General features: G+C 54.2%; 2 protein-coding genes and 1 non-coding gene across 6 annotated transcripts; 2 read left to right on the top strand and 1 right to left on the bottom strand.

Moving 5' to 3' along the window:
- Positions 1–25,190: 25,190 nt before the first annotated feature.
- On the top strand, positions 25,191–25,297 carry LOC138377673 (U6 spliceosomal RNA). The gene has a single exon (XR_011231838.1). It is a non-coding gene; the product is annotated as a U6 spliceosomal RNA (small nuclear RNA).
- A 4,238-nt stretch (positions 25,298–29,535) lies between these two features.
- SMARCD3 (SWI/SNF related BAF chromatin remodeling complex subunit D3) lies at positions 29,536–62,881 on the top strand. Of its 3 annotated transcripts, none has more exons than XM_069462675.1 (14): positions 29,536–29,612; positions 31,345–31,482; positions 55,287–55,498; positions 58,203–58,245; positions 59,040–59,162; positions 59,281–59,403; positions 59,626–59,721; positions 59,878–59,979; positions 60,199–60,360; positions 61,250–61,347; positions 61,524–61,659; positions 61,953–62,075; positions 62,199–62,300; positions 62,537–62,881. In XM_069462675.1, exons 2-14 carry the CDS (start codon positions 31,444–31,446, stop codon positions 62,588–62,590), a joined length of 1,413 nt encoding a protein of 470 aa, XP_069318776.1. In that variant the 5' UTR covers positions 29,536–29,612; positions 31,345–31,443; the 3' UTR covers positions 62,591–62,881. The 3 variants fall into 3 exon arrangements, with proteins under 3 accessions (XP_069318776.1, XP_069318777.1, XP_069318775.1); XM_069462676.1 differs by lacking the exon at positions 29,536–29,612 and adding an exon at positions 29,949–29,978; XM_069462674.1 differs by lacking the exons at positions 29,536–29,612; positions 31,345–31,482 and adding an exon at positions 52,330–52,538.
- A 4-nt stretch (positions 62,882–62,885) lies between these two features.
- Positions 62,886–68,601, bottom strand: CHPF2 (chondroitin polymerizing factor 2). 2 transcript variants are annotated; one of them, XM_069462672.1, is made up of 4 exons: positions 67,037–68,601; positions 65,998–66,562; positions 65,083–65,265; positions 62,887–64,317 (listed from the first exon to the last, which is right to left on the bottom strand). In XM_069462672.1, the coding sequence occupies exons 1-4, from the start codon at positions 67,315–67,317 to the stop codon at positions 63,010–63,012; spliced, it is 2,337 nt and encodes a 778-aa protein (XP_069318773.1). In that variant the 5' UTR covers positions 67,318–68,601; the 3' UTR covers positions 62,887–63,009. The 2 variants fall into 2 exon arrangements, with proteins under 2 accessions (XP_069318774.1, XP_069318773.1); XM_069462673.1 differs by lacking the exon at positions 65,083–65,265 and having other exon boundaries at positions 62,886–64,317.
- Between the last annotated feature and the right edge of the window lie 385 nt (positions 68,602–68,986).

Below are 68,986 nucleotides of genomic sequence, written 5' to 3'. Positions count from 1 at the left end.
AACAAAGCAAGAAGACAGACCAGCCTACGGATGCTATGTCCACGTTCTAGGCAGAGAGAAGGGAAAAGACACAGGTCACGTGCCTCACGTCTGCTTGCCTCGCCCTTGCGGCACGTAGGCCCGTGGGCACCAGGTGCAAGGGAGGCTGGGAGATGTAGTTACTCCAGACAGCTACAGCCAGGTGATGTGGGCATAAGGCAGAGAGAGCCCGGGTACAGCCATTCTGGGTGATACCAGACCCTAACCGCCCTAACAAGGAAGTCACCGGCAAGTCTCAGGCTGGACCCTCCCCCCACCGAGGGGAGATGAATTACTAAGCTGGATGCTTTACAAACTGTGCTTACCTTTCTGTGACAACAGTTTATGATGAACATTTATGGCCTGACCACGACACAGTGCTGGTCAGCAAGGTGGGGGAGGGGGGTTGAACATTTAAAAATGTTACCGTTGCCCTATAAGCGGCCCCCTCCTGCTCAGGAAAAGACCCCTCCTCTGTTGCTGAGTAGGATCTATTGTCTGTCTCTCTGTCAATAAACTTTCTGTTGCTAGTTGACTTGCTCTCAAATTTTTTCCAAGAACCCACTTGGTGAGTTCAGGGGTCTTTCCTCCCATCACTGGGACACCCCGGCATCACAGGGATTCTACGACAATGAGAGAGAAGGGGCAATGGATACGGATGGGAGACAAGGTTGTTTCCGATTATTCCTTATGTACAACGCTGTGAAGACCATCTTTGATGTAAAGATGTCTATACTTTCTATACTTTAGGGTGCTTTATTGTGGTTGTTGGTTGTTCTATTTTGTTTTGTTTTATTTAGTGACATCTCCAGAAGTAGAATGACTGGATCAAGGGGTACAAATCTTTAGGATTCTTCATACACACTAATAAATTGTTTTCTCTATCCCCTCACCAGAATTAGACATTATAATATAAAAACAGTCTACCCTTTTTCAGAGGAAAAAGAAGGAGGAGGAGGAGAAGGAGGAAGAGGAGCAGGAGAGAAGAGAAAAGAGAAGGAGAGAATAAGAGGCAGGTGAGATATTTTGCAGTCCTTATGATGTTAACATGTGTTTCATACTCGTGGGGCAAACACATTCTCATACCTTCAATAAGCATAATTTTTAAAAATAATGTTTATATTTTCTTTTTTATGCAACAGTTTGCTTGTGTCTGAGTTATACCTTTTGGAGTCAAGGATCAGACTCACTCAGGAATCTCAGTACCGGAAGGTTTATTGCAATGGTTCGCATGGGAACAGGAACAGCAGAAACCAGCCACAAGCCTGGTCTGATCACCGCCTCCTTAGCCACAGGAGTTTGTGTACCTGTTCACTTCCCTCTCTGCCTTTCCTGGTAATGCCACAAACCAACCACCTCAGCCTTGCTGGGAAGAGCCCTACACCACCACCATGGAGGAAGCTCCTGCAAAATCCAGGTACCTGCACAAACATTGCTGTGCACCAACAGTATGGGAGTCTACAGTGGCCAAAACTTTACCCAGAAAAGCGGGTTTGAGTATTTTGTGAATTTTTTGTTTGTTTGTTTTTTGCATAATGTGACATTAGCAAGAGTGCAGCAGGCACCGATCATATTGCATGGAAGTATTTCATGGTGAAGGAGGCCTCAGGCTGACCGGTGTAAGTCCTGAGAGGAGCTGGTATCAATGCCACAGTGACCACACGTGACTGCAAGGACAGCAAGAATTGAATCAGGTTGTCAGGTGATAGATCATTAAAAACAGTTGTTAGTACATGGGCCACTGTTTCATTTTTGGCATACAACTCAAGAGTTCAAAAATTTTGTGGGATTGCTGAAAAAAGCCCCTTCTGTTCCCTTCTACTTAACTATGTGGAGAAAAATGTTTCTTACCACCAACACCTGTAACAATAAAAAAAGAAGCAATGAATTGATGCTAATAATGTGTCTTAATCTAGCATGTAGATACATAAACTGGAAAATAAAACTTCATTCACCTCATGAAGAGATGTATTTCCAATAGAAATTTGGTTTTTATATTTAACAACCATTCAGCAGTCTGTCACATATTTATGTTGGTTTAACCAAATCTACACGCCTAATAATGGCAATGATAATTCTAACCAGAAGAAACCTTTCAGTGGATAGAGACTTATGATCAAGAGGATGTAGTTTTCTTCAATTTATAAATATATTTTTGTTGCTGAGACGTATGATAAGGAAAATCCATAAGACTTCCAAACATAACATGTTTTAGGATAAAATTTTATGAGGCTACCGAAAGAATGGTTAAAGAAGAATTTGCCTGTGTATTTTTAAATGGTGGGCATCCAGTCGCTGTGGTATCTAGATATCACTGAACACATAGCTAACCGTCACATGATAGTTTTATTTTAAAATATTCATATTTGCAATAAGCTGGAAGTTGTATCCTTTGCAGCCATTTAAACTTGTGAGGAAATTTTGTAGGTGGAAAATCAAAAATTGTGAGAGGTAGAGTTGTTAAAACTGAAGATAGCCCCAGCTACTTGGGAGGCTGGAGCAGGAGGATTGCTTGAGCCCAGGAGTCTGAGGTTGCTGTGAGCTAGGCTGACGCCACTGCACTCTACCCAGGGTGACAGAACGAGACTCTGCCCCAAAGAAAAAAAACAAACAAACCCAAAACCAAACAACAAAAGCCACGAAGCCAACTACTTGAGTCCTCCTGGGTTTAGGGCTCCCTCTGCTGGTGAGGCTCGGAGTGCGCGCCGGCTCCCAGCCCGGGAGCAGCGTCTGTGAACAGCAAGAATTGCAAGTTTGCGTTCTGCAAACCGCGCTTCCCGGTGTATTTCCTAGGGTCTTCGCTAGCAAACTTGAGCCGCGTAGGATTCAGTAAACCTGTTCGCAGTGGACCATCGTATCCCACCTCCATCCTGGTCCCTCCGAGCCCAGCGTCGGGAGGGAAAAGAGGACGAGACGGACGACGTCGCTGCGCACCCGGATCCCGGTGCTCGCTCGCTCACCTGCCGGGCTCCCGGGCACCCTGTGCCAGGCGCCGTTCTCCGCCATCCAGGTAGGCTGCCGTCCGCTCGCAGAAGCCTCTGTATCTCTCTTTTAAAAGGTGTAAAGAAGTCCTTAAATAAAAGATGAATCCGACAATAACTAGGAACCACAAAAAACATTTAAATGACTCGAGAACATTTAAAAAGATGTTTAGGCCCCTGGTGATGAAAGAAAAGCAAATGAACAACGGCGAGGAATCACTGTCTGCTACGGAGCCGGCCTAGATTTAAATGTTGGGTGACAGCGCACGCTGAACGGGAAATCCGCAGCGCCACACCTGGTGGGTGAAGGTGTAAATTACTACAACAGCTTAAGGGAAAATGAGGAATATTAGATTTTTTTAAGTTCATGCTTTCGACCCATTAATTCTTCTTTTAAGAGGCTGCCATCCCGGCCCAGCCCCCGGCTGCTGCTGAGACGCGCTGGGGTGAAGTCCGCCCAGAGATTCCCACCCCCCCCACCTCTGGAAAAGTAGCCAGTCCTCCAGCCTTTGGTCACATGTCCCCCGACACTCCTACTTTTAAGGAAGAGCCAAGGGGCTCTGCTCCCTTGAGCAGAGGGGTGCGGGTGGGTACCTGACTCAGCGCTCCTGGGCCCCAGGTGGGCAGAGCGCGTAGGGGCTGTGGCTCCACTCACCTCTCCATCCGCGCCCCTCCTCCATCACACACTCTCGCACAGGCGCGCACACCCTGCGGAACAGTAGGAGAGCCCGGCCTCCACCGTGACACCAGTGTGGTCTTGCCTCTCAGGGTCGCAGGGACCCGTGCCACCACGGGCCTCACTTTCCCCACCTAGGCACCAGGGCATTAGACTAGATGACATTCCTGAGCTCCCCTCAGTGTTAATCCTGCCTCTGCCCTCAAGAAGTTTATAATCTCGTAGAGGAGGCAGGAGACAAATTTTAATTCATGCAAGGAACATGTATTGAACCCTGCTAGACATTCAGTTTTCAAATATATATACAGTCATGCCCCACATAACAACATATTAGTCAATGACAGACTGTATATACAACAGTGGTCCCATAAGATTAAATACCATATTTTTACTGTACCTTTTCTGTGTTTGGATACCCAAGTACTTACCGTTGTGATGCATTTGTCCACAGGAGTCAGTACAGTAACATGCCGCACAGGTTTGTCGCCTGGGAGCAACAGGCCGTACCAGACAGCCCGGGTGTGTAGCAGGCTGTGACATCTGGGTTTCTTTAAGTGTACTCTGATGTTCACAAGACAGTGAAATAGCCTGACAATGCATTTCTCAGAATCTATCTGCACATGCACACACGCACACACACACACCCACACACACCATGGCCTCTTCCCTCTAGGAGTCTACAGTGCAAACCATAGTACAAAGTAGCAAGTGCTCATTGCTGTGAAAGAGAGAGAATTCCCTGGACATTCAAGGAAAGGGAGACACGTGTAAGGAAAGCCAGAGAGAAAACTGAGGTAAATAAAGATAGGCAGTGGCGTGGGCGAGAGCCAAACGAGCACACGGTCCCCGGCGTGCCACAGGAGTTCAGGGAGCGGAAATGCCTGTCTAGGCTGAGGCAGACGGTCCTGGCGGCAGCACTTGTACAAAGGTTGGGAGGGAGGACGTCCGTGAGCTGGGGCACACGCAGCTTTGGGGATCCCAGAGCTGATATAATTTAGGAAGCCACTTTTTGAAAAATAACATAGTAATTACAAATGCAATATTAGAAATGAAAGTAAATATTACTTAGAATGAGAAAGAATATGTTACAAGTTTTAAAAGTAGAAAAATACCACATTATAAAATCCAGAAAAATACAAAATGTTTTTTATTAATTAACTGTGTGACACATATTGATAATACTTTCTTCTTATTTTTCAGCTGTAGTCTCTTCTACTCTTCAAATGACAACGATCTTATTACAGAAATTAGAAAGATAGTCTTTCCTCTAGCAGGGTAGAAAAAATTTAGGGATTTATTAATTTAGAAAAGTCCTTCAGCTTCTGTGCCAGTTGTGAATTTATTACATTTCAGCTCCTCATACACCCTTCATTGCCTGCGGAATACAATTAATCTGAGCCTTGCACTTATTTCTTCTCTGCTAACTGCTGAGTGTCAGACTTTGTCAGCCGAGGGCGTCAGAGGGACGCAGGAGGAGAAGGAGGTTTCTCTTTCTGGTTCTGGTAGATCTTCTTGACAGGCTCCTGTGGCACGTGAGGATCCTCCAGCCCTGCACCTGCGAGGCACCAGCTTCTGCAGCATCTGCCTGTCCAGCAGCCTGTGTAGCTTCTGTAGCACCAGCTTTAACATTTCTCAGCAGCTAGTGGCTTTCTCGGGCATCCCCTTGGGCAGCTTCTCAGGGGGCTGTGACCAGTAAGACACTGTCCTATGAACAGCACCCCTGGCATTTTCTCCTGTGGCTTTGCAGCAAGTTCTGAGGCACGACACAATCCCCCAGATGATTCCTGTGATACCCCAGAGAGCAGATTTCCAGGCAGTTTTGCCAGACTGGCACCCAGTGACTTCTCTGCCATGATCTCTCTGATAAGGTCTGGATCTGACCCTGGCAGAGGGACCTCTTCCTTGCCTGCACTATCTCAGCCCTAAGGGCAAGGGCTGTTCCCATACCTGCCATTCCTGCATTTTTCAAGAATTCTCTTTACTTCTTTCTAGCTGATTCTTATTGCCCCAATCCCCTGTTAAAGTTAATTCTTTATGGTAAACTTTCCTCATTCAAATTATTGTGCAGTTTTTGCCTCCTGATTGGAACTTGATTAATACAGCGCTACAACACATTGTTGTTAATAATTATTGTATATCAAATATTATTTCCAAATTTGGGGAAATGTCTATCAAGTTTCATATATGAGTTGTAAGATTCCAGGGCATCTCGTGGCTTTATTTATTTATTTATTTTTTGTGTAGTGACTATCTTAAATACCCTTTGAATTAATGACGTTTATTAGCCAGGGTGTCCTCCTTGAAGAGGTGCCTATGAGTGTTACTTTGTCAGTGTCAGTTTTCATGTCAAATTAGCAAAGAATTTACATCCTTTTCCAGTGTGTTCACGTGATTCATGAACTGAATTATCAAACAATCCAAAAGCGTATTCATTGCTTCTATTCAAAATTTATCATTTCCCCTGAATCAGTTACTGCTTTTTATGTGATCTGAAAGTTTTTTTGTTACAATTTGCTTCTCAAATGTCAGAATAATTTATATTCATTTTATCTATCATCTTTATTATCTTGTTTCAGATTTCATTAATTTTAAGTTGATGACAACTTTATATACTGTATATACTTTATCTATTGTATATCCAAATCTAGAGTCTATAATTTCTCACTTGTTTTATTAAAATATTCCAAAATAATTTTTGAAATTACAGTTAAAAGGCAGTATTCAAGTTTTATCAAACATACTACTCCAATCAAAAAAAAGAAAAAGACAAAAAAGATGTGCACCGCATGTGTCTACTCCGCCAAAGGGGTGTGGGGAGGCGCTTCCCAACATCGCCTGCTATGGACAAGTCCAGACTTACGGTTCTCTCTGGGCTGTATGACCAAGCTTCCTTCCTTTGGACTCAGTCATGCCCCCAGTGTCTGAAGTTCTTCATCTATCATCATGTATCTTCAGTATTCATAGATCTAGGGAAACCCTTTTACCAGGCAAAAATCATCTCCCACTCTAGAAGCAAAAAATGCCAGACACTCACCCTTTCAGCCTCCCCAGCCACTGCAGGGCCAGCACATGTCAAAGCTCCATCAGTGAGTCCTACCCCTCCCAGACCTCGAATTGGAAGCTGGTGGGTGAAGGCGGTCAAGGCTCTGCAGTCTCTCTCAGCCCCATGGTGTAGCGACATGGTTTCCAGCTCTAGCTGCCTTGAACAACAGAGTGTGGTGGAGGTCACACTATGTGATTGCTGAGGCTAGTTCTGAGAAATGCCATGGACTTGCTCCCTTGGGACGCTCACTCTTGGAACCCAGCCACCATGCTGTGAGGAAGCCCAAGCCAGCTTGTGCAGGGAGAGCACGGGAAGAGGCCATCTGCAGGTTCTGGCTGAAGGCCAGTCCCGGCTGCCAGACCTTATGTGAGTGAAGAGAGCTCCAAATGATTCCAGCCCGAGGCTGTTGCGTCAGCCCCAGGCCTTCAGTCTTCCCAGCTGAGGCCCAGGCAGGGCAGAACAGAGGCAGTGCGCCCCCTCTTTGCTCTGTCTGAATTCCTGGCCCCCGGAACCCAGGGGCATAACAGGATGATCACTTGACGACACTAAGGTTTGACGTGGTTTGTTACGCAGCAACTGAACCAGGAGGAACTTAGGCAGCTGTGGGCAGGGTAAAGGCAACAGCAAGCCATGTCAAGTGTCCCAAGAATGTCATCGTGGGAAATGGTGGCCACCCTAGGCTTGAAGGAGGAAATCATATTATTAGAGCCTGTGAGAGCAGGAGCCACGGGTGATGGGCCGCCCTGAAGGGACAATGACTGGGATTGGCATGGAGGTGGCAAGAGCCGCAGCAAGACTGGCCTTTCTCCTTCCACCCCTCGCTCCTGCTGGGCCAGCCCTGAGACAGCCCATCTGAGGGGCGGAAATGAATCTGGGGACGGGAGGGGATAACCAGCCCCAAAGAGTTAGGGGTTGACAAGCGTGAACCGTGTGTAAAACCCTCCCTGTAGAACCGAGATGAGGCGGGCTGGGAGGATGTGACCAGAGGGTGAGGACGTGCACATCAGCGGGCTATCCTGCGACGCAGAGCGAGAGTGCAGAGGGACCCCTCCCTGCAGAGGCGATGAGAGGGCGCCCACCTCGGGTGCTTTCTGGCTGCCCTGATGAAGGCTGCGCCCACACAGCTCAGAACGCAGTGCGTGGAATACTAAAAAATTTAAATGCTGCAATCAGGGCTCTGAAAGTAATGTAGCTGGAATTATTGAGGGAAATTTACAAGTTAAATAACCTAAAAAGCTGCGAATGCAAATGACATTAAATTGGTGAGGACTGGGGGAGCACAAGAATGACTCGTCCTTCCTCCACGAAGAAAGTGGTCGGAGACCAGATCTCAGAGCCAAGGAAGGTCAGAGGGACACCCCGGCCCCATGCTCTCCTGTGGCATCCTTGGACTCCAGCAGGACATGTTCTGTGTCCATGAATTACAGCGTGCTTGGCACCCCAAACTCCCCCATCCAAGTGCTCCCGTTCCCGTGACAACCCAAAATAGCCATCCCCACTTTGGTACGTCCCTGGGGGCCTGCAGTGGGGAGGCTCAGGGCGGGCGGCCTTAGGCCTTGGTTTCCGGTGAGCCCGCCCGGAAGGTTCCTAGGCGCTCACTACCGCCACTGCTTGGCAGAAAAACTGGAAGGAGGCCCAGGTCTTCCTGCACTGGGCTGGGTGCTCCCGCACCAGCTGAGCTCCTGCCACCGGTGTTCTGCACCACATCTCAGCTGAACCTGTCCCTCAGAGCCTCCCCTGGCACCCTTTGCCCTGGGGGCACTGGGTGGGGGAGGCCAGCCAAGAGCTCTGTCCCACATGCAGTCCGTGGGGCTCAGGGTCCCATGACCCCAGTCTCGCTGATGCTACCTCTGGCAGCGGGGCTGGGAACAGCATGGGAAGTGGACAGACAGACCAGCCGGGCAGGTAGGAGGCAGAAACCAGCGCATGCTCTTGAGCAATGCATTAGTTTCCTGGGGCTTCTGTAACACGGTACCACAAAATGACTGGTTTAAACAACAGAGGTTTATTGTCTCCAGGTTCTAGGGACCAGAAGTCCAAGGTCAAGGTGTGGGCAGGGCCACACTCCCTCTGAAGGTGCTAGGGAAGGATCTGTCCCAGGCGTCTCTTCCAGCTTCTGGTGGTTCCTTGGTTTGTGGCAGCATCAGTCCAGTCTGCGCACGGCGTTCTCTGTGTGCAGCCTTCACCAGGCTGCGTTCTCTCTGGGTGCCTGTCTGTATTTTACTTGGCTCTGGTTCTCTCTGGGAGCTGACTGCCCCCCGTGCTGCGCAGGGCCCTCTGGCAGGGGCAGTCCTGAGGGCTCTGACCTGAGAGCACAGAGCAGGGGGACGTTCCAGCAGGTGCAGCACAGACACAGTCCCCCTTGGCACTCACATCTTCAACATGAGCTCAAAAGGTAGGCCCTTAAGTCACACTGCAAACAGCAAGCCCTCCCCTCTGGCCCACTGTCCCTCTTTCCACAACCAGACATCCTGTGATGGCCCCAGGCCTGAGCAGCCGAGAGCAGGTGGCCTTCAGATGAAAGTCCCGTGTGTTTACCTGGAAGGTTGACTCTCCCGACAGGAAGGAAGGGAGACAGGGTCCAGACACTAGGTTTCTATGCCCCGCTCTGTCACCAATAAGCAGCAGGACCTTGGGTCAATCCTGTCCCCTCTCTGGTCCCTGCTCAGTGGCTGGGTGGCTCTAAGGTCCCTCCTGGTGCCACAATTCTGACTCTGTGAGGGACAACAGGGAGGGTCTTAGAAAATCCCCAAAAGGCAACTCATGTAGGCAGGACCCACTGCCCTTCAGTCCGAGAGAGGAAGCAACCCATGTCGTTGCCTCCACCTGCGTGTGTGTCTTTACCTGGCGGACCACAGCTGGCCCCAAGCCTCCGCAGTGACTGTGCTCAGTTGAACACAGTGAGGCCATTGTTTCTCGGGAAATCGCAGATAAGGAGCGGGCTCCACTGCGGCTGGTTCTGCGCCAGCCCCCACGATAGGGCCACCTTCCCTACGCCAAAGCTTATCTTGAGTACCGGCCCAGCCCCGTCTCCTGACCCAGGGCACAGTCACACACACACTTCAGGGTCATTACAAACTCAATGTTTCCTTGGTGTGTAACATCTAGCTCTACTCTTTGTCAGTCCATCCTTTACAAACCAGGTGAAGTTTCACCTCTTCCGTGAAGCCTTCCTGGGTAAATCTTGATGCAACCAAACAATATCAACTTCTCCATCAGACACAGCACTTACTGCCTGGACCATGTATTGAGGTCCCAATTATATCCAGCTTCAAACACACAGACCACCACGTCCCCACATGACCATGTGCCTTGTCATGGGTCTTTTTTCGCCCACCGTACTGAGTACTACATGGGACTTTTCAATCTGCAGACTTACGATATTAAATTCTGAGATATTTCCATGTACATTTACAAATAACTTCCTTCCTGTTATAGTCTTTGCTTCCAATTTCCAAAACTCCAATTTGGACATCCTGGATTTATCTTCTACTTTTATTTACTCTCCTGAATTCCCAGAGTTGAAGGCCATGAAGAACACACTGAAAGGGCACCCCACATGCTCTGCACTATGTAAAATTAGACCTACTGGAAAGCGCATCGTCATGAATTTTCAAGATACTGAGGATAAAGAGAAGACTCTAAATGCTTCAAAAAACATATATGTATATATATATATATAGGTTCAAGGATCAAGGTTCAGAACGGCCTGAGACTTCTCATCAACAACACTAGAAGGCAGCAACGCCGTCAAAACTCTGAGGGAAAATGATTCCCAGACAATTATATACCCAGCTAAGCTACCAACCAATGTTAGGGTCCCATAAAAACAGATGTGCATAGGCAAGATCTCAAAAGTTTACCTCTCAAGCATCTTTTCTCAGAAGCTACTAAAGAACGTACTCACTTAAAATGGGAGAATAAAGCAAGAAGCAAGAAGAAAATTGAGGCCAGGCATGGTGGCTCACACCTATAATTCTAGCACTTTGGGAGGCTGAGGTGGGAGGATCGCTTGAGGTTGGGAGTTCAAGACCAGCCTAAGCAAGAGAAAGACCCTTGTCTCTACAAAAAAATAGAAAAATCACCTGGTTGTGGTGGTGCATGCCTATAGTCCCAGCTAATGGGAGGCTGAGGCTGGAGGATCGCTTGAGCCCAGGAGTTTGAGGTCGGAGCTATGATATGACACCACTGCACTCCAGCTGGTGTGAGTGACACTCTGTTGAAGAAGAAGAAGGACAAGGATAAGGAGGAGAAGAAGGAGAAAATTGCCCCAGGAACCAGTGGCTGCCACCAAGAGAGAGGCAAAGGGCATCTCCAGGGTGCCGGCTGGGCGCCAGACACAGGCTGGAGCAGGGCTTGGCCCCAGGGGGAGGTGCTTCAAGACGCTTAAGGTAATAGAATATCTAGCACGTATGAATTATCAAAGGGAGATTTACACAAGTGGGGAAGAATTTGGTGATAAAATAGTAGTAATTATATGGAGAAGGGAAGCCAAAGAAAGGGCGAGACAATCATTAAATCCAGAGGAAATAAAAAGTTGCCACAGAGAGGAAAAATCATCGTAATATGTAGCCCACGGCTCATTTGTGAACAGTTGTTACCTACCACAGTAACCACAAAGCTGCGCAGGGATCTGACCCCAAGTAAGAACTAACTAACCGGGCGGTGCGGACGCACGAAGAGGAGCCAAATGCCCTTCCCAGTGCAGACCCTGGCGGGGCCGGGCCGCGGCTGCAGAGCTGCTGTCGGAGCCACGGGGGCCGCGCCCAGCGCCGGCGGGGCCGGGAGCTCCCACCGCGGGGACGGGAGCGGCGCTGGGGCCGGTCTTTCCGTACACGGCTCCTATGACTGCGACTCTGAACGCCGTAATTTTGTCACACTTACAAAAGGCAAGGCCCGGAAGCGTCGGGTGGGGGTGCGGGGGCGCGGGCGCACCTCCTCCCACCCCGGAGGTTGCCGAGCGCCGTGGAGGAGGGACCGGTTTGCGCCCCGTCCTTCGTTCGGAGGACGCCGGGGCCGCGCGGCCGGCACGGGGCGCGGGGAGTGAGGCCCGGAGGCGGCCCGGGAACGCGCTCGCGCTCGGGCTGAGGGGCCTGTGGGGTCCGCGCGGCACGCGGCGGGCCCCCGCCTGGCGTCGGGTGCGGGCTCCGGGTTCCGGCTTCGCTCGGCGGAGGCCCGGCTGGGGGTGGGGTGCGGGGGCGCGCGCGGTGGGGGCCGCTCCGCGGGGTGTGGGGCCCGTGGCGGCCGCCAGGTGGCGCCAGAGCCCGCGCCAGCCCGCAGCCTCCCGCCGGCGCCGGCGGGCCCGGTTCTCAGGCCCCTTCCTCAGAACCTCCGGGCGGGGGATTGTTTTCAACGGAAAATTTCAAGCATATACAAAAGCAGACCCAATACAGGGGAAGGGCCAATCCAGTTGCCCCTATACCTCCACCATAGCAAAACTGCTTGAAACCAGATCAGAGAGAAAATCTTAAAAAAACAGCCAAAGAAAAAAGACACATTCCCTCAAAAAATAAAGGCAAAATGATTTATTTTAAGCAAATAGATTTTTTACCAGCAGAACTGCACTCAAGAAAATAATAAAGCAGTTTATTTAGGAAGAAGGAAAATGCTACCAGATGGAAGCACAATATGCGATAACGAACAATGATACCCGGAAAGAATAAATAGGTGGGAAAATCTAAATCAAGACCCAGGCTGGGCACCGTGGCTCAGGCCTGTCATCCTAGCACTCTTGGAGGCCAAGGTGGGAGGAGCGCTTGAGGCCGGGAGTTCAAGACCAGCCTGAGCAAGAGCAAGACCCCATCTCTACAAAAAATAGAAAAATTAGCCAGGTGTGGTGGTGTGCACCTGTAGTCCCAGCCATCTGGGAAGCTGAGGCAGGAGAATTGCTTGAGGCCAGGAGTTTGAAGTTGCAGTGAGTTATGATGACACTACTGCATTTTAGCCGGGGTGACAGAGTGAGACTGCATCTCAAAAAAAAAAAAAAAAAAAAAAAGGCCCTGCAAAGAGTAAACGTCTGTCCTTTGGGACGAAGTAACAGTGGGGCATGTGCTGTTCATCATGAACTGGGCTTGTGTGATCCACCAAATTATAAAGTTGAATGTGCGCAAATTGCATTGCATTAGGAAATGAAAACTGCATCTGTAAGACTAAGCTCAAGCAGGTCCAAAAGGCACAAATAATTGCCTAAGTCAGTGGCTCAAACTCTAATGGTACCTGCTCCTACTTTTTTTCTACCTCTCTCTCAACACACATCTGTGGCTCCATAGGGGGCTCCCTCTACCTAATAGATGAAGAAATAACTATTGCTTACAGAAGGGTTTGCACAATGTGCTGTCGTCAAATGGAAGTGTGTGACTGCTGCGCTAAGTTCCACTCAGAAACAGCCCCGAAAGACGGTATGAAGGGAAATCCTCCCAATAGACAAATTTTGGCCAATCTGGTTGTCTACTTTCCTTTGGAGGCAAGATGGCCTGGGGTATAGATCTACACTGACTCATGAGCAATGGGTAATAGCTTGTCTGGCTGGTCAGGAACTTTGATCAGGTTCAGAAGAGTGGTGATCAGGAAGTCTGGGAAAAGGTATGTGGGTAAGTCCCAGAATGGCAGCCTGTGAAGATCCTCATGTGTCATGTAAGTTCTCACTGGGGCACCCAGTGGGAGGAGGCTCTCTGTAGTCAGGCTGATGAGATGATTGATTCCTCCTGTGAATTTCAGCCGGGCCCTTTCCCCTCTCGCTCCAGTGCTCCTCAGTAGGGACCCTTCACTGAGGCTTATATGGATACATTACCATTGAGTTTCCAAACTGCTAAATACTGGCAATGACCAGCACTGAATCCTTGATATTACACCTTCCACAGGAACCAACCAGCCACCTGGGGACATGTTGGTAACAACTTTGTATCATTCCTTCAGGAGGAAGCCAGCAATTTGTCTTAAGAATGAAGTTTTATCCTTGATACAAACTTGCTTTCCGTACTTGCACTGTTTCTGCCAGTACCACTATTTGAAGATTTTCAGAATGCCCTATTCGTTGTCATGACAACCCACACATCATCTCCAACCAAGGTACTCATGACAGCAAAAGGCATGTGGTCCTGAGTTCATGGCCATGGAATTCATAGTCTTACATTGTGCACATTGCTCAGTTGCAGCTGTTTGGTTAGAGAATGGCCTGTTGAGGGCTCCATTATGGCACCAATTGGAGGACAGAACCCTGCAAGGTTGGGGTGCTCTCCTAAAGAATGTGGTATGTGTCCTAAACTAATGGCCAATACAGATACCCTAAACCAATGGCCAATGTACGGGGCTTTTCCCCATAGCCAAAATAGGCAAGTGCTGTTCTTTGACAGAGTATCCCTGGAGACTCTAATTTAATTTCTCTGAGATGTAGCCTAGGGAGAAACAACAGGAAATTTGAAGACAGAGAAGGCAGGAAACAATCCTTTAGGAGTAGAGTGGCTGGGTCATAGGGTAGGGGTGCGTTAAGAAACTGCCAAACTGTTTTTCAAAGAGGTTGCTTCATTTTATTAATACATCCCCACCAGCAGTGTATGAGGGTTCCATTTGCTCTACACTCTTTTTTTTTTTTTAAATAATAAAAAAATCTTTTTATTTTTTTGAGACAGAGTGTCACTCTGTAGCCCGGGCTGGAGTGCCCTGGTGTCAGCCTAGCTCACAGCAACCTCAAACTCCTGGGCTCAAGCGATCCTCCTGTCTCAGCCTCCCAAGTGGCTGGGACTACAGGCACTCACCACCGTGCCCAGCTAATTTCTTCTATTTTTTGTAGAGATGGGGTTTTGCTCTTGCTCAGGCTGGTCTCGAACTCCTGAGCTCAAGGGATCCTCCCTCCTTGGCCTCCTAGAGTACTAGGATTACAGGCGTGAGCCACTGTGCCTGGCCAGTTTTCTTGATTTTAGCCAATCTAATGGGTATGAGTTGGCTTTTTGTTATTTCAATTTTTTTGTTGTGGTGGTGGTAAAATGCACATAACAAAACTTACCCTCTTAACCATTTTTAAGAGAGAACACAATCTGGATTTCATGCAGTTGGGAGCTGTGGTCTCCTGCTGGCCAGGTTGGGCTTCTCACGCTGCATCCAAGGGGGTCCCCGTGCTAGTCGTGTGGACTGGTCCCGGTTTCTGGGGGAACTGCTGCTGCTGTAGGAGAGCGGCAAAGAGGGCTGGATCCTTGTGAGATTTGCGGGGTGGCCTCGTTGTTCTTCCCTGGCCAGTGGGAATGGCCGGTGGGAGTGGAGGTGACCCTGTGAAGACAGGACTGCTAAGAACTCGTATCTGTGGGAACGGAGAGTGCGGCTGCCCCGAGAGGTACAATCAGAGCAGTGAGGTGCGGCCAGAGGGAAGGACAACGTGGACCAGGTACTGGAGGAAGAAAGCCACAAGAATCAGCTTAGGTCTAGCAACAATTGGGCTTTTTTTTCTTCCTTTTTTTCCTGTTACTTTATATGAAGAGCAGCATTGGTCACTGATGTTATTCTTTTGGTTCTCACACTATGATGGGACTTTGTGTTTCCCTGGGGGGGGGGGGAGGGTGGCATGGAATTTATTCCTCTAAGCAAGGGACAAAAACTCTTTGTCTCTCCTGATCCATCCTTCTCCTGCCCACTTTGCAGGAGGCTGGCAGAGGCCAGAGGCTGGCCTCTACCGACGACATCATCTAGACTCTGTTATCTTCCCGCTCCTAGTTGGATTCGGCCAATACGGGCACCCCAGGAGATTGGGGGTTGAGAGGAAAGGTGGGTCAGGGGAAGTACCGTGATTTGGGCGGTGGCTCTGTGCCTCTGCAGTCCCTGGAGAGACCCTCTTCCACGGCCTGGACCCCACTTGGTTCTGATAGCACATCCTCTCTCCTGGTCCCTTGCTCTCCCTTTGGTGCTCTTGTCAGGGGCCTTAGCATCCTTGCTGGTTCCCTTAGCCTTCCCACATCTCATCAAGGGGTGTGTCATTATCACTGTTCAGTCAAACCCTCTTTCTCTGCCACATCCTTCCTACCACGCCTCTGACTGGTCCCAGGACCTTTAAGTAATTCAGCTTTGCTGAAGCATGAAATCCAAAGTGAGAGGAAATGGTAGGATAAGAAGTTGTCTGGAAGGATAACCAGTTATGGGAAGCTTTGCACACTGTGATTACGTCAGCTGTGTGGCGCACTGGGCAAGTTGCCTGACTAGTGAGTACTGGGTAATAGGTTATTGCCTATTACCTTTGCCTCAGTTGCATGACCTATAGAATAAGGGTAACATTGGGACACACCTTTTGGAGTGCCTGTGAGGATTAACTTTAAGAATACATGTGAAACATTTAAAACAATGCCTGCCACAGCAAGTAATCAACAAACATTAGCTGATTATTGTCAGGGATGGTGAAACATTGCAAGGTTTTAAGCAAGGAAGTGAGCAGGCTAGACCTGGTAGTTCAGAAAGTGATTCTGGAGGAAATGTGGAGAAGGGATGGGGTTTATCAACAGCCAAGTGGAGTGGAGCAAGACTAGAGACAGGAATACCAGCAAAGAGACTACTGCACCCACCAGTCTTAGCAAAAAAAAAAAAAAAAAAAAAAATTAGCAATAAAATTATAAGGATCACACAATTAATGAATTAAACTAAACAAGAGGAAGATGTGGAATCCAAGCAACAGGAGTTTCAACACGATATAGGGGACCTATAAGTAGTTCCATTTTGCTGAAGCACCAAGTGCAAGGTGAGGCCGCCCCTCCCACATCTTCATGTCCCCAGTGACTGGAGTCCAGAGAGTTCTCCTAGCTCGCTGTCTCTCTCCACCCCCCTCCTTCTTATTCCTGATAGTTTGAACGTCCAGGTAGAGGGTATTTCCTGGACCCTGGCCTCTCAGCTCCCCACACTCCTCCCTCCAGTGATCCTCCATTCTCCCTGGGCCCCTCGTTCCCCGTCTCACCCCAGACCTTGTCATCGCCAGTGATTGCCACCTTTCCAAACCGAAATCGTCATTCCACACCTTCTCTCCTCGCACCCCCCAAACTCTCCTCCCCTGCCCTCACATGGTTGGTGATTTTGTTCTCTCTTTCCCTGGGTGCTGTAGTTTGGATACTCGTCCCCCAAACCACATGTTGAAATCTAATCCCCAGTGTTGGAGGAGGGGCCTGGTGCGAGGTGTCGGGGTCTTGGGGGCAGATCCGCATGAATGGCTTGGTGCCCTCCCTGCGGTAATGAGCCAGCTCACACTCAAGAAGCACCAGGCTTCTACAGCCTGCAGAACCGTGAGCCAAATAAACTTCTTTATAAGTTATCCGGCCTCAGGCATTCCTTTATAGCAACACTAAATGATCTAAGCCCCTGGGGAGACAGTAGCAGTGGGACGGAACTTCCGCAGGCTCCCGCAGCTACCCCTCGCCCCTGCCTACTGCTGTGCCCCTGTCAGTTCCTTCCCCTGTTCTCTGCCAGGTCATCCCCGGGCCCTGCTTTAACACGTCTGGGGTGTGCTCTGGGCAGGGCAATTTGAAAGGCTCCCCAGATGATCCCAACATACATCTGAAGTTGAAAACCGCTGCTGTAGATGAGTGACCCGTGCTCTTGCGTCTTGTTTACTGAAGGACACTGTCCCAGCCGCTGTCCTCTCCCTCCCGCCCCAGTGTCATCAATGGCTCTTGCCCTTCAGCTCTCAGGCATGCTGTTCATTCTCCCATTTTAAAGAAACCTTTTCAACTCACTCCTCCCTCCAGCTACCACCCTACTTTTCTGCTCCCCTTCACCATCAGACTCCTCTCGAGGGTTGTCTGTTCTTGCTGCCTATAATTCCTCTTGTCCCCTTTCCTCTTCAGCCTCTGCCACGCAGACCCATCAAAACGTGACTGTCAGGGTCACCAGTGGACTTCTCACCGCCGTAGGCAACAGCTGATTTCAGTCTTCGACTTACTTGGCCAACAGCAACACGTGGCACGGCTGATCACTCCCTTCTTCCTAGAATGCCTTCCCTAGAATTGGTTTCCAAGATGCCAGGTTCTTCTGGTTTTCCTCCGAATTCATGGTGGATCCTTCTCAGCCTCCTTTCCTGGCTTTTCCTTATGTCCCACCCCTTGGGATTGGAATGCCCTGAGACTCAGGCTTGGGGCTTCTTCTTTTTCGATGTTCATTCCCTTGGTGAGCTCATCCAGTCTCCTGGCACACAATACTGTCTAAATGTTGACTCCTAAATGTATATTTGCAGCCTAAGCTCCACCCAGTCTCCTACATCCAAATGCCAACTTGACATCTCTTCTCGAGTGTCTGTTTAGCATCTCAAACTTATCCTCCCAACCTTCCGCCGTGAGTAAATGGCAGCTCCGTGCTTTCAGCTGGGATCAGGCCGAGTCCTTGCAACCATCCTACCTGCTGCCTTTCTTTCATTCCCACGGCCAATCTGAGAGCAAAGCCCATTGGCTGTACTTTGAAAATATGCTCGGAATCCAACCCTTTCTCACCACCTAACTCAAACCCACCGTTGCCTCCACCCGAGTGACAGCGACAGCCTCCTAACCGCCCCCACCGTCCCCCGGCCTTTGCGTGGCCCCTCGAGGTCCGTGCTCAGCGTGGCAGTGGCTTCATCCCCTCACAGGTAAATCAGACTGTGTCTGTCCCCGCAGTCTAGATCCTACCATGGCTTCCCACCTGATTCAGAGTAAGGGACAAAGTCCTTAAAATACCCCACAAAGCCCTGCACAACCCTCCTCTTCGCCACCCCATACGCACCAAGGCCACTGTCTCTCTGACCTCACAGCCCACCAGCTGCGCTGCGGCTCCTCGAACACACCAGGCTCTGAAAACCGAGGGACTCTGTACTTGGTGTCCCCTCCCCTGCATGTTGAACTTTTCAGCTCCCTCCCTTTTTTTTTTTGAGACAGAGTCTCGCTTTGTTGCCTGGGCTAGAGTGAGTGCCATGGCATCAGCCTAGCTCACAGCAACCTCAAACTCCTGGGCTCAAGCGATCCTACTGCCTCAGCGTCCCGAGTAGCTGGGACTACAGGCATGCGCCACCATGCCCGGCTAATTTTCTTTCTATATATATTTTAGTTGGCCAGATAATTTCTTTCTATTTTTAGTAGAGACGGGGTCTCGCTCTTGCTCAGGCTGGTCTCGAACTCCTGACCTCGAGTGATCCACCCGCCTCGGCCTCCCAGAGTGCTAGGATTACAGGCATGAGCCATTGCGCCCGGCCTTCAGCTCCCTCCCTTGCTTTCCTTTTTTTTTAAATTAAACTTTTTGTTTTGAGATAATTGCAGATTTACATGCAGTTGTAAGAAATCATACAGTGAGGTCTCGTGTGCCTTTTACCCAGTTTTCCCAGTGGTAACATCTTGCAAAACTGTAGCACGCTAGCACAACCAGGACACTGACAGGACGGTTGTGTTCCTTTCCTGCGGCTGCTGTACCACAAACCGGGTGGCTGAAAACAACACAGATTTATTCTTTCACAGTTCGGGAAGCCAGAAGTCCTAAATCAAGGCATAGGCCAGGGCTGTGCTCCCTCCAAAGGCTGTAGGGAGAATCTGTTCCTTTCCTCTTCCAGCCGCTGGCGGCTCATCCAGCCCACCTTCCTGTGCTGTCTTTACGTCACCTGTGTGTGTGTGTGTCTGACATACTCTTATAAGGACACTGGTGATGGCATTTAGGGCTCACCCGGATAATCTGGGATAATCTCCAGATCCTTAACTTAATTACATCTGCAAAGACCTTTTTTCCAGATAAGGTAACACTTACAGGTTCTGGGCATTAGGATACAGACATATCTTTGGGAGACATTTTCAGCCTGGCAGGACAGAGAAGGTCCCGGACACCCCCTCACCACAAGAACACAGTGGGCCGCCCTCACAGAGCCACACGCACTCTCCTCCCTCCCCCAGCCCCTCCTTAACCCCTGGCAACAGCCAGTCTGTTCTCCATCTCTGTCATTTTGCCATTTTGAGAAAGTTATATAAATGGAATCACACAGTATGTAACATTTCCAGATTGGCTTTTTCACTCAATGGCTTTTTTTTCCCCTTTCTTTTTTTTATTATTTTTATTTTATTATTATTATTTTTTGAGACAGGGTCTCACTCTGTCACCCTGCCTAGGGTGCCATGGCATCATCATAGCTCACAGCAACCTCAAACCTATGCTCAAGCGATCTTCCTCCTCCCGAGTAGCTGGGACTATAGGTTCACACCACCACATCTGGCTAATTTTTTCCTATTTTTTGTAGAGATGGGGTCTCACTGTAACTCAGGCTGGTCTGGAACTCCTGGCCTCAAGCAAAATACTCCCATCTGGGTCTCCCAGAATGCTAGAAAATGGCTTTTTCCATACTTTCCATTAACTCAAAAAATTGAAATAACTTTTCAATTATTTTGAGATTCCCCTGTGTAGTTGTGTTCGTCAACAGCTTGTTCCTTTTCATTGCTCAGTAATGCTCCATGGTATGGATGCACAACAGTTTGTTTAATACTCACCCACTAAAGGACACTTGGGTCGTTTCCAGTTTGGGGCTACTGTGAATGAAGCCGCCATGAGCATGCATATGTAGGTTGTCGGGTGAACGTGAGGTTCCATTTCTCTGGGGTAAACGCCCGAGTGCAATTGCTGAGTTAAGCACATGTTTAGTTTTACAAGAAACTGCCAAACTGTTTTCCAAAGTGCTGTACCAATTTGCACTCCCACCAGCAATGTATGAGTGGCTCAGTTTCTCCACATCCTCACCAGCATTTGGTGTTGTCACTAGTGTCTGTTTCAGCCATTCCGATGGGTGAGCAGGGCAGTGGCAGTTGGCACCGAATATCCTTTCAGGGACTTATTTGCCATCTGTGGGCTCTATTTGCTGATGTGTCTGTTCATGTCTTTTGCTCTTTTTCTAGTTGGATTATTTGGTTTTGTAACCTCTGAGTTTTAACAGTTCTTTATATTCTAAATACTAGTCATTTGTCTGATCTGTGGTTTACACATATGTTCTCCTGTTCTGTGGCTTTTATTGTCATCCTCTTTCACAGGGCAAAAGCTTTTTTACTGATATTTTGATGAAGTTCAATTTGTCAGCTTTTCCTTTCATGGGTTGTGCTTTTGGCATCAAGTCTAAGAATTCTTTACCTAGCCCTAGATCCCCAAAGTTTTCTCCTATATTTTTTCTAAAAGTTTCATAGTTTTTATCTTTTACATTTAAGTCTGTAATCCATTTTGAGTTCATATTTGTATAAGATGCAAGAGTTAGTTGTTCTTTTTCTTTTTTTCTCTTGGACGTCTGGTTGTTCCAGCATCATTTGTTGAAAGGCTGTCTTTCCTCCATCGAAAGCTTTCGCCTTTGAACTTTTGTCAAAAATCAGTTGGGCACATTTGTGTGGGTCTGTTTCTGGGTTCTCTGTTCTGTTCCATTGATATATGTGTCTGTCCCTCTGCCAACACCACATTGTCTTGCTTACTGTGGCCTTGCACTAGGCCTTAACATGGGGCACAGTGATTCCTCCCTCTTTATTCTTCTATTTAAAAATGCCATTTGCCTTTCCATATAAATTTTAGAAGAATCTTCTCTTTTATCGACAGGAAGTTTTGCTGGGATTTTGATAGGAATTGAGTTAAACCTGTATATCAGTTTTGGGAGAATTGACATTTTTACTGTGCTGAATCTTCCAAATCATCAACTCGCTATGCCTCTTCATTCACTGAAGTTTTCTTTACCTTCTTTCATCAGTGTTGCACAGTCGGCAGCATACAAGTCCTGTACATGTTTTGTTAGATTTGCACAAAGTATTTCCATTGTATTGACCAATTGTAAATGGTATTGCATTTTCAATTTCAGTGTCTATTTATTTGGTCATTGTTAGTATATAGAAATACAATGGACTTTTTTTTTTTTTTTTTCTGAGACAGGGTCTCGCTCTGTAGCTGGGTAGAGGGCAGTGGCATCATCATAGCTCACTGCAACCTCAAACTCCTGGGCTCAAGCAACCTCCCACTTCCGTGCCCCAAAGTCCTATGGTTACAGACATGAGCCACCATGCCCAGCCCACAATGAACTTTTGTATCCTTTGATATCCGTGATGAATTCACTTATTAGAAATAGGAGGGTTTTTTGTAGATTATTGGGATTTTCTATGTAGGCAATGGTGTCATCTGCAAGTAGGGACACTTTTATTTCTTCTTTATAATCTTTATGTCTTTTATTTCCTTTTCTTGCCTTGTTGCACTGGCTAGAACTTCCAACAATATGTTGAACACGAGTGGTGAAAGTAGACATCCTTGCCTTTTCCCAGTTTTAGGGGGAAAGCGTTCAGTCTTTCACCTGTCAACCTGAATAGCAAACAGAGTGTTGAGGGTAAAGGTCGAGACATGAGAACCCCAGGTGTGGGACAGGACTTTGCCAAAGAGCAACCTGTGCACGTGTCAGTTCACTGAGCAAAAGCTGCTCCACGTTGAGGGGGACATTCCACCCATCAGGAATGTCTGAAAACAGACCCCACCTTGAAGCCTGAGGGCCACAGCCTGGATGTCTGCGAAGGGGCTTGTAATCCGGAGGTGGAAAGAATGATCAAAGGATGTCAGCCCAGCAGATAAGAGCAGTTTGCTAGTCTAAGCCTGAGGCAATGTTCCTATCTCTCTCCTGAGTTCTCAGTAAATGAGGAACTAGACAAAGTAGAAAGAAGTACATGGTCTCTTTGTTCCCATTTAGATTATACACTTTACTGCAGACTCACGATTTTATCTTTAACTTGTGTATACTTAGCTGGTTTATTGTTACTTTGGGAGACCTCAAAACTTAAACTCATGATATGTACATGTAAATTGGTGACTGATAATAATTGTTTGCTGAAAGAATAAATGCTGATGTGGTACTCCACTCGTGGCCTCCTGGCTCACAGGAATGCTGGAGGACCCCTGATTTCCCCATCATGTTAATCTATACTTTGTCTCTGTCTCCTTTATTTCCAATCTCTTGCGACATTCCTGCCTGGGATTTGTTGGGAGAGTCTCGAACTCCCGGCACAGAGAAGGAGAGACTCTCTAAAACAAAATGATATTTATTCAGGAATAGGCATTGCAATGGGAGCACGACTACCATGGTAAACCACATGCATAGTCAGGAAGGTAAAGGAAGACAAAGGTTTTTAAAGAAGAAATGAGGAGAGTTACACCATAGTTTTGAGATAATTACCCTTGGCTACAAGGATCAATAACAAGGGTGAGGCCAGTGCAAGGTGGGACAGGCAATTGCCAAGCAGATGTCCTTACAAAAGTATTTTTTGTATGTATGGTTATGATGGCCTTTGTGCAAGGCTGTGGGTTTTGTAGTCTTTGTGACAGTTCTGTTGTCAGGCATACAAGTGTGAGACCTCCCTTCGTGGCCTTCCTTGGCTCTATTTATCAGAATTTTTAATACAAGTGACTCCGCTTTGATCCTGATGACTTCCACATACCATTAAGTGTGACATTAGCTCAAGGTGTTCAGTAGATGCCCTTTATCACTTTGAGGAAGTTCCCCTGTTTTCCTATTTTTCTGAGAGTTTTTCTTTCTTTTTTTTTTTTTTTGAGACAGAGTCTCACTCTGTTGCCCGGACTAGAGTGAGTGCCGTGGCGTCAGTCTAGCTCACAGCAACCTCAGACTCCTGGGCTCAGGCGATCCTACTGCCTCAGCCTCCCTAGTAGCTGGGACTACAGGCATGCGCCACCATGCCCAGCTAATTTTTTTGTATATATATATTTTAGTTGTCCATATAATTTCTTTCTATTTTTAGTAGAGACGGGGTCTCACTCTTGCTCAGGCTGGTCTTGAACTCCTGACCTCGAGCGATCCACCCGCCTCGGCCTCCCAGAGTGCTAGGATTACAGGCGTGAGCCACTGCGCCCGGCCTGAGAGTTTTTCTTATCACGAATGGGTGTTGAATGCTTTCTCTGCATTGATTGATGTGATCACGTGATTTTTCTTCTTCAGCCTGTTGATATGGTAGATTACATTGATTGATTTTTGAATACTGAACCAGCCTTGCATGACTAGAAGGCACATCCTGCATATTTTTCTTATTTTTCTTGCCTGTGGTATATTTCTCCATTTGATGAGAAGCTCCAAGTGGGCAGAAACTTTTTGGTTCATTTTGTTCACGGCTGTATTCCAATGCCTGAAACAGTGCTGAGCGCAAGGACTCGCTATTCATTTGCTGAATGAATAAATGAACAGAAGAGAGGGGAAGGCAATCCCTGAAAGGATGGCGAAGGGAGATTCCAGGGTGACAGCTGTGGGCAGCATCTAGTGGGGGATGCTGATGGTGGGGGAGGCTGCACCTACGTGGAAGGCAGAAGGTTTACAGAAATCTCTGTACTTGCTACACAGTTTTGCTGTGAACCTAAAACTGCTCTAAAAAGCAAAGTCTGTTTTTTAAAAAGCTCATCATTAACTCTAGGGAAAACAAAAGTCACCCAAGAAAGGAAGAGCGCTTACAGTCTACTATCTGGCTCCCCCCAGGGCAGATGCAGGTTTTGTGGGGACTGAAGCTTACACAATTGGGGAGGGGACTGTTTAAGAAAAGAAAGACACTGGCTGGGCACGGTGGCTCACGCCTGTAATCCTAGCACTCTGGGAGGCCGAGGCGGGTGGATCACTTGAGGTCAGGAGTTTGATACCAGCCTGAGCCAGAGCGAGACCCCTGTCTCACTAAAAATAGAAAGAAATTAGTGGGCCAACTAAAAATATATAGAAAAAATTAGCCGGGCATGGTGGCACATGCCTGTAGTCCCAGCTACTCGGGAGGCTGAGGCAGAAGGATCATTTGAGCCCAGGAGTTTGAGGTTGCTGTGAGCTAGGCTGATGCCACGGCACTCTAGCCCAGGCAACAGAGTGAGACTCTGTCTCAAAAAAAAAAAAGAGAAAAGAAAAGAAAAAGAAAAGAAAGACACTAATCAGAAATAAATCTGATTTAATCTCAGAGCAATTTCTGGAATTTTTGTGGTTTCCCCATGGGATGTTCTCATCTGTGGGAATATTTAGGGGACCGTGAAGAGTGGGGGTGGGAGGTGCTGAAAGCCTTCAGGAAGGAGCGCCCAAGAGTTCCAGGGGGTGCAGCAGCTGGCAAGAGAGGTCAAATGCAGCCCTGTGCTGCCCCCCCAGGCCCAGGACAAAGCCCAGACCCTCTGGAGCGTTCCAGATCCCCCTCTGCAGGTGTGTCCCTTGCCAGCCCTATTTCTTGCTCTGCCAGGCTACAGGCCGGTCACACCTGTGGCAGCACCTCGGGCTGCTCCTTGCGGGCAGGCCCTCTCCACCCCTTGGTGTGCACCTGTTGTGACTCGGTGCACTAAGACTCTGTGTCTTACCAGCTGTAAATGTGAGAGATGACGTCCATCCTGCAGGGTCGCTAGGAGGACCAAACACCCAATATAGGGCCCAACACGTGGTGAGTGAGTAAACACTTCTTTCCTTCTTCCTTCTAGCATTTTCTAAGTTTTAAAAAGTGTGGTCAAATACACATCCCATAAAATTTACCATCTTGTGCTCACTTTGGCAGCACATATACTAAAATTGGAATTCTACAGGGAAGATTAGCATGGCCCCTGCACAAGGACAACACAAAAATTCATAAAGCTTTCCATATAAAATTTAAAAAGCAGGAGAAAAAATATATCATCATAACCATTGTCAAGTGCGCAGATCAGCAGTACTAAGCACGTTGACACTGTTGGGCAGCCAGCGGCACCATCCGCCACCGAACTCCTTTCATCTTGCAAAACTGAAACTCTGTCCTCATTCCACACTAACTTCCCCAGCCCCTTTCCCGGCCCCTGACACCCCCATTCTACTTTCTGTCTCTTCCAGCGAGCGTTGGGACTGGCCCCTCTGACCGCACCTAGCCCCTTCTAGCTGGTGTCCTCAGCTGTTTACGCGTATTAACCCTCACCTGGCCCAGAGCTCTCATTCATCGGCCCCCAGCGCTGTGGCACATGCTAATAGAGGCTGGAGGGGAAGATGCAAAGTGAGTGATAGAAATGAGCAGAGAGAGGGTCCCATGGGGGTTCATGGTCAAAGGCCTTTGTGTCTGATTTCACATAGCGGGTGTTCAGAATATATTAAAAGTCTAAATGATGATGCAAATGATTTTAGTAAATTTTTACTTATTTTTTTGAGGGTAAAATATTCTAAATTCAAATGCCACAACACAATACACAGGGGAAGGTAAGTCTCCAGCCACCTCAACGGAGGCAACCACCGCAGCCAGTCTCTTTTGTATCCATCCAGAGGAGTACATGCATGTGCTCGTGCACACACACGTCACACACGTGCACACACTCTTACATAAGCATGCTTTACACACTGTGCACCCCGCTCTTTCTCGCTCGACATATCTCTAAGATACTTCTAGATCAGCACATAGACAGTTTCCCCATTGTTTGATAATATTCATTGAGTGATGTCTTTATCCTGTCACCTGTTCACACCTGTTACAGAATTTATGTCATCTGTCACCTGTTGATGAACATTTAGGCTGATTCCAAATTCTTGCATACAAACAGTGCTGCAAGGAAAAACCTTGGGCACTCATGCATGACTGAATGTCATCCCTAACTCTAGCCCTGTGTAACCCTGCCGGGTCCCCCACCCACCTCTGCTGCAGCCTGCTCTGCCCACCCAGGACTCCCTGCTGCCCCATGCAGGCACTGCTTGCCTGCTGGAATCTTCCTCCTACTCTGCCAGGCGCTGTGCTGGGCCCTGGTGTGTCCGAGCTGGCGGGCTGCACTCCTACCCTCCCGGAGTCACGGCCCAGAGGGAGAGACGGATGGGATGGATGAGGGGACAGTTATTTAGATACAAGGTGTTAAGCTGGGTTAGAGACCTGCTGCCCTAACTTCACACCCCTCCCATCCACCTGGGGCACCACAGCAAAGAGCCATGGACTTAATCCCTGCTCAGGGCTCCCTGGGTGGCTTCCGTGCCAGCTGTCAGTGCAGGAGGAAAAGGGAAAAGGGGAGGTGTGGGCGTGGGGTGGGCACAGGGTCACGGGGGCTGATGGCCCATCTGGGCCGCCCCCCTGAGCCAGGCCTGCCTGCCTGGCGCTGCCTGTGACCATTTATCTCCCGCTGTGTCCTGACCGCCTGCTCTCCATCCAGGACCCCCTCGGCTAACCCCCATGTCAGGACCGGCCACCTCGCCACTCTCCTCACTTTCGAACCTACTTGCCTGTCCCATCAGAAGGGCTTTGTGAGGCTTGTGCTGCCAAGTTAACAGCTGGCGATGGCGGGAGGGGCCGGCAGCATTCAGCACGTTCACCCTGTTTTCCACTCACAGCGGGAAGAGGGTGGCGACTGCCCCCAATAGAGGCCGCAGGAGCGAAGTGCTAGCCGCGACCTCCTGGTGGGTGTCAGGGCACCATCCTGGGAATCCTGTCAAGCCCCTCAAATCCCGTCACTCAGCGCTCTCCTCGTTCCCCTAAGCCACAGGGAAAAAAGCCCTCCGCACTTCAAAATACCCGCCCCACCTCTCCCTTCCCTGCTGTGCCTGCTGCCCAAGTGCCGCGTCTGGACTCATTCCCTCGGGTTTATAAGGCACTGCATCTCCGGAAGTCCCTGTGCAAAGGGAAATGTTCTAGCAAGGGAAGCACGGCCCGTTAGCACGACGCACGTTCCGTCATGGAAGGGGCACAGGCATCAGCTTTAATTAAGGGCATCGAGTCAGCAAATTTGGTTACAAAGTCCATAGTGGGTCTGGGCATGGTGGCTCATGCCTGTAATCCTAGCACTTCAGGAGGCCGAGGTGGGCGGATCGCTTGGGCCCAGGAATTTGAAGTTACAGTGAGCTATGATTACACCACAGCAGTTCAGCCTGGGCGACAGAGCAAGACGCTGCCTCAGAAGAAAAAAAAAAGAAAGAAAGAAAGAAAGAAAGAAGTCCACAGTGGGTCCTCTTAGTAGCCTCACAGGGGTATGAGGAAGGTTCTGAAAATAGAAACACAGGTGCTAATGGAAGGGGTTGGGGTGGACGTGGCGGGGAGAACTGAGCATGTCTTCCCAGGGCAGAATGGGAGGGGGTGTCTGTCCTGTTTGATGTCGGTGTTAACAGGAGTGTAAAAGCTGAATGAATCACAATGGCCAACACTGTTGTGTTTGGTGGAAGCAACCCAAGAGTCCCTCAGCAGATGAATGAACATACAACCTGGTGTGTTTACACACAATGGAATATTGTTCAGCCTTAAAAAGGAAGGAAACGCTGTCACATGCTACAGCACGGATGAACCTGGAAGACACCATGCTCAGTGAAATTAGCCAGTCACAAAATCACCAATATGTATGACTCCACTTACATGAGGCAGGTAGAGTGGCGAATTCATAAACAGAAAGTAGAATGGCGGTTCCCAGGGGAGAGGGTCGGGGTGTTGGGAGTTGTGGTTTAGTGGGGACAGAGTTCCAGTTAGGGATGATGAAAAGAGCTCTAGAGATTGGCCGTACAACAATGTGAAAATACTTTACAAAACTGAACTGTACACTTAAAAATGGTTGCAATGATAATTTTTTTTCTTTTTTTTAGACAGGGTCTCACTCTTGTCTCCCCAGGTAGAGTGCAGTGGAGTTATCATAACTCACAGCAACCTCAAACTCCTGGGCTCCAGCTATCCTCCCGCTTCAGACTCCCCAGTAGCTGGGACTACAGGTGCACCATCTCGCCTGGCTACTTTTTCTGTTTTTTATAGAGACAGGCTCCCACTCTTGCTCAGGCTGGCCTCAAACTCCTGACCTCAAGCAATCCTCCTCCCCCTACCTCCCAGAGTGCTAGGACTAAAGGTGTGAGCAATGATAAATTTTATGTTATGTGCATTTTACCACAATTAAAAATTTAAAACAATAGAACAAAATGACTTAAAAAGGGGGGTTGGTGGAAAAGCTCCATGGCTGCCTGTGGGGCCTGCCCGTCACAGGGACAGCACAGGCCCAGGCAGCACAGAGCCCAGACCCCAAATTCCCATGGTGTGAGGGGAGTGTCTGGCATCCCGGGCAGAGGTGAAACCTGAGGGGCAGGACTTGACCTTGGCCTTCCTCTACCGCAACTGCCTGCTGTCTGCCCACCTCCCTCTGGGGGTTGCCAATCCCCCTGCCCTGCCCCCAAACACTGGGCAGGCTTTTGCTCTCCACCTGCTGCTCCTCAAGGGGGCAGCCCCCTCACTCTCGCCCCTGCCTGAGCTCTTGGGGGCTCATTCTTTGGGCAGGTAGGATTTGAGTCCCCACTGTGTGCCAGGCACTGTGCTAGTGGAGGTCTGGAGGTTTCCGTGGGACTCCCGGGAGACACCACGGAGAAACCATGGAGGCTTGTCTGGCTGGAAGTTGGAAAAGGGCTTCTCCAAGCTGCCCAAGTGTTAAGTGCATAAAGTGGGTAGGATTGTCATTAGTGAGAGCCTGGCAGGGAGCCAACCCCCCACCCCAGGGCATGTGTTGGGAAGTCTGCGTGTGTGTGTGGACCTGGCGTAGATAATGTCTGCAGCCACATAGGATGCTCTGACTGAATCGGTGTGTGTGTGCACACCTGTGCATGTGCATGTTTGTGTGTGTGCCCACGCGTGTGCATATGTATGTATGTGGTTCTAGTGCAGGTGATGTCTGTGGCCACATACGATGCTGACTGCGTGTGTGAGTCGTGGGCGTGCAGATGCATGTGCAGATCTAAGACACATGTATGTACAGGCTGAACAACACAACGCTCTGGCAAGGGCCCTCAGCGGGGTTCGGAGCAGGCGATCACACAGACTGACGGGTGGGGCGACGCTTCCTGCTCCGATCCCTAACTCGTTATTAAGCTCCTCGCTCTTTGCAGACGCTCCCTGCGCCTCCCCCTCTCCGGGCTGCAGCAGCGCAGGCGCCGGGCCGGGCCGACTGAGCGCGGAGCCGGGAGCGGGCGGCCGCGCTCCGGGCCGGGGTCCCGGGGGAGCAGGTGAGCGACCCGCGCCGCGCGGCCCCCACGGCCCCTGGCGAAGACGCCACCTGGCCGCGCTGCGCCGGCGCCCCCGCCCTCCCTGCCTGGCAGTACCCGCTCGCCTCTGTTGGCATCCTCTTCCTCCCCCTGCCTGGCATCCCTCCTCCCCTTGCTTGGCATCCCTCCTCCCCCTGCCAGGCATTTCCCCTCCTCCCCCTGCCTGGCATCCCTTCTCCTCCCCGCCTGGCATCTCTTCCTTCCCCCTTGCCTGGCTTCCCCTCCTTTCCCTGCCTGGCACCTTCCCCTCACCTGGCACTTCCCCTCCTCCCTACCTGGCATCCCCCTTCTCCCTTCCTGGCATCTTCCTCCCCTCCTCCTCTCCCGGTGTCTCCCCTACTCCTGACTCTCCATCCCCCCGCCTGGCACCTAGAGAGGTGCCCTGCACCTCCATCCAGCCTGGTACCTCTTCTCCCTACCCTTCCCTGCTCCTCCTCCCTGCCTGGCAAACTCCCATCCAGCCCCTCTCTGACACCTCCTCCTCCTCATCCCTGCCTGGCATCCTCCCCTCCTTCCCTCTCTGGTACCTTCCTATCCTCCCTCCACCTGCACTTCCCCTCCTCCCCCTGTCTGGCACCCTCCTGCCTGGCACCTTCTCTTCCTCCCCCTGTCTGGCACCACCCTCCTCCCATTGCCTGTCACCTCCCCCCTGCCGAGCACTTCCCAACCTGCTCCTGCCTGGCATGCTGCACTTCCTACTCCCCCTGTCTGGCACCTTCCCTCCTTCCCCCTGCCTGGCACCTTCCCTGTCTCCACTTGGCATCCTCCTTCCCGGACACCTCTCTCCCATTCAGGTTGTCCCTCTGTCTCCACCCTCCTGCAGGGTAGCTCCCCTCAGCCCTGGACTAGTGACCCCCCCATTGGTACCTTCCTCCCCTCATCTGCCCCTCCCGCTCGGGCTCTCCCATGCCACTCCACCTGGCCCCTTGCCATCCTCAGCACATCCCTCTTCCCCTGCCCTCCTTGCCCTGCTCAGAGCTGACCCTCAGCCAGCACCACCTTCTGCTCGCGTGGCTTACACGCCCCTGAACCATTCTGGAGCCCACCCTACCCCTCTCGCCCACACCCCCCCACCTGTGGAGCTGCCCTCTCCTTAGCCCCCATGCCCGCCGACTGCCCAGGGGCTTCAGTTCAGAAGTTGGGTCCTCCCCTAGCCAAGGCCTTCCTGCTCTTGCAGCAGGGAGGGAAGTGGGCCCAGTGGGGAAGGCAGCTGCGCAGCAGGCGACGATGGGCCAGGCTGACTCCCTGCCCACCCCGAACTCCTCACGCCCCTGGGCTGCAGAGGCCGTCCAGTCAGTCACCATCCTCCCCATCCTGGCCTGCGTCTGTCTGGCCTTCGCCTCCAACGCCTAGCTGTCCCCCTCCACCCATTGCCACACCCCCGAACTTGCCTTCCCCTGTCAGGGCGAGGGCTCCGCTGGGGTCTCTGCTCTTATCTTTTTAGTTCTTTGTCCAGCAGGACCCTAGAGCCAGCCTCCGTCTGCTTCCAGCACACACTGCTCCCACCCTGTGCCCTCCCCAGGCCACCCCAGCTCCAGGCTGGTCCTCGATGGCCCCCTCTGTCTTGGTCCCCTTCTGCACAGCCTCCTGTCTCCTTCCTCAGACCTTCTCTCCAGGGAGCTTGGCTTCCTCCCAGTCTCCTGATGCCCTCTGAGTCTGCCTTGGGGGCTCAGGGTCTGGCCTCTCCTTTCAGATCTTCAGAATGGCCCTTGGTGCTGCAGGCGAGGTGGGCTCCGGGCCCGGGCCCCAAGGGGGCACCGGATGACTCTCCAGTTGCAGGACCCTGCCATCTATGACTCCAGGCCTTCAGCACCCCCCCACCGCGGTACAGGTAGGCACTCCCTGCCCCGCCAGCCCAGGAGCAGGAGCTCCGGCCCGAGAGTCTGCCAGTTCTCACCCGGCCCCGTGCTCACAGCAGTGCTTATGCTCATCCCTCCGTGGCTGGGGCCTTCTCCCTGACCCTGCTGACGTCTGTCACTTATGCCCTTCCCTTCACTCCTGTATTCCCTCATGCTCAGTGTCCCCCGCACCTCCTGGCATCCCTAGGTCCTGCCTCTGAAAGCCACTCCAAGCCAGGGACAAGCTAGTCTGAAGCCAGGTCTTTGGTTCATGTGAATGGTCGGGGGCTCTGGCTTGCTTCGCCTCCTCCCCGCCCAGACACCCGGCCGCACTCCGTCCGCCCTCCCCGTGCGCACGCATGCGCACTTGCACACATGCGCACCCTCCTCCACATGCTCCCTGCTTGCTGGACGGAACCAACTGACCCCTGGCACAACCTGGGCTCAGAAACCTGTCCCCAAATGCACTATGCAAACCTCTAAAAGCCTTGCAGTGCCCCAGGTGGGGGTTGGTTCTTGGCGGGAGGTAGGTGGTGGCGGCAGCCTACTTTGTGGCCTCTGTGGGAGCCAGCCCTGCCCTGCCACAGGTGGGCCCCGAGCTCTGGTGCGCTCCCAGGCCGTGGCACACCCGTTGGACCTCCCAAGCCTCCTCCCTGAAGAGTGAGAAGAGGATGGCCAGTCCCACGTCAGTCCCCCCTTGTCCAGAAGGATGCACTGAGGTTCTAGGCAGAAAAGCCACCTGCCCCAGAGCCACACGCAGTCATGGGAAGGGGTTGGAGCTGGGTCTGAAGCTGAAGTCTGGCCTGAGCTCTGCGGGCCCAGCCCCACCTGTCACTCCTTACCTGTGGGAGTGACCGGTAACAGTCTGGGTGATGTCGGAGCCTCGAGGAATAAGGGACCCAGTGCCTGCCCTCAGGACCTGCAGCCTTGGTGGTCTGAGCAGAAGGGGCCACAGATAAGCAGGCCTGGGGCTCTGAGGAGGGACCTCAGGAGAGCCCCGCAAAGGCGTCCTTCGCACAGCTCTGGGGAGGCAGGGCTTGGGGTGGTGCTGCGTGAGCAGGATGAGAGAGCTTTCTCCGCCCCCTCCTCAGAAGGCGAGTCACAGCCCTGTTCCCCTCTCCCCATGACCCCCCCCTTCCCCCGGCTGGGTCCAGGCCCAGGCAGAATGGTGCAGGGCGAGGTCTGGCCCAGAGGATTAGAGCCACACAGGTGGCAGTGAGCACCAGTCACCTGGTGCCAGTTGCCAAGGAAACAAGCACGGTTGGTTGGGGCATGCCCAGCCCCACACCTGAAGGCCCAGGCCACCGCCTGGGAAGTCAAGGCCCCTAGATAGAGGTCTTGCCCCTTCCCCACAACCTAACCAGCACCTTATGTGACGAGTGGGCCTCTTCAGTTTGTGGCAGTTGGTTTTTTAACAAAGATTCATAAAGCAAAGGTGTGAACTAGTGTGTTAAACCTGTTCTTCCTGGACCAGAGGGCTGAGACTTAAGCAGCCGACATTCTGGAGTGTCTGAGGGGGAGGGCCAGAGCGGGGGCAGCTGAGCTCCCTGGGAGGTTCGTCACATGGTGAGTCCCCATAAATGGTGGCCTATTTGGGACTCACTGAGCTAAGCCCTAAAGGGGCTCCCCAGGGCACCAGGTGGGTACCTGGGCTGAAGGAGGTACCTTGCCTGAAGGAGGTGATCTCACAGAAGGCTGTGCAGTGGGGAGGGGGAGGATTGGAGTTGGGGCACTGGGGGAGTTGGGTGCATCCTGGTGACCCCTGATACCAGAGTGGCACCTGATCATGAGGGGATTCCTGGGGGCTCAGGAGCCCTAGCCCTCTGGGTGATGAGATGATGAGGGTGAGGTGTCCGGTGAAGTCTGGCGCTTTATTTTGGAGTCACATTAGGCGCATGCTAGTGCTCAGGCATTTGGGTGCGGACAAGCCCAGTGCCCGCAGTGCTGGCGTCTAGCCAGCAGCAGCTGGAGGCTGTCCTCACCCTGAGCACTTGTGGCGTGATTGCAAGTGAGCTAAGTGGTGGAGGTAATGAGCTGGGGGTAATGAGCTGGAGGTGTCACCAGAAGGAGGCTGAGCTGCCGGGACAGGATGAGCAAAGGCTCTCAGCTGTGGCTGGATCCTGAGCCCTCTGGAATTGCTGCGACTGAGGGGCCAAGCTGAGGCCAGCCTGCTTCTGATGGGCACTCGGCTGAGGGACTGTGGGGACTGTGGCTGTGTCCCCTGGTGTTCCTTGCTGGTGAGGGATGCGCAGACCCTTGAAACCCACAGGGGGCCATACAGCAGAGTTGTCGATCACTTCGGCCAGGCCCACCTTTTGGGATAGCCTGTTCTGTTTACTTACTTCCCAAGCTGTGAAACCGATTTCTTTGTGCCCTAAACTTCCAGGGATTTTGAGACTGCGCCTCATGTGCACATACCCCACATGTGCCTTTGCTTGAGTTTACAAACCTGCATCACCTCCCATGTGAACCTGGAGGGAGGAGCAGGGCGCTGGGAGGGAAGAGGAGAGGTGAGAGAGGATGACCAGGAAGATGGACTGACACGCCACCTCACTCCAAAAAGGGTTTGAGGCAGTTTGCAAAGATTTGTACAGTGAGGGAATGGGGACAGAGGGGAAGTGAGGAGGGAGACTGTGAAGCAGGTAAGGATGAGGTCTACACAAAATGCAACCGTGAGGTCCTGAGACCCCTGCTGCCAGCAGGAGAGAAGAGCAGTCACGTGACTCACACTGTCCATAAGATAGAAATCAAACCACTTGCTCAAATCACGATTTCTAGCCCCGAGACCCTGATAAGTCTCTCCTGTATGAGGATGTACAGGGGATATTGTGTGACAAGTCGAGCAATGACCTCAACAATGAATGTCATAACAGTTTCCCAGGGCTAAGGCAAGGACCAACACAATACTGTCCAGCCATATAAAGATTGCTGATTTTGCTTAATCCAAAGACAAAATTCAGAGCAACTAGAGGAATGCATTGCTACCTTCAGGAAATCTGCTCTATGTTAATATTTACACATGGTTTCCAATAAATATTGGGCAGCAGGAAGGTTTATTTAAAATCAGGAATTAAGTACAGAGCCACGTTCTCCAGGTGGGGGCAAAATCCTCATAGAAAATGAAGAACTCCGTCAGCCCATCTGCCCAGCAGGTGGGCTTGGGCATAAGGAAGGCCAGTCGCACTCTATCCCAAAGGTCCTGAACCCTCTGAGAAATAGGCACACGTGTCAGGGGTATATTAACTTATCTGCAGGGAAAGCAGGACTGAAGAAAAAGGCTTGAACCTGGGGCTCAAATGTATTAACAGAAGGCGGGTCCTGCGCCCTAAGCTGGGTTTGCGTAGCGGGAACAGCCAGTGACGTCTCCAGCCTGCTGCAGCCTCGCCCAGGAGGGAAGGGCTGGCCACGGGAGGGAGGCTGACGGCAACACCTTCACCCCACCTAGGACAGGGATTTGTCCTCCAGGTGTCAGAGCCTCCTGCCTTGAGGAAAAAGGGTGGGGAGCGGGGAGAGAGGATTATTCGAGTCTCCTCTCCTGGGGAATAGAGAAGTTTCCTGTGAAGGCATGAAGGCAAGGGAGCTGGGTTCCCTGGGCACGGAGGTGGGGCCGGCCACATTGACATCGACTGTGCAAATCCAGATCCGGGAGTGACCTTTGACACTACCTCCTTCCTTATCTCCGTCGGCACAATGCCACGACCTTTTATGTGATTCTATTTCCTAAATACATCTCAATTCCATCCACTTCTTATTACCCACGTCACCACCCTAGTCCACGCCGCTGCTGTCTTCTGCCCCTAAGTGGGTGCCCCACCCTCGGCCTTGCCCGCTCCACCGGACCCCGACCCACCAGAGCAGCCGTAAACACAATCGGTTCCACCTTACTCAGGGCTTCGGGCCCAGCCTTCACACCTGCTCTTCCTTTCTTTACCTGCAACCCCATCCCCGCCCGGCTATCCCGCTCCTCCTCCCAGTCTCCACTAAGTGCCACTCCTTCCAGAGACACATTCTCCTACTCCCAATTGGGTGTGAAGTCCCACTTTCTTATGTCTTGTAGCACACACCAAAAATTTAAATATTTAATTGTAGTGCCCCTTAAAGGCCAGGAGTGCATCCGTCTTGTTCCGCACAGTGCAGAAAAGTATTTCTTGAATGAACGAGCGAATGCGTGAGGCAGCGGGGGCAGAGGAGGAGGGGGCTGTGACAGCTGATTCCAACCTGAGCCCCAGGCCCCCCTTTGGGCTGCTGGCCTCACCCTCTCCACTCCACGGGGTGGTCCTCCCTTGCCCTCCAGCTTGTCCTGTTGACCCCTGAGCGGCTGCCAGGCCCAAAGGCTTCCTCCTGTAGCTGCCGTCAGGAGGGGCGCTCTGCGTTTGAGGAAGCTCCTTCCCTCCTCAGCTGTTCTATGGTGAGGGAGAATCTCCCTCCTCTGACGTTGGTTTAGCCTTTCAGAGTTTCAGAGAACAGACCCCTTTCAGCCTCCAAGCTGTATAACCGCGTCTGACGCTGGGAGGCGCCCTCCCTCAGGCCTGTGTCTCCTGCAGATACTCCTTGCCCAGGGCTGTGCAGGCCTCACTGCCCACGCGCCCTGGGGATAGCCAGGTAAGCTCTGTCCCTTTCCAGCTGGGCCGATGGGGAAAGCAGCGAGTGTCCCCGTGACATGAGGCACCCGCCTGTCTGTAGAGACCCAGAGCAACGGTGAGTGCTGAGCCCTCCGCACACTGCCCGGCTGCAGCCGATGCCGAATGCCAAGGGCGCCCCACTCCCGCATGGCTTAAAATGTGATGCTCAGCGCTGCCCCTACCACAGGTGTTATCTGTGGACCCCAGAGCACTATCTCATGCCACTGATGCCACCCTTGGTTCCAAGTCCCAGCCTGTATGCTGCGGGCCTCCAGCCTCGAAGTTCACTCTCCTGGTCCCGTACCTGTGAGCTCCAATGCCGAGTGTCTTCGTTTTAGCTCATGCTTCCAGACGGCAGCGCCATCCCAGCTGGTGCAGTCTGTGCCGTGAGAGGCCTGCCTTCTTTGCCTTTAATAAAGTTTTTAATTGGAGGAAGAAAGGGTGAGCCAGCAGGTCCAGTAAGAGCCCTGTGGCTCTCTGGAGGTGCTCTGGGTGGGCTGCGCAGCTGAATCCACAGCAGGCTGTGGTGGGTGGGCTTGCCGGAGGTGCCATGGGTACTCTCGGCCCGCGTTCCTGCCCTCCGACCAGGAGGAGAAGCTGAGTTCTACCTTCAGGTCCTCAAACTCCCACTCCACTCCCCCATGCCGCACCCTGCAGGAAGCATCCCTGTGCTTTTGCCTTTTCTTGCCTCAGTTTCCCCTCTAACTCCCTCTTTACTGCCACCCCACCCCGTCTTCGAGACACTTTTGAAAGTGCGCCCATTAGGTGGGCCATGGCCCCTGCCAAGAGTCCCCCCAATGCAACCACCAGCCCCCGCTTTCTTAGCAGCACCTCTGATTCGAGAGCAGCCGCAAACAGGGTCACCTGCAGGAAGTGAGAGGGTGATGCAGGCTGGGGCGGAGCAATGGCAGCTAGTGTGGGTTGAGGCTTATTGTGAGTTTTAAGAATTTTACGTGGTTTCATTAATTTATCCTGACCACAACACTGTGAGGTCAATGTGTTAGAATCACCACCACGTTTCAGATGAGGAAACCGAAGCACAGAGTTAAGGAACTTTCCCAGGGGTTAGGGCAAGAGTCCCAGCTGGGGTCTCTCCACTGCCTCTGGCCCTCAGAGGTACACTGTGCCTAGACTGCGGGCCCTTCCCAGGGATAAGCAGCCACTTCTGTGTACAGGCCCCAGTCCTGCCCTGCCTCTGATGCCCCCAGCACTGAGGCTCAAGGTCAAAGGCTACTTAGCGTCTTACACAAAGCCCAGGCTGCCCATGCACTTAGAAAGAGTTTGCAACACCTGAATGCAGGGAATGGGGAGGGGATGTGGTGGATTACAGAGCTCTTGCCCCTCGTCAGCTCCATCTGATTGCTTCCGGGAGTATCGGTGGTCGTGTCTTGCCAGATTTCTAATTTTTTAAGAGCTTCTGAAATCTGGCTTTTTATGTGAAATCTCCCAACTGTTAAGGTTGGTGCCTAATTAAAGTGTTTGAGACACAGTGAGGGCTGAGCAAGCCCTGTCTGCCCTGCCCAGTTTGTGACACCCACCTCGAGCTTTCCTTACCCCATCACCTGGCACCTGTCTTCTCTCTGTCCCCCAGCACAGAAAACAAACCAGCGCTTCTCACTGAAAACTCAGGGGCCCCCAGGCGTCAATGGCCCCAGTTTGAGAAGTGTTGTCCTAGGAGCTGCTGTCACTTTTATTAGTTTCTTTTTAACCACAAAATTATAAACAAAATGCAGAGTCTTGTGAAAAACTTGAGGACCCCCCCCCCAAGAGTAGCCCCCTGATCACACTTTGAGAAGCATCGCTCTGTAATCCACAGCGACGCTCTGCTGGTGGGAAGGCCGGGCTGCCGTAGCATCCGGCTCTCAATTGCCTGTGTCCGAAGCCCAGAGCGGTGACAGCGGAGGGACGCTGGGGTACTGTTGATAAGCAAGAGGAGAGCAGTTGGGTGGTAGTCCAAAAAGAACTCTCTCAGCCTTGCGTTCCTGTCCGTAAATTGGGTATAGAAACATCCATCCCTTCACCTTCCTCGGGTGTTGAGAGAAGCAAATTAGATAACACATGTGGAACTGTTTTGTAGGCTAAGCTGCATGAAGATATATGTGTTACTTTGGAGGTGTGTGACAAGTGTCTCCCAGTGTCTTTAGGGTGTGACACGTGAACAGGGGCTGGAGCACTGGTGTGCTGGTAGATGCTTAACAACCGGCTCCTGCAGGGCAGGGAGGGAGCAGAGCTCTGAGTTCGTGGTGTAAACACTCCCCCTGTGGCTGACGTTAAGCTGCTGCCATGACACACTGGCACATCACTGGCTGGGTGTTACTATACTCGGGCAAACTGGCTAAGAATTGAAGACGAGGCCCAAAGGGTGCAGCACAGACGTGGGTGGAGCTCGGCTGTCGGGCTGTCGCACTCACTGGAAAAGGTGGTAACGATGTCAGATAACAGAATTGCGATTCAAAAGCCCTCAACAGCCAGGATAGTGGGCTAGTTCTTCCAAGATACTACTGGGAATAAACACGTGTCTGTTCTTGAGACCAAAGAGGCAACTTTATAAGCAGGGGACAGGGAGACATGTTTTGGCACAGAGCAGAAAAGGAATTGAGGTTTCACTGGCAGTCAGCGCAACACGAGCCCATGGTACAGTGGGTGGTTACCAAGCGTGACTTAAGGAGAATTTTTGCATATGGCAAATCATTACTGTTTTACTGTTCACAATAACCCAGGGAGAGAGGTAAGATGATGGCATACCTGTTTTAAAGATGACAAGACTGAGGTTCAGAGAGGTTGACATTCAGAGAGGCACATTTGTCCTCACGCTCGGGCCTCCTGGCCCCAGGTCCTGCTCACATTGTCCTAAGAGAGCACCTTGTTCCGAGCCTTGCTTTCGATGGCTCCAGGCAGGCCAGAGGGTGTTGTGAACGGCCAGCAGGTCTCCGGAGGACCACCCTGGGAACAGAGACGAGCAGAGCTGGAGGTACGGTGTCAGGTCCTTGGGGCCTCTGTAACAAAACACCACAGACCAGGAGGCTTAAACAACGGAGATTTATTGTCACGGGAGGCTGCAAGTCTGAAATCAAGGTGTCGACAGGGTTGGTTCCTTCTGACGCCTGGGAGGGAGGGACCCGCCCCAGGCCTCTGCCCTTGGCTAGAAGTTGGCAGTCTGCTCCCTGTGTCTCTTCAGATCATCCTCCCCCTGTGCAAGTCTATCTCTGCGTCCAAACTTCCTTTTTTTAATAAGGACACCGGTCATTGGCGAGGGTACACCCTAGTGACCTCATTTTAACTTGATCACCTCTTTAAAGACCCTATCTTAAAATAAGGTCACATTCTGAGGTAGCAGGGCTTAGGACTCCAACATATGAATTTTGGGGGCCACAATTCAGCCCTTAGCAGGGGGCCTCTGACAGCTGCATTCAGAATTTGGAGATGTGTCTTGTGGAGGAGGGAGAAGATGAGCTCTAGGTGGCCAGAGCCTCAGGGAGGTGGCTGGGGCTCAAACCCTGGACCACACCTGCCACCGGAAGGACCAAGGCCCCAGGGACAAGTGGACTCCCTGCCGTTCCCTTGGGTGGCTGGAACGCCTCTGGATCCTCCCCGGCTCCAGCCTTCCTCACATGGGAATGTGCGGAGGTGGAGGGAGGCCCCCAGCCCTGCTGTTCCCACGGCTACACTGGGCATTCAGCGTGCCCTGTCCCTGCTCGGCCAGCAGTCAGCGCCCCTGCTGTGCCACTGCTGCTGCTTGGCCCTGGCTGTCCACATGACCCCCAGCAGAGGCTTGTGTGCAGCACCAGGAGCCCCCCAGATTCCACCATTCACCCTCATCACCACCACTCAGGAGTGGGCTCCCTAGGGGATCCGTGCCCCTGTCCTGCATAGGAACTAACCCAGGCACTGACTGGGCTGACTGGCGGCTGCAGTGCAACACCTGTCTCACCTGCACTCACCTGGTGTCCTGGAGTCGGGTGCACTGGTGCTCTACTCTTCCCTACCTTGTGCCAAAAGCTGCTGCTACCCTGGGTACCTCTCCAAGGCAGGAGCTGGCATTAGCTCCTCTCTATACAGGGGCCAAATCCTGGCTTTAGGAACCTGACCTTCAGACCCAACTAGCTGATCTCTCCCAGTGAAGGGAATGGCATGTGCAAAGGCCCTGAGGTGGGCAGGGAATCAGTGCGTCTGAGGATGGGATAGGGACTGGTGGAGCTGAAGGTGTCCGTGGGGTGGGTTCAGCCCTGTGGGCCCTGGCAGGGAGATGGAGTCTATCAGCACAGTGGAAACCATTGTCAGATCTTAAGCAAGCAGGTACCGTGGTCCTAGTTACATTTTGAAAAGATCACTCTGGTCATGGTATGGGGAGAGATAGAGTGAAGAGGTGGGGCTGTCAGTCCAGAAGATAGTGGTAGCCTGGACCAGAGTTGTGGCAGGGAAGAGCAGAGTTGGATGGGGTTGAGAGGTCATTTAGAGATGGGGTCTACAAAACTTGCGTATGGATTAAACATGAGGGCCCAGGGAGAGGAGGATGCCAACAGCAACAACAGAACAACAACGTGGGAACCACACAACTGCTGAGTTGGGCTGAGGACTTGGCTGGCTGGAAGGATAGGGGCCGTAGTTGGGGGAGTGGGGCGTAAGAGGGCATTCCTGCAGGTGGACCCCAGGAGCAAAGACGGGGCTTCGGGGCTGTGCGTGGCGTGCTTGGAGGCTGGTGAGGCCGCTTTGGTGGACACGTGGACATCCCACCCCACCCGCCCCCGTTGTTCCCCAGCTGCCTCTCAGGTGTGAAGTTGTGGTTACAGCCTCAGCCCTGATTTAACCCCCTCAGAGCCTCCCTTATATATTTTTTTAATAAAAAAAATTAATTTTAGCAGGAGCATCTGGGACATTCTCACGTCCTCCCATCAAGTCTGCCTACAGCGTAGGTGCTGGGAGCAGACTGGCCACCTGGAGCAAACTCCATCCCCTCTTAGCTGTGCAACCTTGGGCCAGTCACTTTGCCCTTCCTCGCTGGTAAGGTGGGTTGAGGATTGTGCTTACCTGGTGGAGAGGTCGTGACGCTAACTGTGCTGACGTACACGAAGGGCTCAGAGCAGCCCGTGCTGTGTGATTGTCGCCCTTACTCGTCTCAGCCTGCTGGGCACTGCGGGGACCTGCCCTGCCTTTCCACTCTTCACAGGACTCCCGCCAGGAGGGAGCACAGGTCTCGGGGTGCCTCTCCCCAGGCCCTCACAGAGGTGCCCACGGGGGCAAAAGCCCCCCAGGCCCACAGCGCCCCGTGCCAGCCTTGGCCATGGCGCCCAGCGGGGCTTTCCCTCGCCGCGCAGGTGTTGCTGCTCTGAGTCGCCTGTGGGGACAGCCCTGCCCGCTCCCTCCCCTCACGCCTGGCACAGAGCCCTCTGTCCATCTCGTCTTCCTCAACGCCCGTGAGGTCCTGAGGGCAGAGGCCATGTCACGCGTGTGAATGGGCCGCACTTCCCACGGGCTGGCCACAAACACGTGCGGAGGGCGGAAGGAGGCTCCGCTTTCCCTTCCGTGGCCTCTGTCCGCAATTCCCCAACCTCAGCTTTGCTTTTCTAGGCCCAACCGTGGCCTGGCAGATTCTTCTTAGGTTTGAGTCCAGTCGATTTGTGACCTGTGGTGGCTCCTGCATGCCCCCTCCTTTCCGGCAGCCTATGCCGCAGCCCCCCCAAGCTGCTGGGCCACAGGCTTCCCACGGTACGACCCACCTGCATGCTAACACCGCTTGTGGCTGCTGTCTGCTCAAGGAAGCATCCAGTGTTTTGGGTAGACCCCAGACTCCCCACGGGGCTCCCAGAGCCCACCATAATTAGCTACTCTGACTACTCACTTGGCTGGTTTCTAGGAGTGGCAGCCAGCCCCTCGTGGGTACCCTCCATGGCATTTGTGACAGGCCTGCAGCTGAAGGGCTCTGAGGGCCCCTCAGTTCCACTGCCCCTCCCCAGCTGGGGGTGGACAGCAGCAGGCTGAGCCAGGCCCTGGAGGTGAGGCAGATTAGCCCCAGCCAAGGCCACAGGGACTGAGGCCATGGGACCGGCAGGCAGTGACATCAGGAAGCGGATGATAGCAGCTCCTATTTGTTAAGCGTTTACCCTGTGCCAGGCACCGCACTGAACTCTGTACATACTCTACCTCGCTTTAGTCATCACAGCTGCCTGGGGCTCAGGCGTGGGATGGGGAAGACGAGGCTCAGGCAGGTCAGGCAGCATGTGCAAGGTCATGGTCACTCAGTGGCTGAGCCAGCTTTGAACACAAGACCATCTGACTCTAGAGCTGTGGTTCTCAACGCTGGGGCAATGTCACCCTCCAGGAACAAGGCTCAGTGTCTATTGTCATGTTGGGGCACTGAGAGAAGTCACTGGATAGAGGCCAGAGATGCTCCTAACATCATACAGTGCACAAGACAGCCCCCACCATAAAGAATCGTCCAGCCCAAAACCCTGTTCTAGACTCCAAGCTCAGAGCCATCGCGCCATGGAGCCTGCAGAGATCCCACCCAGGGCAGTGGGTTTGGGACGGGGAGGCAACCGGCCTTAGTCACAAAGTTTTGCAGAAACCAGAGGTAGTGCAGCAAACAGGTGGAAGTTATACTCCCAACATTTGAAACAATCTGCTTGAGATTATTTTGGGTGTGTTGTAAAAGATAATTGAGGTTAATTCAGCTTAAATGTACAGGCCTCCAAGGATTCTGATTTCCTTCTTTAAAAGCCAGGTGTTTGGGGAAGGTGGAGGGCTGCTGGCGCGCTGGGGAGGCAGCTTGGATGAAGGAGGAAACCCAGGGACCTTAAGGTCAGGAGACCTGACTGTGGCCCCAGTCCCACCCTGTGTGTAATAGCACGGTGGCTTTTGGCAAATCACATGCCTTCTCAGAGCCTCATTTTCCTTATCTTTAGAATGGGAATCCTGCCACAGGCCTGAGAGGGATCTGTCGGGATTAGACAGGGTGATGTGTGTGACAGTGGTGGGCAGCAGTCAGGTCCTGCACAAATCTGAGATGGTGTTATTGCTCCTACAATAACACAGTCTCAGACGGCAACACCAGCCGGCCCTTGGAAGCATGCTGGAAACCCTGCACTGACCTGGAGGGGCTCTCTTCTCCCACATCTGTGACATGGCGGAGTCTCTACCACGTGCCAGGTATTTGGGATGTGTCAGCAAACAAGACAGATGAGAATCCTGCTTCCTTTAGAAAAACACACATATAAAAAACCCCTGCCTTTTTGTGGCTTACATTCTAAGGGAGGAAAAGAGAAGTTAGGCACGACCATAGTAAGTACATGACATAGACTGGTGGAAGGTTTACCGCACCGTGGGGGGACATGGAACAGAATAAACGAGACAGGGGTGTGGAAGGGAGGGGGCTGCACTGCAGTTTCTATCCAGTGGACAAATTGTGTCTCGTTGAGAAGGGGACGTGTGAACAAAGACTTCTGGGAAGTGAGGAGTTGGCCACGCCGATAGCTGGAGGAAGAGTGTTCCCGGTAGTGGGAACAGTGAGCTGGAGAGTAAGGCTTGCGAGTAGTTGGAGTTTCCAAGGAGCTGCAGCGAGGCCAGAGGCCAAGGCAGGAAGGAGAGTGCGGGGCTGGCAGGAGGCGGGCGTAGAGGGGCACAGATGGAACCAGAGCCCGCAGGACCTTCAGGATCTTGGCACTTGCTTGGAATGAGATGGGGAGCCTCCGGAGGCTTTCAGGCAGAGCAGTGACATAATCTGACTCCCTTTCTAAAGAATCATCCTGGTGGCCGTGCTGAGACTAGACTGTCGGGGGGAGGTTGGAAGCAGGCTACGCTGTAGTCCAGTGTGGACCCAGGAGGGCAGCGGGGTAGTAGCCCAGTCCGAGGTGGAAGAGCAGGCGCTCGTTTGGACACATTAAGTTTGAGCTGTCTGTTAAGGCCCAGGAGGAAATGCTGAGGAGACGACAGACGGATGAGTCTAAGGCCGGGGAGGGAGGCCTGGGCTGGAGGAAGACTGGGAGCTGTTAACATGTGGACAGCTGTGAGTTTGCACAAGGACAGCTCCCGAGAGGGGAGTGTGGAGGGTGAAGAGGACCCAGGACCGAGTCCCCTGAGAGGAGGAGGAGAACTGGAAGACTGAGAAGCAGGGCTGGGACGCAGGACAGCCAGGGAGAGAAGCGTTCCAAAGGGGAGAGCGTGGTCAGCACGTGGAAGGCTGCCGTTAGTTAAGCCAAGCACCACGAGGCCTGAGAATTGGTGGTGGCATTTGGCAAATGGAGGTTACTGGTGACCCTGCCAGGAGCACTTCAGTGGAGTAGTGGGAGGTGCCCTGACGGGACTGGGATTCAGGAGAATTGAAGATAGCAAATGTCGACAACTGTCCTGAGAGGTTTTGTTGGAACTGGGCAATAGCCTGTAGGACAAGTAGCGTCAAGAGAGTTCATTTCAGGTGGGGGAAGAACAGCTCTTGCGCGTGCTCAGTAGAGGGGAAGGCTGACAGCTCGGCGACGGGGAGAGAGTTGCTTGCTGGAGCAGTGTCCCCGGGTGAGTGGCAGGGGCCGGGAGCTGGCACACAGCGGGGCGGCTGGCTGTGGACAGGAGCACAGATAGCTCGTCTGGAGGAATGGGGGGTACAGTACAGTTGCTGGCAGGTGGGAGCATGTGGTGGGAGCCTCTGGAAGTTCTTTGAAAGCTTCTGTTTTCTCAGTGCAGTGGGAAGCGAGGCGTCAGCTGGGGGAGAGGAGGGTGAAGAAGATGTTGGAGGGTGAAGCAGGGAGAAGATGTGAAAAACCCCCGTGGGCGTGTGAGAGCGGGAATGGCTGTGAGCAGGCAGCGGGGAGAGTGGACTGCCGGACAGCGCAAGGCCAGGTGAGCTCGTGCCCCTGAATCTGCAGTGACACCAGCCGGGCAGCTGCCAGCCACATCCAGGTACACAGGTGCAGGAGAGTAACTGGGGAAGCTGGATTTAACCCTTAAGTAAGAGAGTCAAGAGTACATGCAGGGGAGGTTAAAATGGTAAATTCTGGCTGGGTGTGGTGGCTCATGCCTGTAATCCTAGCACTTTGGGAGGCCAAGGTGGGAATAACACCAGAAGTCAGGAGTTCTAGACCAGCCTGAACAACATAATGAGACCCCATCTCTATAAGAAATTAAAAAATTAGCCAGGCATGGTGGTGTACACCTATAGTCCCAGGTACTCAGGAGGCTGAGGCAGGAGGATCACTTGAGCCCAGGAGTTGGAGGCTGCAGTGAGCTATGATGATGCCACTGCACTCCAGCCTAGCCAACAGAGTGAGACTCTGTCTCAAAAAAAAAAAAAAAGATAAATTTTGTTATGTGTGTTTCCATAAAAAACATACATGTAAGTGAGTGAGGAGCAGTTGTGATAAGGGGTGTGGGCCAGTGAAATAGACCAGAGGTTCCAGGGAAGTTGCAGGATTTGAGGGTCAGGGAGCTGGACAGAGGGAGCTGGAGAGAAAAGAGATGGCGGTCAGAGAGTGGGGTGCAAGGGACTGCCCTGGGGGCACCGCATTGCTGCAGTCACCTACGAGACGGCCCTGAGAGTGAGTGGCTGAGGCAGGGGAGGTCACTAGAGAAGGGGTAGCCAAGGAGCCGAGAGGCCAGAGGTGTCAGAAGGCCCGTGCAATGGGCCCTGAAAATCAGCAAACAGGACAAGACTGCTGCAGAGAATGCCACAGCAGGAGCCAAAACCTCAGAAGTGAAGGCTCCATGTGGGGGGTGAGATGCAAAGCCAAGGGTCTGGAAGGAGCAGTGAGGGGCAAGGGTGGGGCTCTAGGAAGAACACAGCCACCAGGGAGGGCTTCAGGGATGGGGGAGAAGCAAGGTCTCAGCAGGGAGCCCCCCTTCTGCTTTTGGGAGGCAAAGGTGACACTCACAGAAGCAGGCAGACGCTTTCCCTAGGACAGGTTCAGGGCTTGGTGGGAGATGGGCACCTGGAGGGGCCTAGAGTGCAGGAGTTGAGGGGAGTCTGAGTCTGGGGCTTTCTGTGATGACTGACAGTTGGGGACAAAGAGCATCATAAGACTTAACCTGGTACACTTGAGGCAGGGTCAGCCCTGATGGAGCTGGAGACAGCCAGAAGGTGAGAGCCACGAGGTCCTTCCACACGCGTTTCGTTTATACATTCCACTGTCCACTGCCATTTGGTTTAATTTCCCCAAAAATTTGTTTAAGGAAATGCAGATGAATTTTTTCCTCTCCATTCATAGCTCTTCACCCAGGTGACATCCCAGACCTCAGAATGTATTGGTTGGCAGGGATCCCTCTGAGCACCTGGTCAGAGCAGTAGCTGAGGCCTGTTCCTGCCTCACAAGTCCTCAAGCTTCCCGAGGTGAGAGCAGGACATTGGTGATGAGGAAGATTGTCCTGACACTGGTCATGAGGGAGCCGTGAGCAGCAAAAGAGAGAGGAGGAGAATTGGGGGTGCTGGGATGGGGCTCTCCTCACCAAGAAAGAGGAGGCCTGGGGCCTGGGGGCTTCAGGGCGCATGTGCAGACAGCTGGCAGGATGGCCAAGGGCCTCCCAGCCCCGGCAGGGTGGGAGACACAGGGCCCGGGCTCAAAGGCCTGGTGATGGGGCAGCACCCTGCGCCTTCCCGGCATTCCCAGGCAGCAGCACCCTCATGTCACAGATGAGGACAGAGCACTGGGAAGAAGGTGGCATTTGCGGGGCTGCACAGTGGACATGAGCAGACCCCAGTCCACAGGAAGCCACAGGCTGCTTCCCAGATCTGGGTGTCCAGCTCTGCAGCAGCCAGCGCAGGGAGGACTCAGCGAAAGTCTGGAGAGATGCGGGGGTTCCGGGACATCTACTGGGTGACTCCTCTGGAGCCTCGGGCCCTGAGGATATGGCAGGAGCAGGGTGGGAGTGGGGGCTTTAGCAGAGGACAGAGGATACTGTGGGGTTAGTGGGCCACCCCAGCCAGGCTGCCTGTCAACCAGGAGGCCAGTGGAGCCAGGGGCAGTGGCTGCAAAGCTTGTGGGAGGAGAAGTGGGGAAGCTGTTTGGAGCCTCCACTGTCCTGGGGTCCCGAGGCTGTGCCTCCCCCTTGCTTTGCCCTGGGGTTCAGCCATATCTAAGCCCCTGAATCTAGCCAGATGTGCCAGGTGTTGATCCGGAGGAGAGGAGCAGGGAGTGAGGATGGCTGTGGGAGACGACACATCCCTCCCTCCATGGGCCATACAGCCAGCAGGTCAGGGTGTCACCCAATGCAGGGTCACTGGATGTGGTCCTGCCACCCACCAGACAGAGCCATGCCCCAGGCAGTTCTAGCACCCCTGAAGACCCCATATCAACACCGCCCACAAACCAGCCCTATCCTTGCAGAAACGGGGACTGGGGCCGTGTGGCTCATTTCTTATACGGTGTGTGACCTGCTACGAGAGACCACCTAATTAACGGTGGCCAGGAGGGGTTAAGAGAAAACTGGCTGTGAATCCAAACTGTGCCTTCCCTCTGGACCAGCAGGACGCTCAGAGCCCCAGCAGCCCAGCTCTCCTCCTGTGACTACCAGTTTACTGTGTATTGTGTGTGCGATGTGTGTGGTGGGAGGGGTGTCCGGGAGCATCCCGTAGACTGAGGAAACCCACACAGGCAAAGAGAAAAAGAAGGACGTGTCCATTCCACTGACCTTTATCATGCACCTGCCTGCTGCGCAGGACCCTGGGGACCCCAAGGTAAGGTGTGGCAGTGAGCTGACAGTGTAGAGGTAAGGGCTTCTCCAGGTGTGTGTGACAAGGGGCAGAGCCGACCAGAGAAAGAGTGACTCTGAGCAGAGGAGGGAGGAAGCAGGCAGAGGCTGTGTCCCTGAGGACCTCGTAGAGGAGGGGGCTGGGAGCTGGGACCAGGCTTCCCTCCTTGATAGCAGCACCTGGGTCCTGGGTGGGGGTCTGTTTCTCTGCTCACGCCCTCTGGCCCCCTCCTTCCCTCCTGGTCTGCCTCGGTTCCTCTAGCCTGAGCTCCTCCTTCTAATCCCCAGGACACCGAGGGGCAGGGAGATACAGCGACTTGCCCAAGGTCACACTACTATTTCAGTGTCCTACTTTTTCTTTGTTTTTTGCTTCTTTCTATCATATTTGTCTCTCTTGTGTGTGTTTGCAAAACAGAAAGGCAAAGTCACACAGAGAGACAGCCCCCGTGACAGCAGCAAAGGGTGTCCTGGGCACGGAAACATTCTGACACAGACAGGGAGGCCCACAGCTGCTCTGGCCTGGGGACAGCAGTGGGGGCGCCCAGGAGGGTTGTGCCCCGATGCCCTGGTCTGGTCTTCCAGATGTCCTGTCTGCTGGCCCCAAGGACTAGCCAGAGCTCCCTGGGCGCCTGGGCCGTAGGCCAGGCAGGTAGGCTGGATCAGAGCTGCTCTGGGTGCAGTGGCTGCCCCAGGGTTTAGTGACCAGAGGAGAAAGTGGTGGCCCGGTCTAGGGATGGGCCAGAACACAGACATTAGGGCTCTGTGGGCCTGAGAGCTCCAAGTGGTCTCACTCCTCTCTCTCCCCACCCCCCCAATCTTTGAGGGTAATTTTACTCTCCTAAGGAAAGCTTCGTTGTTGAGGGTGTAGGCAAAAGCGGGCAGCGGAAAGAGGTCTCTCCCGAGCAACCCGTTCCCTCCAGTCGTGTTTCCTTTGTTCCTGCCTTCCCTTCCTCCCTCTCCCCTCACCAGCCTCCCTTCTTCCATTCTCCCCCTCCCCCTCCTGCTCTCCCTCCCGCTCCCCCCGAGCTGTGTCCCGGTAGCGGGACCTCCGCCGAAGGCGGGAGGGCGGGACTCGGCGCTCCGCCCGGCCTTGGTGGCCGTCTTCCCGCAGGGAAGGAGTTAAGTCTCTCCTCCGCATCCCTCCTCCCTCCTCCGCCTCCCCCGGCCGCCGCGGGTCCTGCAGCTGGGCCCTGGGCTGACCTTCACCGCGAGGGAGGCCGCGGCGCGCATGCCCAGGCCGGGGCCCGGCGCGGGCGGAGGGAGGGGCGGCGCGGGCCGGGCCAGGCCGAGCCCCCCAGCGCACCGGCCGCCGCCCGCTCGCTCCGGCGCGGTGGGGGCGAAGCGGCCGAGCCCGTCCCGCAGGCCGCGGCGCATCTCTCCCTGCGCGGGGAGCGGCGCTTTGCCATTTGGTGCCGGTGGTGCTTCAGCGAGGGAAGGAGAGATGGGGGGACGGCAGGGGGGACTCCGGCTCCGGGCTGCCCGGCGGCCGCCCTAGCCCCAGACGCGCACGGCCTGCCCCGAGTGCGGCCTGCGCCCTGTCGGGCTGGGCGGAATCCGGGCTGTCCCTGGGCCTCCTTTCCAGCCGCGGAGCTGTCAGCGGCGTGGCACTGCCAAGCGCCCTTCTGGGGCTGAGCTATTGGGTATCCTGGCCTTTGTGAGGAGGGGGCTCTGGGTCCCTACACTGGCGCCGCCCCTTTTTTCTGCTCTGAAGGCTCCTGTGTGTCGCCCACCTACCAATACCCAGGGTCGCCCCTGTAAAAGCAGCATGCAGATATGTCGAGGCCCTTGTGAATCTGGCCTGCAGTGTGTAGGATGTGGAGGTGGTCAAGGTGTGCTGTGTGTGCAAAAGGATGGATGTGGCTCCGTGTCCCTCTGATGCTTGCATTAGTGTGTGTCTGGGGTGCGTGTGTGTTGGGGTGTGTGTGCAGGGTATACCTACTGTCTGCACACCTGAGGACAGCTCCCAGAGGAGTGGCTCAGGAGGGAGCTTATCCATGAACTGTAGTGACACCGGCCCCTTCACATGGGTGTCACCATAGCCCCTGGTCCGAACACCTCCTGCAAACTCCTCCACTGCCAAGACCAAGCCCGGGATCTCCAGCCCCTCACAAATGCTTGGTGTTCCACCCTCCTGATGCCTCTCCCTCATACTTCCCAGCTGCCCATGCTGGGTACCCATCTACCTCCTCTGCTGTCTTCTTTTCCCAAAAAGTCTCTCCAAAAGTTGAAAACACTGAGCTTTACACAAAGCCTAGGGTTGCCTACCTCCCAGCCCGAGAACCTCTGAGGCCCATGGTTTCCCATGTCCCTGCTAGAAGCACCCACAGTGGGTAGGCGTGCCCCTGGTGACTTACACCTTCAGGTGAATGGCAGAGTACCAGCTCTGTCCACTGGCCTACTGAGCTTTGCAAGCATCATCAGGCATTTGGTATTGTCGAGTCCCTGTGCCCAGGCAGGGGGTGGGGGAGTAGGACTTAAATACCAGTCTCTGATCTTAGGGGGCTGTAACCTCTTTGGGAAATCAAACCTAACATACATGAAGCATAGGACACATCAGGCCAGTCCAGTGCCAATTCGTGGTGCAAAGTAGATGGCAATGGGCATTTGGAGAAGAGAAAAATCCATGCACACAAGTGGGACCAGGAAAGGTTTCCTAGAGGAGGTGAGGCCTGAGCTGGGATTTAAAGGATGGGTGTGATTTGGACAGACAGGAGGTGGAGGGCATTCCAGGCAAAAGAATGGTGGGAGCAGGGGCTTAGAAATGGGAGTGAGTGGAGGTTTGGGGGTTAGCAAACAGGTTGGAGCAGATCACCTCCCCAGGTTACCAGCAGCTACCTTCATGGCCTGTGGCAGACAGAGGCAGCCCACCCACCCATCCCCACCCTTCCAGGGCTCATTCTCTGAGGGGGAGGGGGCCTAGGCAGAAGCCTTGGGAGAGACTGGGTAGGAAGGGGATCTCTAGGTCTCCTCCAAGCCAGGGATAGGGGAGGGGCATCCTGGTCTAGATGGCCTCTCTGGCCTTTCAGATTGACAGTGGGCATGTAAATGGACAGGGATAGCCGGGAGCACAACCATGGCCAGCGGAGATCAGGCTGCAAGCCGAAGAGACTCCCTGGGCAAAGGCATCCTGAAGGATTGAGGGTTAAGACCCCCCAGTCTTCAGGGCCCAACTTCACATAAGCCTTCCATCAACTCCCCCAGGCACTGCCCCACCCGCACCTGGATTCTGACAATGTAGCAGGTCCATAGACTGGACCCACTGATGTCCCAAACCCTTGGGCTCCTCCTCTAGAAGGAGGAGACAGGGGTGTGGCCTTGGGGTGCATGGGTGGGGCCAGGGCTCCCAGCCAGGGGATCTCAGAATTTTCCCCTTCTCTGTCCTGTGCCCCTTCACCCCGAGGGACCGCTAGTTCCACCCACACTGCCCCTTCTAGGGTTCCCTCATCACCCTACTCCACACCCTTGCTTTCTTAGGGGCCCTGAGCCTGGCCCACCATACCCAGCTCTCCCGCTCCTCCGTGTTCCCTAACCCCACTCCACCCCCTGCCCCACGGAAATCAAGGCCTGCTTGCCTCATTCTTTCCACCCACCCACCCAGGCACCCACCCTGGCTCTGCGCCATTCGCCACATTCTCTCTTCCTGTTCTCATGAGCCCGCTGCCTGTCCCTCTTTCCGAAATACTTCCCCTATTGCCCTCACTTTCTCACATAGAGACAAAGACTCACATACCCAGAAATAGACTCCCACAGAGCTGAAAGGCACAGGCCACGTCCTGCCACACGCACGCACGCGCACGCACGGAGGCTGTCGTGGCGGGAGGACACAGACGAGGCATTTGTCTGTGCACGCACGTAAACATCCACACCCGCCGCCGCCGCCGCCGCGCCGTGCCACAAAGGGCGCGGACACACGCGGCGCGCGAGACAAGGGCACACACATCTGTGGACGGCAGGGCAACGCGCCGTCCGGGCACACCCACCGCCGGCGGCCGGGGCAGCAGCGAGGCCGCCTCCGGGCGCTCGGCTCCCCCCGGATTCCTCCCAGCGAATGTTTCCCTACTTGGCCTGCCAGGTCTCTGGGGAAAGGGCCTCAGAAATGCAGCAGGAGCCACTTGGGGGAAAGTTGGAACTGGCTGTTCCGTGCCTGGCCCTGCCGGCGAATTCCCTAACGGAGAAACTATTTGTGGCGAGAGCCCGGTGGCCGGCGAGCCCCCCGCCGCCTCCCCTGGCGTCCCCTCCCCGCGCCGCCCGCCGCGGCCCTCGGGCGGCCTCGCCCCGCAGAGCCGCTGCCCAGCGCCCGGCAGCCCGGCTCGCCGGCGCGCCTCGCCGCTTATCTGCGCTGTTTGGACACGAGGGCTGGAAGGCGGCTGCCCCGGCCCGCCGAGCGCACGGGCAGACCCCGGGCCGCCGGACTATTTCTGGCTTATCAGTGCAGGAATGCGGCAGCCGCGGCGGCGGCGGCGGCGGCGGCGGCGGCGGCGGCGGCGGGCGGGCGGCAGCGGCGTGGGCCGTGGGCCGTCAGGGCAGCCCTGAAGGGGCCCCCTCCCCACTCCGCTCGAGTAGAAGTGTGAGAGAGCCCAGCAGGACTCAGAGGGGAGAGTTGGAGGAAAAAAAAGGCAGAAAAGGGAAAGAAAGAGGAAGAGAGAGAGAGAGTGAGAGGAGCCGCTGAGCCCACCCCGATGGCCGCGGACGAAGTTGCCGGAGGGGCGCGCAAAGCCACGAAAAGCAAACTTTTTGAGTTTCTGGTCCATGGGGTGGTGAGTGGGGGAAAGTTAGCGGGGGAGGGTGAGCGAGCTGGCGCGGGCTGAATGGAGGGCTGATCGGGAGGGGCCGGGAGGGCGCTCCTGCTCTCCCACCCTCCAGCGGGGGCGCCCGGCCCACGGCCCAGCCCCGGGACTGTGCCGGCGCCCTGGAACCCGAACACGTCGTCAGGCGGCCGGCTGGGGATGGGCGTGAGGCGGGGAAGGGAGGCGTTCGCATGGGCTCTTGGCGGGGGCGGGGGCGGGGGGTGGGGTGGGACTTGGGGACTGTCCCCCCAAGTGGGGCGTCCCCTCTGTAGCCGACACGTTGACTTCCGTTCTTTTCCTTATGGACCCAGGTGTTACCCCTGCCCTGGGGGTGGGGGTGGGGGACCGGGACATGACATAGGCTGGGCTGGGTTGTCTGTTCATCGTTGGGACAGTGTCACTCTGAGTGTATCTCGGGAGCAAGGAGCAGGTGACCCTGGAGCACTGTGAGCGGGAAGCTTGCTCGCTGGCGGAGCAGCCTCTGCATCCCAGCAGGAGGGAGGGCTTCTAGGGCTTTGCTGACAGCCTCTGCCATCAGGGTCAGGGAGAGGCTCGCTCTAGAGACAGCCCCCAAGTTAGGGGGTCAGACGGTCCCCTTCGCAGACCCTGCCACCAGAAGCTGATGTCCTTAATGCCTCAAAGGTGTGAAGGAAGGGCTGGATTTGGGGACGTGAGGCCTAGAGACCTAAGGGACAGGTCTCTTAGTCTTCCCACAGGCAGGCTGAGAAGGCAGGCACGTGGGGAGCTGGGGGAGCCTGGGTGCCCTAAGAGGACGGGAGGCTTGAGCTGAGTCAGTAGGGGCTGGCATGGGAGGGCTGGGATGGGAAAGGCAGGGGCTCCAGCACTTGGAAAGCCCTGTATAGAGGAAGCAGTCAGGTTTGTTATAGCCAAATTTGGCTGTGACCCCAAGGAAGGCACCTCAGTGAGGGAGGCCAGAGTCCTGGGACTCTTGGCCTTTTGTGGGGGTGGGGCTAGGGGCTGGTACAGCTCTCTGGGGGCTCTGGAAGCCTCCCTCTCAGGGCCTCTTCAGCAGAGCAGCGAGTAGCCCTGGCCTTGATAAATGGGGAGAGCAGCTGATAGCATGAGGGGGCTCCCTGGAGCAGCCTGTCCTCCAGCCCCAGGGGCCTCCAGGGGTTACTTCCCAGGGGGTCTGTGTAGGCCAGTTGAGTTACCAGTCCTAACCTTGATGCTTGGGGGAGTACTTTTAAAAAGGCCCATCTAGTCGGGAGAGAGGCTACACGTGGATTTTTTCTATGGCCAACTGGGAGCTTTAGTTCTTGGGTGGCTGTAAGCCCCACTGCCCCACTACCAGTGCCCCATCTATGCTGGTAGGGAATGACCAGGCCTGGGCTCCATTCTGGGCTGCTACCCTGGAGCGTGAGCGACAGGGTCAGGTGGGATGGGGGTGGCAGACACATGGACAGGCAGGTTTCCCTGCGGGAGAGATGGGCAGAGACAGCTGCTGGCCGGGGGTGGGAGGATGTTAGGGTTAGACACAGTGCAGGGCTTGGAGGGACAGTTGGGAGGGTTGGCAGTTGGAAGGGCAACACCAAGCCTAGGGCCAGGGCTCCTCCTGTCCCTGCGGGAGAGGTGGGTGGTGTGTAAGTGGCAACAGGGGCCCAGGGCCTGCATCCCTTGCTCCCCATCTCCTTCCTGCTCTCCCGGACCCAGTCCCCATCCCACCCCCCCTCTACTTTACAGCCCCTGAAACTCCCTCTGTCCCTCCCCATCTCCCTTCTGGAGTCTGGACAAGTGGGGTTTGGAACACTTCACTAGATGCATTTGCATCTCATTTACACCCCATCTGACCACCCCAGGGTAGCAGCAAGGGAATGGGAGCAGCCTCATCTCCCTCCCTGCAGCCCCCTTTGAACCCTAACTGCTGACCTTGCTGGGGTGGCGTGAAGAGCAAAGGAGGTGTCTGCTGACCTAGGTGGACAGGAAGGGAGAGGTGGATATCAGTGCCCACCCCTAGCCCCTCTCCTCCCAATCAGAACCTGGCTGGGTCTGGAGCAGCCCCCTAGGTTGCCCTGGCCCTGCCCCCGCTTCTTTCACCCTGCGCGCAAATTGTGGGGGTGGGCTAAGTCAGTGAAGCCTAGTCAGCTGAGGGGAGTGGGGTTTGGGACTGAGGGGCCAAGAGCAGGGGCACCGAGGGCAGAGTGGCTGAGATGTGGAGGGGGTGAGGCCAGGCAGAGCCACCCAAAGTGAGGAGGAGGAGGGGGAGTGGAAGTCAGAGCAGGGAGCTCAGCCCCTCACCATACCAAAGCACAGAGAGGAAAGGCCCTGGGCCGCAGGTGCTGCAGTTGCCAGGTTGAGCAGCGTGACCTTGGCGAGGTCGCTTTTCTCCTTGAGCCACAGTTGCCTTATCTGTCAAGTGGGGATGAAAGGACCTGCTCAGTCTTTCTTGCAGAGGATGTGAACACCCTTTGAAGGTTGAAAGACGCCATTAATATTCATTTTGATGGTACCTACCGCAGACTCGAGGCTCGGCAATGCCCTGTGCCATTGCCTGGCTTCAGTTAGCTTCCCGCAGCGAGACGCCAAGCCCTCCGCCCGCGCCCCTCCCGCTCATCGCTCCCACCCCTCGCTCACCGCTGAGGGTCACCAGCCAGGGGCCTGGCGGGGGGGAGGGGAGACGCCGGCTCTCTGCAACTGGAGCCGGGCACCTGGTCTGACCCGCGGGTGCCGGTTTCTGCTTCACCCCCGCCCCACCCCCAGCGCCCCGGGATGCCGTCTGGAGCCCGGATGCCCCACCAGGGGGCGCCCATGGGCCCCCCGGGCTCCCCGTACATGGGCAGCCCCGCCGTGCGACCCGGCCTGGCCCCCGCGGGCATGGAGCCCGCCCGCAAGCGAGCAGCGCCCCCGCCCGGGCAAAGCCAGGCACAGAGCCAGGGCCAGCCGGTGCCCACCGCCCCCGCGCGGAGCCGCAGGTGAGTGGGGGCTCCGGCGCGGAGGGGGCGTGCAGGGGCGGGCAGGCAGGACCCGCAGGGACCAGGTGGGCGAGTAGCGAGGATTGGAAGGGGCGAGTCTTCCCGGATCAGATGCCCTCTGGGGAGGTGGGCTTAGGGGGCACTGATCTGGTTCTTTTGTGTGCCCACGGTAGAGACAGGCTGCCGCCGCGACCGTCGGCAGCCAGTGCCCCTTCTCTGCATGCACCCTTCACCCTTCTCCTTGTCACCTGCTCAGTCCTCTCTCTATCCCTTACCCCAGTTTCTGGGTGATGCTTCAGTCTTTGGGGTGGGGGCGGGGCTGGCAGTAGGACTGAGGGCAGAGCTTTAGGACTGTTTCCCAAAGTGTGTTCTACGGTGAACCTTCCTGCGACTCCTCAGCTGACCATTTCAAAGCCACTTCAGATCTTCTCAATCAGAATCTCTGGCCACGGGGGTGGAGCCTGGCGGGTTGCCCTGTGGGTGGGTGGTCTCTGTCCTGCTCTCTGGCGATTTTTAGGTACTCAAAAGTTGAAGAGCTGCCATAATCTGTCCTTTGGACCAGTTTTGCCCCCAAGCTACCAGGTCTGAGTAGCTGGTACCCCAAAAGCCCCTGCTGGCTCCTGGCAGGAACGATGTCCCTCTGGGTTTCAGTATTTAGCCAAACACACATGCTTCTTTTGCATAACAGATGGATTCCTATAAAAGGTGTAATGTCAATTTTACCTCATTATTAAATATTTTTGCCTGGGTGCGGTGGCTCACACCTGTAATCCTACCTAGCACTTTGGGAGGCCAAGGTGAGAGGATTGCTTGAGGTCACCAGTTCAAGACCAGCCTGACCAAGAGCAAGACTTGTCTTTATAAAAGATAGAAAAATTAGCCGGGCATGGTATCACATGCCAGTAGTCCCATTTACTCGGGAGGCAGAAGCAGGAGGATTGCTTGAGCCCAGGAGTTTGAGGTTGTAGTGAGCTATGATGATGCCACTGCACTCTAGCTGGGGTGACAGAGCAAGACCCTGTCTCAAATTTTTTTTTAAAAAAATTGTTTTTTTACACATCAAGGAAAATTCACCACTTCTAGACATCCCATGATGAATTCTTTTTTTTTTTTTTTTTTTTTGAGACAGAGTCTCACTCTGTTGCCCAGGCTAGAGTGAGTGCCGTGGCGTCAGCCTAGCTCACAGCAACCTCAAACTCCTGAGCTCAAGCGATCCTCCTGTCTCAGCCTCCCGAGTAGCTGGGACTACAGGCATGCGCCACCATGCCCGGCTAATTTTTTCTATATATATTTTTAGCTGTCCATATAATTTCTTTCTATTTTTAGTAGAGGTGGGGTCTCGCTCTTGCTCAGGCTGGTCTCGAACTCCTGAGCTCAAACGATCCGCCCACCTCGGCCTCCCAGAGTGCTAGGATTACAGGCGTGAGCCACCGCGCCCGGCCCCATGATGAATTCTTTTGCAAAGTGTACAAATTGTTGCACAAATGATTCTTTCTCTTGTATAAATGTAGTTTCACATAGATAATTTAACACATTAACTGCCATGTGAGTTGTATTTAACTCACGCTAGTTTAGAGCCTGGGCCTTGTGAAGCATATGTAACTCACATTTCTCTTTACCTTAGTAGCCACATGAACTATTTTTCAAGTTGCATATAACTCATGCACAGAAAACAATAAAAAACATTTTCATTAAATTAGAAAGGATTGTTTTGTTTTCAAAGTTTTTATTCTATTTTCGTAATAAAATACCGTGGCCCCAAGGGAAAAAAATTTTTTTCTGGTGTTGCAGTCAATGTTTAAAACAGACCTTAATGAAAGCTGCTTGCCTAGCCTTAGAATAGCTCTCTGGATAGGGAGGGGGCAGTGGTTGAGAACACCACATGGGGGCAGTATGGAGCCATGCTCCAGGCTGCGTTTTAATCTCTTGACCTGCAAAGGTTTTTCTGGGGTGCTTTTGAGAGTCAGAAGCAGCTAGCAGGTCAAGAAGCGCCCATATCCCAGCTGCTGCCTCACCCCAGCTGCTGCCTTACCCAGCTGGTCCAGCCAGTTTGGCCCCGGCCCGAAGTCACACCCACAGAGGAGCACATCCACATCCACTCTGTCTGGGTCCCTAGAGGTGTGGTGTCCCTTGCCCTGTGGGCAGGTGGTCCAAGGGAATGAGCACCTCCCTGCCCCTCAGCATCCCCTTCCAAGCCCAGGGTGGCAGGGATGCAAGTCCCACCAGCTTCATGCCATCACTGCCTGCTCCAGGGGATGGAAGGGGGTCATCTCTCCCCACCCCCTCTGAGCTTAGGCCAGCTTGGACCATGTCACTCCTGCTTCGCAGAAAAGGAAGGTCCTCAGGACCTGTCACTCCTCTCCTCCGCCCTCTCCTCCCGAGCCTTCCTCAAACACTTCTGCAGCTTCCATCTTTTGGTAGCACCTCCCCTTCCACCTAGTCCCTCCTAAGTGGAAATTTCTCTGGCCCCGAGGATGTGGTAGGGTGGAAGGGGGCTCCCAGGCCAGAGGATGGACAGGTCACCCCTACTTCCTGAGAGTGCCAGTTCCACACACCACCATTGTAGCCCCTCGGGCGGGCAGACAAGCGGGCTGTGGGAACCCCAGCCAGGCGGGCGGAGATGTCGGGATAATTTAGCAGGTGGCCTCGTTACTCCCAGATCTGTCGCCATGGTAACCTGGTTTTTTCTTTAAAAAATGTACAGTGCCAAGAGGAGGAAGATGGCTGACAAAATCCTCCCTCAAAGGGTGAGTGCCTTTCACAGCAGCCCCCAGCCCACCCCCCCTCTGCTGCTCCGCCCTCCTCTCCCCCACCCCTTGCTGCTACCCCTCCCCCCTCAGAAGCAGAGCTTCAGCGTGGCAGTCACTTTCACTTTTTGTTTAAAAAGCTCATTAAGAAGTGAAGCTCCCCAGGCCAGAGGGAGGGAGGGAGACAGCAGGAAGGAGCAGAACCACAGCCAGAGCCCTGGCCCTGAGGTTCAGGAGGAGACAAGAGCCAGGGGATCAGAGGCTGCCAGGCAGAAAGAAGGGCACGGAGGGTGGCCAGAGGCCCTGTGCATCATGAAGGGACCTAGGCCCAGCTGAGTATGGGGGCAGCAGGGCTGAGACACCGGGTGTGGGGGCAGGGGGCTGTCCCAGGGTAGAGGTAAGCAGCCACATCCCCTGACAGCCTCAGGGACCTGGGCCCCTAAGCACTTTGCAGAGGTCCAAAGGAAGCCCAGCGGCCATATGACAAGGGAAATGACAAGACAGGAGGTTAAAGGCTAGTGCTTGCTGGGCTCCACAGTTGTGACCTCCTCCCCTGGTGAGGAAATGCATGGCTCTCCCTAGAGGGAGAAGCAATTTTTATCCCTACTAGTTGAGGTCCCTGCTGCTGGGTAAGGGAATCCTGGAGAGAGGTCCTGTTCCGACTCTCAAAATTCCACACCCTAAAACTGGACGGCTGCCTCCACGTCCTTTGTACCCTGGGACTGAACAACACACACATTCCACAGCACAAGAGGGGCTGACGCCTGACTCCTGCCGTGCTCCTCCTCCCCCAGATTCGGGAGCTGGTCCCCGAGTCCCAGGCTTACATGGACCTCCTAGCGTTTGAGAGGAAACTGGATCAAACCATCATGCGGAAGCGGGTGGACATCCAGGAGGCTCTGAAGAGGCCTATGAAGGTGCCTTATTTTGGGGGTAGGAAGGGGGCTCTGAGTCCCCTGCCCAGGATGGCGAAGCAAGGGGCCCCGGGTGGGAGCACACAGCCTGCGCTCTGTACCACGCTCTCTATCTCTACAGCAAAAGCGGAAGCTGCGTCTTTATATCTCCAATACTTTTAACCCTGCGAAGCCTGATGCGGAGGATTCTGATGGCAGCATTGCCTCCTGGGAGCTGCGGGTAGAGGGGAAGCTCCTGGATGATGTACGTCCTGGCCCAGGTCTCTCCAGGTGTCCTGGGGTGGGTATGGGCTGAGCTGAGAACAGAACTAGATGTTTGCACTAAGCGTTCGGGGGTCAGCCCTGGCTGGGGTGGGTGGGCCTAGAAAGACATCCTGGGTGCAGAGGATTGCACCTAACCATACTGCCCTGCTCGATGCCAATTTAGCCTCCTTCTGCCCCCACGGTCCCTGTTCCTCTCCCACAGCCCAGCAAACAGAAGCGGAAGTTCTCCTCCTTCTTCAAGAGTTTGGTCATTGAGCTGGACAAAGATCTTTATGGCCCTGACAACCACCTTGTAGAGGTAAAACTGCGATTCCTCCTGCCCTCGAATCACGACCCTCCCACAGGCCTGGGTTCCTGAATATCCTGCAGATTTGGATCGGGGACCAATGTAGAGCTCTGGGCCCCACCAATCCAGATGGGCCTGCAGGTGACCCAGCTCTTCTCCCCTGGACAGTGGCATCGGACGCCCACAACCCAGGAGACGGATGGCTTCCAGGTGAAGAGGCCCGGGGACCTGAGTGTGCGCTGCACCCTGCTCCTCATGCTGGACTACCAGGTCTGCACCTGCCCCACCACCCTGCAGATGCCACGTGAGGCACCTGGGGTGGGCCTGGGCCCCAAAGTTACACATCCCGAGAGGCTCCCTTCTCCTCCCCACCCCGTCCTTCTCCAGGAGCACGTTTCCAAGGAGCCAAATCACCATGTCCCCTCTATTCCCAAGCTGCCGGGCCCTGAGCTCTTTTCATTCCTAATTTCCATGGTCATCTTTCCCCAGCCTCCCCAATTCAAACTGGACCCCCGCTTGGCCCGGCTGCTGGGGTTGCACACACAGAGCCGTTCAGCCATCGTCCAGGCCCTGTGGCAGTACGTGAAGACCAACAGGCTGCAGGACTCCCACGACAAGGAATACATCAATGGGGACAAGTATTTCCAGCAGGTAACCTCTCTCCTGAACTGCGGGATCTGGGAAGCAGGCAGAGTTCTCCATCAGGGAAGTACTTCTGCTAAGGTAACTACCACCTCTCCCTTCTAGATTCCTGAGTAGGAGTAGCAGAAATGGTACACACTCATGGCCTTGGAGTCAAGAGACTGACCAGGGTTCTAGTCCAGGCTCTGCTGTGGATTAGCTTTGTGCTGCAGCCAATCCACTTTAGCCTCCCCAAGTTAGGAAGATCCAGAACCCTTCAAAGCCAACAGCTTTCTGGAATGTAATATTCTTGGCACTTGGAATTAGGATCCCCGGTTCTAGTCCTGGGTCTAGACTTTGGGTAAGTTACTAGCAATTCTGAGCCTTGCTCCTTGTATTTGAAGTGGAGGGATAAAACCTGTCCCATCCAATCTCTTGGGCAGTTAGGAAAATCTACCAAAGTAGAGAGTGGTTTTATTAATGGATTTTTAAATAAACACAGCAGATAAACCTGAGGAGTGAAAAGAGCAGTTGGTGTTTATTGAGCACTTACCACTGTTCCGAGCACTTTGTGTGTATTCACTGATTCTCACGACAACCCTGTGAGATGGGTATCGTCGTCCCCACCCTAGAGAAGAAGACGCTGCGGCCTGAGGTGTTAAGTAACTTGCTCAAGGTTGCACACTAAGTGGTGGGTGCCCAGGCAGGCAGCCCAGGGCTGTGCTTTCAACCACTGCCCACCAAAAGCCTCCTCATCAGCCGTGCTGGTAACCCCACCCCAATTCCATCCCCGAGAGCACTGAGGAAGCAGACTTGCAGCTTCTGGTGGCCTTTCCAGGATGGAAGGATCTAGAACTATAGTTACAATCTCTTCAAGCACAGAAGAATGACCCCTCTCTCCCCAACTGTTCTGCTTCAGATTTTTGATTGTCCCCGGCTGAAGTTTTCTGAGATTCCCCAGCGCCTCACAGCCCTGCTGCTGCCCCCTGACCCAATTGTCATCAACCACGTCATCAGGTGAGGTGGCCCCAGCTTGCTTCTCAGCCCAAGGAATTATCTCATTCCTGCATTCTCTGCCTTCCCTCTCCTCCCACTCCCATCTCCCCTCCCTTGCTGTTGGATCTGCCCCAGCCCCAGGACCCTTGGCTTCTGTGGGGGCACCATGGACACCAAGGGCTTGATTTCCCCGGCAGCGTGGACCCGTCAGACCAGAAGAAGACGGCGTGCTATGACATTGACGTGGAGGTGGAGGAGCCACTGAAGGGGCAGATGAGCAGCTTCCTCCTGTCCACCGCCAACCAGCAGGAGATCAGTGCTCTGGACAGTAAGGTGGGGCCCAAGCCCAGAGCTGAAGTGGGGGGACATTAACCCAGAGAGGGCAGAGCAGATTTAGAAGAGGCCACAGCATGGGCCTATTGGGAGATGAGGAGACACGTGGCCCTTCCGTGCTACTTGGAGCTGAACCTCATCCCAAGTTTAGTTCTGCCCATCTGCTTTCCCTGGGACTTCAGGGGCTCAGGATTTGCCCTGCATAGGAAAAGTCAGCCCCTCCTCCCTCCACACCACCGTCCTCTCCCACATCACCACGGCCAGGTGGAAAGCATCTATCTTTCTACCTGTAGATCCATGAGACGATTGAGTCCATAAACCAGCTCAAGATCCAGAGGGACTTCATGCTAAGCTTCTCCAGAGACCCCAAAGGCTACGTCCAAGACCTGCTCCGCTCCCAGAGCCGGGACCTCAAGGTGAAGAGGGAGAGTCGGGGGGACTGGAGTGGAAGACAAGCACATTGGGAAAGCCAGTAAACACTGTATGCCAGGGGCAGGTGAGGGGTGAGGGGCTCAGGGCGAACCCCATGCTCCCTCCAGGTGATGACAGATGTAGCCGGCAACCCCGAGGAGGAGCGCCGGGCTGAGTTCTACCACCAGCCCTGGTCCCAGGAAGCTGTCAGCCGCTACTTCTACTGCAAGGTATGGAGGGGCCCTTGCCCTGAGGCTCCCCTTGCTCCACCTGAAGGAAACCTCCCTTCTCAGCTGGCGCGGTCCTTGCCACTCCCCCGTGAAACTTCTCCACCACACTGCCTCTCCATGCAGTAGCCCTCCCGGCTCCCAGCTGCTCTTCCAGGGCAGGGGGTATCTGTAGGTGGTTTGTCCTAATCACTCACCGGGAACACTGTAAACTGTTCCTGCTCTCACTTCCTCTAAAGATCCAGCAGCGCAGGCAGGAGCTGGAGCAGTCGCTGGTCGTGCGCAACACCTAGGAGCCCCGTGCGTATGCAGCACTATGGACCTTCCGGCTGCGCCGTTCCCCCAGCGTTCTGCCCTGGGCTCTGGCATCACTCTCTGCCGCCTTGGGGTTGGGGTGCTGGATTAAAGGTCATTCATCTGACAGCAGCTGTGTGGTCATTGGAAACTGGGAAGGGTAGGAGGTACAGAAGGTGGGGGAAGGCAGTGGGTGTCTCTGGACAAATTCCCCACACCCTCCCTTGGATTCTTCTCCTTACTCCATTTTCCCTAGACCTAAAAACAGTTTGGTAGAAGACACTTTTAATAACATTTTCTTGTTAAAAAAAAATACAGCGGCAAGCCCTCCATCTGTCCATCACCCTGCCTTGCCCTTCCTGGGGCTCAGGCAGACACAGGTGAATGTAAGGTTAGGGCCCTGGGGGGGGGGGCAGTGCTAAGTGCTGTTGGCCTGCTCCTGCTCAAACAGAGCCATGGCCAGCTGGGCGCGGCCCCCCAGGCCCTCCAGGTTGCTGAGGCGGCAGCGGTGGTAGAGTTCCTCACTGAGCCGTGGGTTGCAGTCCCGCAGGGAGAACTTCTGCACCAGCCCTGGCTCTACGGCCCGAAAGAGGTGGAGCCCTGAGAACCGGAGGAAAACATCCATCACCTCCAGCCCCTCCAGGGCTTCCTCCTCTTCCTGACCTGCCAGTTCACCAGCCAGCCGGGCTCGGGCCGCCAGGTAGTCAGCATTGTAGAAGCAGCCCTCTGCAGACGCCTGCCGGTCAAATCTGCCCCCTACGGGAGCCCCCCGGGAAGGGTCAGCACCAGGAGGGGATGGAGGGTCAGGGCCAGCCCCCGGGGGCCCTGGGGGTGACCTCTGTGGTGACAGGGCAGGGTTGAACTCCTGGAAATGGACTGGAAAGAAGGCCTGCCAGCCAGAGATGGCATTCATGCGGCACCGGTTGAGGACTTCCGGCCCAGGCCTCGTCCACACAGTAGTGAGGAAGAAGAGAGTGTCCACGGGGTGCTTCTTGGAGACCACGTCCATGAGTCGTACCTGGGAAGGGGCTTCTGCTCGCACAGCAAGCCAGGCCAGCCTTGTCCCGGGGTACCGTCGCTCTAACTCAGCCGCTGCAGCCTTCACCCCAAGAAACGGGTCTGGGGCCCCACGACCACCTTCTCGTGGCCCGTAGACCAGAAGCAGGGTGAGCAAGGCGTGTTCTCGTGGCTCCAGAACACTGGCTGCAAAGGCCTCAAGGAAAGCCAGGGCTGCAGCAGCTTCAGCCACCAGGAGCGGTAGCACCAGCTGCACTCGGGTGGCCTCGGTGACATAGGGCATAGGTAGGATTTCCACCCGGCTCAGTGGCCGCAGCAGGCTGACCCTGCGGGCCAGGGCCCGCCGGTGCCCACGCTGAGTCACACATTCCAAGAGCAAGTCCAGGGTGTACTCCATGCCCCGAGCTGGATCAAAGCGCCGGTAGCCATTGAGCAGCTGCTGCTTCTGGAAGCGCAGGCGGGGCTGATAGCGCCGATTGAGCTGCTCCAGGGCAGTCTCCACGGCGTCGCCCACGTCCGCCCTGCTAGCCCCCTGCAGTGGGCACTTGGGAGCCCCATCTGCACAGGAGAAGGTGTGCTGCTCTGTGAAGTAGTCCCAGCCCAGCACCTCAAAGCGAGAGTGTGGTGTGAAAGGGGCCGGGAGCCCAACAGGCCAGCTCAGCCCTGCTTCCCCCTCGGGGGTCAGCGCCGTCAGGTTCCGGATCTGAGCCTAGGTTGGAGGAAACGTGCCTGACGTCAGTACCAGCTCCAGGACCCTACCCAGCTCCGGCTGCCCAGGCCCCGACAGTCAAACAGCTGAGTTCTGTCCTAACTCTGTCAACGCTTAGTGAGGGGCCCCCCTAGCTAATCATTTCATTCCCTATATGTTCCATTCTTCATCCATAAAATGCAGAAGGAATATGAATCATACCCACCTTACACAACTGCCGTGGGACGGAGGAACATGTGCTTCTGCACAGGCAGAAGTGTCTTGATATATAAAGCTCAACACCCTTTCTCTCCCATGCCCAGAGGACTCATATCCACTTCATGATCAGACCCTTGTTTCCATCTGTACTCCACCTCTGACATTCAACTACAGAATTCTTTTGCCTTCTGCCCTTGGGCTTTTTTGGGATAGTTCTAGAAAGTTCAGGAACTCTTGGAGTTTTGCCTCCTTGGTGGAGAGGGACTATTGAAGAGGAGCTACAACTATTCCGTCTGATGCTGCACCGAGCTCCCCGATGCTCCAAGTTAACTGCATTCAGGTCGTTCCAGGAACTCACCTTGTGCCTGCTCTGGACCCCCAAGGACACTTGTCCCTGTAGCTGCTTTAAATTTAGGTACAGTCAGCCTTTTTCCACCCTGCCATCATACAGCCCTAGCCCAGACCCCCAATCCCAGCTGCACTCACTGGCTCACTGCGCACCTGGATATCTCAGACTCCCACTGACCCTCCCATGGTCCTCTGCCCACCTGCTCCTCTTCAGCTTACCTGGAGTTGTTCTATTTCACTGTAAGCCCGCTCCAACTCCAGAGCACTGAAGCGTTTGTGGAGCCGGTACATGAGGGTGCCCTCGGAGACAGGATGCACGGCGAAGGCACTCAGGAAAGCCGAGCTCCCCTCCTTCTCAGGGTCCCTATTTTTGGCCAGTTCGAATGAGCGATACTGCTGCCCCTATAGGGACCAATCAGACCAATCAATGCCACACACAAGGGCTGCCTGTCCCAAACCACCCTTAATCATACTCAGTGTTCACATCTGTCACCACTGCTGCATTAGAATGGAGGTGGGGGGGCGTTCTTTCTAGCACCTCCCTTAACCTCAGTTCTTACGTTTCACTGCCCACATTTTGGAAAGGAGAAAGCAAGTAGGCAACTAAGGATAGCCTCTTCCCGCAAAGAATCCCACTGTTGCTCAAACCAATGAAAGCCACAAGCCAGAAAATCCTCCCAGTACTCTGGTTTAGGATGAAAGCTGCCTCTGGTATCTTCCGCTCTTCTCCAAGACAACTAATATGGCAGCTCTCCAGGTTGGAGAAGTGATCACCTCACTTCGCTGGGGAGTGGCCATCTCTAGGACATTCCCATATTATCCATAACTGATATGCATATGTCAGGGGAGGTGTGGAGGGCAGGGAGGCAGATGGGGAGGAGGACTGGTGAGCAGGGACACCTTTCTGTCTTTCTTAGGGGTCCCTGACAAGACATCACTTTTGATAGCCCTAGGGTCCTAAGATTGCCAAAGGTGAGGAAGGGATGCCAAAGGGGCTGGCCAGTGGCTGGGAAGGGCAAAACGAAAGCCGCCAAGGTGCTGCTGAGAAGAAACCAGCAGCACCCAGCCTGGGGACCAAACACTCAATCACCACTAACTTTCCGGGAACTGAGATTGACTTGCAAGAGCTGTCACCTGGTGCTGTGAAACACAGCCAATCCCCAAGGAGTCGATGAGGCAGCGGCCAAGCCACTCGTCAGGACGGGCACTTAGAATGTCTCCTCGGCAGCCATCCAGATGCGGCCGCAAGCGAAGCAGGAGACTCCGTGACAACAGGTAGCCAAATCCCCCATGACAGTACCGGGCCTGCTCGCCTGCGCCAATGAATTCCTCTGCCCGGCCCAAGTATAGGTCTTGGTTGATGCTGAGGTGGCCAGCAAGGGCTGCCAGGCGGGGGGCCTGCACATACGTGTCATCCTGCATGATGAAGAACCAGTCATAGTCGGCTCCAAAGTGTGTGTGAAGGTGTCGCAGGGTCTCTGACATGAGCCAGGCTGGCCGCTCATCCCCATGAGACACCACCTGCATCCCTGCCGGAGCCCGGGCCCCTCGCTGCCCAGTAAAGTAGAGTAACCGAGGAAAGTGGTGGGCCACTGTGCGGTTCACGGCCACAGCCAGAGTGGACAGTGTGGCCCGGGAAGTCAGGACAGCTACAAGCAACCGCTCACGAGAGCCCAGCTCTGTCTGGATGTACCGAGTCCTGTGGAAAGACCAGAGTGCCAGGGTCAACTCCCTAATCTTTAGGGACCCAGCTTCTTCAGCATATACATCCCCCTAAAAACAGTGAATTGAGGTTGAGAAAAGAGAAAGGACAGACCTTCTTTCTCATTAATGTTAATTAGTTACTGGAATGAGTACCCACTGGAGTGAGTACTCTTGCTGACACTGGAATTGATTTGGGAGGGGAGGGAGTCTACTACGGATAGATTGGATGGGTTACATTCAATTCCTGCCCTGTTCAAGAACATCGAACCCTAATTTGACACCAATGGGTGAGACTTTCTTAGACCTGAGAAAGAGGGAAAAAACAGGAAGAAACAATGACGGAAAATAAGACAAAGAATTGTTCCAAGCTGCTTACTACTGGTTACCACTGGAAAGGCAGAGGCAAAGACTAAGAGCAGCCCAAAACAGAGGGCTGAGGTCTGGGACTATGCACACATGTAGCTCTCACCTGAGCACCTTCTTGTAGGGCTTGTTGGGATCCCTGTAGTAGGGGACAATCCGGGGTTTGAAGTCTTCATCACTTTGGTCTAGCTGAGTTCTTGAGTCTGGATTCTGTGGCCCTCCTGGCTCCCCTACAGCCTCTACACAGGGATCTTCTCCCTCCCCCTGGATCCAGGAAACCCGCAAGAGGCTCAGGCTGCACCCCAGAGACAGCCCTAGGATAAGGGGCAGTGCTGGCCGCAGCAGAGCCAACAGGGAGCTCAGTCTCATGGTGGTGGGCCCTGCCATATGGGTGCCCCCGGGGGCACAGCCTTAAGGATCAATGGTTTCACGGGTGCCAGACCAGTAGCAGGCCTGCAGTTTTAACCAGGGAACCTGGGGTCAATGAAGTCAACAACACAGCAAGGTGTGCTGGCTTCCAGGCCCAGCATCCCCAGGAAGATTGACTGTCCGTCTTCACAACTCCTTCTGCCCAGTCTTCAACCGCCAAGGTGCTGGATCTAATCCTCAGCCCAAATGGTAATAAATATGAGAACCAATTTCACTCACATGGGGATTATGGCCTGTCTTCCAGTAGAAAAGAGAGGAAGTAAAACACAGTACTGCCAAACCTAACCTAAAAAGGACTACACACATCTGTACACTGGACCTAAGTCAAGAGATGGCGCCACTGACAAAGAAGGGGACAGGGAAAAGCACATGATCCAGCGAAACAACTGCCACCAACCAGAGGAGTCTGCCTCAGTGGGCCTTTCCTGAAGAATGCCTGGCTCTGGCACCATGCCTCACTCAGGCGACTGGAGGGGCTGCTGACCTACTCTGGCAAGCGAGCACAGGGAAGGGGCCAGAGTCTCTACTCTGCTTGCCGAGTGTCAAGGAATTGCAATGGCTACAGTAACCTCTCCTCCTGCCACTCAGGAGTGGTCAGCAGCCATTGCATGGTACACATAACTTCTGCCCACCCAACTGAGGTAGACAGATGCGTGACTCAGCACTGACAGCCTCTCGGAGGAGCAATGGCTGATGGAGCCATCTTGCAGAGCATTCTACGAATTCCAGCTGCGGAGAAGCTGAGCTGCCCACCTTCCTCCGAGAGCAGACAGCCGGCAAATTACAGTAACTCTTGCTGTGTAAGAGCGATTTGGCACCCGGTTTTACCAGGGCCCCAGGGACCAAATGAAACAAACCAAAAGCAAACCCAAAGGTCAAGCAGCAGCTAAAGACAACGCAGGGGTTCTGTGGCTGCAGACAGAAGCAAGGCTGACTCCTGACACGACCCCGCCAGGGGCCCGGCGCCCCTGCTCTACCTCTCAGCGACCAAAGACCAATTCTAGCTGTACAAATAACGCCCAGCGCGGGCCTTCGCCGTTCGTCTCAAAACAGAAATAAATCGGCTACGTCACAGGCTGCAGAGGAGGAGCAGGGGGTCCAGCTCGGTTTGTTCTGCGAGCCGGGGCCGGCGGCGGGCAGCACGGGGGCCGCGGCTGGGAGAGCGGGGAACAGACCCCGTCCCCAGGCCCGTCGGTGAGGGCAAAGGCCGCGCCGGAGACTGTGCCAAAACAGCGAGAGCAGGGCAAGCCCCACAAGGAGGAAGCCGGCAGCAGGGCCGACGACCAGGGGTCCGAGATGGGTAGCGGCGCCCGGCGCGCGACAGACAGGGAGCAGGGACGGGGAAGGGGAACAGACCCCAGGGCCCGCGAAGCACCGGCTCCGCCGCTGCAGCCGCTGCCACCTCACAGCCCCGGCCCGCGGCTTCCTCTTCCGCTCCCTGTCAGTCACCCGTCTCTATGGTGACCGCATCCGGCCGTTCGCTCCGCCCGCGCCCTCTCTATGGTTGCCCCGCCCCCTGCTCCGCCCCCCCCCGCCCCGCGGGAAGGCGCGTGCATCCTGTTGCCGCTAACTCGAGTGAAGCGGGTGAACCCGAGGTGCCCAGCTGCTTCAGCTCAACTCCATCTGC

Source organism: Eulemur rufifrons, chromosome 29 (assembly GCF_041146395.1).
Source record: "Eulemur rufifrons isolate Redbay chromosome 29, OSU_ERuf_1, whole genome shotgun sequence".
NCBI lineage: Eukaryota > Metazoa > Chordata > Mammalia > Primates > Lemuridae > Eulemur > Eulemur rufifrons.
The sequence above is the reverse complement of the archived record's forward strand: the minus strand, read 5'-3'. Positions and strand labels throughout refer to the sequence as shown.

What these genes read in the sequence shown, in the direction of transcription:
- SMARCD3 (XM_069462674.1), top strand. Translation starts at nt 52,461, where the DNA reads ATGGCCGCGGACGAAGTTGCCGGAGGGGCGCGCAAAGCCACGAAAAGC. An exon ending in ACAAAATCCTCCCTCAAAGG is followed by an intron (nt 58,246 to 59,039) that starts GTGAGTGCCTTT and finishes CTCCTCCCCCAG; the next exon opens with ATTCGGGAGCTGGTCCCCGA. An exon ending in CCCAGAGCCGGGACCTCAAG is followed by an intron (nt 62,076 to 62,198) that starts GTGAAGAGGGAG and finishes TGCTCCCTCCAG; the next exon opens with GTGATGACAGATGTAGCCGG.
- CHPF2 (XM_069462672.1), bottom strand. Translation starts at nt 67,317, where the DNA reads ATGGCAGGGCCCACCACCATGAGACTGAGCTCCCTGTTGGCTCTGCTG. An exon ending in CCCTACAAGAAGGTGCTCAG is followed by an intron (nt 66,563 to 67,036) that starts GTGAGAGCTACA and finishes GTCTTTCCACAG; the next exon opens with GACTCGGTACATCCAGACAG. An exon ending in GCTGTGTTTCACAGCACCAG is followed by an intron (nt 65,266 to 65,997) that starts GTGACAGCTCTT and finishes TGGTCCCTATAG; the next exon opens with GGGCAGCAGTATCGCTCATT.